This window comes from Dasypus novemcinctus, chromosome 19, assembly GCF_030445035.2.
Source record: "Dasypus novemcinctus isolate mDasNov1 chromosome 19, mDasNov1.1.hap2, whole genome shotgun sequence".
NCBI classification, from domain to species: Eukaryota; Metazoa; Chordata; class Mammalia; order Cingulata; family Dasypodidae; genus Dasypus; species Dasypus novemcinctus.
Window position 1 is genome coordinate 12276657 of NC_080691.1, and position 72089 is coordinate 12348745.

General features: G+C 46.7%; 1 long non-coding RNA gene across 1 annotated transcript; it reads right to left on the reverse strand.

The window, feature by feature from the left end:
- Positions 1-23499: 23499 nt before the first annotated feature.
- On the reverse strand, positions 23500-31389 carry LOC131274550 (uncharacterized). The gene is made up of 2 exons (XR_009181778.2): positions 31256-31389; positions 23500-27232 (listed from the first exon to the last, which is right to left on the reverse strand). It is a non-coding gene; the product is annotated as an uncharacterized lncRNA (long non-coding RNA).
- Between the last annotated feature and the right edge of the window lie 40700 nt (positions 31390-72089).

A 72089-nucleotide genomic window follows, 5' to 3' on the forward strand; every position in this document is an offset into this window, starting at 1 on the left:
CTGGGGGAAGCTCCCGGAGAAAGGCCCACAGCTCCTCCATCACCCGATCCCTTCTTCCCTTGCCCAGCCAACAGCACTTTCATCCAGGCTGGTGGAAAAGTAGCTGCTTCACCAGCTAACTTACGCATCTGAATTTTTTTGCCTTAAAAAACTATGAGGCCAATCCCTCCTGGAATCCCAGCAATGCTACTGGCAATGAAAATCCAGCAGAGTCCAACAGCGAATTCCACAACAAATATTATTTGACAGTTAACTCATGCATAGAAAACTTAACAAAGGTTTTTAGTGTTTCAAAAAAGGATCGATATGAATATACGATGTTCTTGGGAAAACCAATGAAGTTCTCACATATATTCCCTTTGGGCTCTGACTGCCCAAAGTCAGATGTAATGAATAATAAATAATACAGTACTGTGCTATTAGACAAAATTGTTGGGAAATTATAATTACTAAAAAACAGCCAACTTTTGACTCCTTTATCCCATTATGTGGCACAATTTGCAATTACGGAACACAATTTTTAAATTCAAGATAAACTTAGTTTTATAATTTTTATTTAATCTTTAAAGAAAAAAAAAATCCTCATCAAGAAACATTTCTTTTTCTCTATTTACCGTGACATTCCATGCCTCATTTTCAGTGCCTTGGCCTTAAGGGACCAACTATTATGGGTTTAAGGAGAACCTCCCATAACACACTTGTACCTAAGTGGAAAAGTCGCTTAAACGCACGTGCTAGGTGTCTGAAAACAGGCGCACATTCGAACTCTCCACGGGAGGGGAAGGGAGCGCGGTTCCTCTCTGCTACTGCCTCGGACCCTTGCCCTTGCTGCTGCTTCTGCCCATTCTGCATTTCCCAGGCACCCATGGGACTTCCCGCAGTCCTGCAGGGGGTGGGCAAAGGGCGCTTTCTCTATGAGGCTTCCCTCCCACCCCACCCTCAGTGCACCCAATCCCTGTCCAGGTGCATTTTTCTCTCACCTTGTAACACTGCCTGCACCCACACATCACTCCCCTTGTTGGCCCTCTGGCCCCCACTGGAAATGCTCCCCAAAGGCGGGAGCTGGCATAGGCTTTACTCCGTGCCATGCGCCCACTGCAGGGCATTGTCGTGGCTGTGGGAGTGGGATCCATAGGGGCTGAAGGGCCTAGCCCGTGAGTCTGGGACCTCAGAGACCAGCGACTGAGGGAGTTACCAAGACGTGGGAGTTTCCTTCTGGACGAAAACCTGGAAGGTCTCAGGCACCTGGGGCTTTAGGATGCCCAAGGACCCACAAGCTAGCACCAGAGCTAGCACAGATGGGGTGGAGGAAGGCAGCGGAACACCATGTACAAGTCAGAACCAAAACTTTCAAACACACCAGGATCATGTCGTGAACCTGTAAAGCATATCGATTTCTGGACTCAACACCTAAAGGTTCTGATCCGGAATTCCCATTATGGTGCCCCAGAATCTGTCTTTATAAATATCTTCCTCCTAGGCCCTCAGGATCCTCTTTGGAACCAAATTCTTCACAAGACACACTTCATAGGTTTGCAAAGGAACATCTGGCCTTTGGCAGACATTCTGAAATATGCCCAGCCCTTGGATCTGAAGTGCTTTTAGGAAGTGATTAATGACAACTGTGAAGATGCTTCCAATTTGGATTCCCCAGTAACCACTTTCTCTGTGATAAAGTAACCACAGAGACGAGAGTAAGAAAGAGAAGCATGCAATTCCCACAGGCAGCCAAGAGGCTGGGAAAAGCACACTCCCCTGAGAACCAAGATCAACAAGCATGAGAAAGAGGCCAGGAAGGGCAACTGCTGGGCGCCCCACAGCCCTGAACTTGCCTGGACACTGTCCACAGAGCAGACGGGAAGCCTGCCACTCAGACACAGCCGGAGGGTCCCTCACTCCCACGGAAGCACCTGCCACTGGAGAGGCCTAACCCTGGTTCCTGAAGCATGAAGCAAACTGAACCATCCTGATGGAAAATAAGCGGAGTTGGAAAAGGACATCCTCCATAAAGAAGCATATCTTCCATAGGAAAGTGATCCTTCTAGCACTCTATGCAACTGTGAAAAATTTCTATGCAAGTGTGAACTTACCCAAATGAACCACAGTGATTCGTGTGAAATGTTTCCCCTTTCCTTATCTCGTTCTCTATCTTTTGTATCTCAGGGGAGGTTTTATATGTGTGTGTGTGTATGAATGCGTGCACGTGTGTGTATGTGTAGGTATGTTTGTATTTGGTCAAAATGGAAACATAACATTATGCATAAAAATTAATTATTTAATCATTAAGTTTTATATTTTATTTTTCACGTCCTGAGAGAAGGCGGTTTCTCAACAGCTGAACAAGCGGATTCAGAAACCTCTAAGTTCCCCAGGAGGGACCAGGAATATGACCACCGATGACGAAACCTTTCCTGTAAGGGTATTTCAATGAAGGATTTAATCAGCGCTTTCCGCCCTTCACCAATTGCCCCACGAAGCAGGAGGACGGCTGTGCCAAGGAGAAGCAGAGCCTGTCGCGAAAGTGAGACTGATTGAAAGTGAAAGGGCTGCCGCACCTTTGACCTCGGGATGTGATTTACTGCAAAAGTTTCTGCCTCCAATAATGACTTTTCAGACTGAAAGAAGCCAGAATTCTCCCCACAAATGCATCTTATAACACTTCATGAAAAGGCTCTCAAACTCGGGAGAGCACGGGTTTTTCCCCACATCTTCAAATTCCTTTTCTTAAAGAGAGTTCTGGAGATCAGCAAGTCGTAAGGTGTTGGTCATGTTCCGTCCACTCAGGAAGATTAATGAACTAAAGCCACCTGCATCAACAGGCGTCAATCTCATGAGTCTTATGCTGAGTAACAAAAGCAAGCTGATCTTTTCACACACGTGATTTCATTTTTACAGAATTTTAAACCCTGGAAAAGTATATGATTTAGATGGACATACATACACATGTAGCTGAACTATTTAAAAATGCACGGGTATGATAAACACAAAATTCAGGATAAAGGTTAATTCTGGAGAAGGTGGGAAGATGTGGGGAGAGGATGCTTCCCAAGGAGGTTCAATGCACGGTAATGTTTTATTTCTTACGTTTGGGGCACAAGGGGTTCATCATTACTAGTCTTTACACCTCTGTATATCTTAGATTGTGCATGACAAATGGGTGGAGAGTGAGCTCACGGCCATGCGGCTACGCTCCTGCTTGTCCTCCAGGCTCTCCCTGCCACTGCTGCCACACTCACCCCATTTTTTTGCTACATCCCTCCATCTGGCAGAAAAGGAATCAGGAATTCTGGACAAGGGCATTCTTTTTGGTTTACTTTTACGCTGCCCATAAGTAAGTTCTGAAGGTGTCTCACTGGTCCTGAAACTCACCAAAAAAGTGAGGGAGACAAAAATAAATGCTAATTCAACCTTGAATGTAAACCTGTTTGTTGCACCAAAATCCACTCCTTCATAAACAGTCATAAGACCTCAGGGTCTGGGATGGGTCCGGTATTTCCTACCCTAGAACTATGGATTTCAGCCCAGCAGATGACTCCCCGGAAGCGCATGCCCTCTTCCGTGGCTGCCCACTGCTTTGGAGAATGGCTGAGCTGCCGAGCCCTCTTGCATCACAACCTGCAAACCCCTCAACCCTGCAGCTTCATGTCTCACAGTTATCTCCCTGTTGTCCTCACGTTATCATCCCACTGAAGCTGGTATCTCTGCAGAAATACAAAGGACTGTTTTCTCTGGTGTCTGAAATGCAAAGGCTGCAGGAACAGGGCCTTGAGCCCTACTTTAATGAAGAGTACAGAGAAGTCCCTGAAGGATGACATCTGTGCCACTGACATGCACCTTTCTGATCTCCAGCAAAGACTTCTCTGGTTTTCAAACCCATGTCTCAAAGTGCCAACTTGACATCTCACCTAGATGTCAACTCAGCATGGCCAAAATCGAAATCGACATCCCTGACTCCTCTCTGAAAAACAACAAAAACAAAAACAAAACAAAAAACCTGCTTCTCCTCCACTGTCCCTCCATAGTGGCTCAACAGCCATCCATCCAGTTGCTCCCATCAGAAATCTGTAATTTTTCCTAGTCACCTTCGCCTTTCATCCTCCTATCAACCAGTACCAAGGCCCTCTCACTTTCACCTCCTACATATTTCTGGAATCTACCCCTTTTCTCTCCATCTCTGAGTCACAACCCTGTTCCAAGCTCTCTCTGGTTCTACTGCAGCAGCCTTTCAACTGGTCTCTGTATCCCATTCCCCATCTACTCTCCACACTGCAGTTGAAATCATCTTTTAAAAACAACAATTGAATCATATGATTCCTCTATTTAAATTCCTGTAGGAGGCCAAATGCCCTGCATGCACTGTCCCCTGCCTCCTTGCAAAACCTGTCCTCCCTGTTGCTTCCTCCCTCTCAGTTCTACCCAGATTTCCTTTCAGTTCTAACTACTGATACTTTGTGGCAGTCACAGATGACTGTCTAATTTAACCCTGACTCCCAAACTCCTTTTATTATACTTTCCATATCTACTATCGAGGTTGGAAAAGTTAAACAAACCTTTCTCCTGCCTCTCTTGCAGCTGTGGAGACAGAATCAGATGTCTGCTGGGGTCGCCATTAGGAAAGGTTTTATTCTCAGGATAAATGGGAAAAACATCACTGGTGCTTCCCCCTTACTTCTGCCTACCTTGGATGTCAATGAGAACTCTTGAACAATGACAACCATCTTGCAAGCATGAGAGAATGGAGCAAGCCAATTACATAGAAGCCAGGTACAATATACTTGATCTGCAGCAGCAGAGCCAGGCCTCCTTGTTATGGTCAGCCGCTCTCAGTGAGGTTCCTTATAATATGTAGTCAAGAGTATTTATAATAGCTACATGCCAAGAAAACTTGACTGAAAAATATTTCAACACTTGGGTCTATATTTCCTCATCTATAAAAAAAAAGTGTGGTAAGATTAGCTCTTAGAACCCCTCAGAATGAACTTTTTTAAAAAATTCTAAGGCAATGGCACTAAAAAGTCATGTTACTTCTAGTGAAGTGTAGAATAAGGAGATTAAAAATTTCTAGAAATGTAAAAAGTTCCTTAATTTATATGTTGATTTCATGTAAAGTAAATTGATCCCATTCTCTGGATCCTGATCTTGTTACTATGGATATGTACAGCAGTGGTGAGTAAAACCTTCTAACTATGTATTCTTGAATGCTGTACTTCATCACAGCAGGAAGATAAGCAGGTAGGTAATGACAGTAGGCAGTCACCAACTATTCACTAGGCTACTATCAAACACCCTGACATTAATTAGGGAATGTAATTGAAATCTACAGATTTGAGTCCTATCTATTAATTTCTTCATGGCATGTTGGTTATTATCAGGACAAAAGGTGAAAAGGCTGTTCCTCTATTCCTTAACTAGCTAGTCAAAAATTCTAAAATTTCGTATCTACAGTAAGTGCTTGCATTCCTTTATAGTCACTTGGGAAGTTGCTAGGAAAGTACAATTGGTATGGCATTCTGGAAGCTAATAATATAGCAAGACATAGGTAGGCATTTCTAATTCTTTGAAATTTCAGTGCCTTTCTCCTATCTTTTAAGTGACCATTGCATTTTTAAATTAGGAGCCTTTACTTTTTAGAACAGCTTTAGATTTATAGAGAAAAAAATGAGCAGATAGTACAGCGAGTTCCAACTAACTTCTTACATTAGTAAGGTACATTTGTTATCATTAATGAACCAATAGTAATACATGATTATGTCATAAATCCACTAGTATAGCATCATATAGCAAAATCACTGCCCTAAAAATTCCCTGTGCTTTGCCAATTCACCCCTCCTATCCTCCCACAAACCCTGGGTAACCACTGATCATTTTACTTTTCTTTATAGCCACGTGTTTTTGAGAATGCCACATAATTGGAATCAGGCCCTATGTTGCTTTGTCAGACTGGCTTCTTTAGAAATGCATTTACTGTACATCCATGTCTTCTCATGGCTTGACAGCTCATTTCTTTTTGTCACTGAATAATACCCCATTTTATGGATGTACCACAGTAATTTTATCCATTTACCTCATGAAAGACATCTTGGTTGCTTTCAGTTTTGAGCACTGTGAATAAAGCTGCTATAAGCATTAACTGGCAGGTTTCTACACAGACATGAGTTTTCAACTCCATTGGGTAAATATCTAGAAGTGGTATTTGTGGATCACATGGTAAGAATATGTTTAGCTTTGCAAGAAACTGCCAAACGGTCTTGCAAATTGACTATGCCATTTTCATTTCCACCAGCAATGAATGAGTCTCTGTTCCTCTGCATCCTCACCAATATTCTATATGGTGAAAACACCTTAATTATCCTTCACCTTTGAAGGTGTTGTTTTTCTTTCAGCAATAGGAGTTCATTTCACTTTCTTCTTGCTTGTATGATTTCTGAGAATAATTCTGGATGTAATTCTTACCATTATTCATGTATAATTTGGGTCTTTGAGTTCTCTGGTTTCTTCCAGTATGCCTAGCTGTGTGTGTGTGTTTGGTATATATTCTACTTGGTGATCTCTGAGTTTCCTAGATCTGTGATTTGGTATTGTCATTAATTTCAGAAAATTCTTAACCATTACTACTTCAAATATTTATTCTGCTCTTTGTCTTTCTTCTTCTGATAGTCCATTTAGACATATTATCACTTTTTATAATGTCCAACTGTTCTTGGGTATTCTCTTTTTGGTTTTTTTCATTTTTTTCTTTCATTACATTTCAATTTAGGAAGCTCATATTGACCTATCTTCAAGCTCACTGATTCTTTCCTCAGCCCTGTCCAATCTACTGATGAGTTCATCAAAAGCATTCTTCATTTCCATTACAATAATTTTTTAAAATTTATAGCATTTCTTTTTCACTCTTAATTTCCATCTCTGTTTCATTACCTATCTGTCCTTTCATCTTGTATGTTTTTCCACTATTTACAAAGGCTGCCAATGCAAAATACCAGAAATAACTTGGTTTTTTAATAGGGATTTATTAGGCTAAAAGCATCTATTTTTGAGGCTGTTAAAATATCCAAATCAAGGCATCATCAGAGATGCTGTCTTACCAAAGGTCAGCTGCTGGTGATCCTGGATGCATGCCATGTGGCAAGGCAAAATGGCAGCTGGTCTCTTCCTTCTCCTCCTGGCCACTTTCTCTCTGAGCTCAGCTGTGAGCAGTTGGGCACATTCCCTCCATGGTTAGGTGCTTCAGCTTTGGCCTGTACCAGTGATTCCAGCCTCTGGCCTGCCTCTCAGCCTCTCAGTTTCTCTGTCTTTCTGTGGCTGTAGGTGATCCTGGAGTCCATTCTCACATGGCAGGGTAATATGACAGCTCTTTCTCTGTGTGTCTTCATGTTTCTCCCATGAATATAAGACTTTGGCAAGAGGGTCAAGACTCACCCTGGGTCACGCCTCACTGAAGTACTCTTATCAAGGGCCCCAAAGAGCGTTCAATCCAATCAAAGGGTCCTATATCCACAGGAATGGATTAACTCCAGAACAGGAAGATTTCTGGGATTCACGAAAAGCATCAAACTGTCACACATATTAATTAGAGTTATTTTTAATGCTCTTGCTGATAATTACAAAATCCATGTATTAAATGAGCCTAATACTAATGTTTGCTTTATATCCTCAGGCTATGTTTTTTCTTGCTGTTCAGCATTTGTTGTAATTTTGTTTTTCAGAAGGTACTAGGAATTGAACCCAGAGCCTCATACATGGGAAGAAGATACTCAAACCATTGAGCTACACCCACTCTCGCTTGTAATTTTTTTTGTTGACAGTCCAACATATGGCTATGTTCCTGGAGGAAAACTCCACAAAATTGTAGGTCCCCTAGCACTGGGCCCCTTGGAATTTCTTTCTCTCATGCTGATTCACCCTTAGCCTCCAGCAATTCATTAAATGACCATTTCAGGTTTATGGATCCAGGCAAGCTGATCTTGACTATGTTTCTATGTGTTCCCCTGTCTTTTAGATATTAAGGTGGAAGTTTGTCCTGTGACCACAATTCTTCTATAGATCTAAAGAAGTCTTGATTTTCAGTTCGTTCATGCTTTCTCTAGAAAGAATGAGTGTGATGATTTCAAAGCTCTTTGAATTTTAGGTCTAAAAGAAGTCCCAAATATTGTTTCCTTAACTAAGCATACCTCTGCAATAGAGAAAAGATTCAGAGCCTGAGATTTAGTGTTTGTTTTATATAATAGAAAGCCATGATGAGCTAGATTTTTCATATACATGCACATAGACAAGCCCATATTCAGCTATTTTTATATTTTACTGCAGATATTATAGTATTTTATATGCTATGTATTTGCAATAAAACTTCTGAAACAATTTTAACAGTAAGTAAAATTTATACAACAGATGTGGATAAATGAAATTTTCTCATGGTTGTTTTTAGAGTCAGCAAATCCTATTAAGTGCTATATTAACCTGCTCCACAAGAAAAATGTTATATCTGTTCTTCTGAATTTCAGCCACGCTACATAATGAAATTTAATGTAGCTTTTTTTCTGAAACATGAAACCCCCATAAAATGAGTTTCTTCTGTATGAAATTATTAGAAACAGCTGCTTATTTTCATTTCCAATTCTAGATACAAATCATCCCTCTTTCTTTTTCCCCTGATGCTATCTTTAATAACACAAAATTGCAATTAATTATTGAGCACTGAAAGGTCACAAGTTGGCCAGCAAGCAGGAATAAATCTAGACTGAAATGAAAGAGTGAGGCACAAATCTTCTAAGCAGTGTTACCAACAAATAAACCCTTTCAAAATGAAACAAAACAAAAGCCGTCTTCCTGAAATCTTCAAACTCCTGATCAAACAAAATGAAAAATACATTGATGCCAAAAAAAGAAGGAAAAGAATGAGGGATTTTAACTTTTGAATTAATAAATAATGCCTGGATGAGCATACAATTATATTGTATTAGTTACCTGTCACTGCATTAAAATGAAATACAACATGCGTTTACTAACTCAGAGTTTCAGTGGGTCTGGATTCCCAGGAACGGGTTTGCTGGGTCTTTTTCTCAGAGTGTCTCCAGGCTCCAACCAAGGTGTTGGCTGGGGCTCAAGGTCCTCTCCAGTCAAAAACGGGGTTGTTGGAAGAATTTAGTTCTGTGGTTATAGGATTGAGGTTCTCACAGCCTAGAAGCCATCCCTTTCCTCTCAGGTGTCTCTCTCAGGTGGAGGTACACAACTCAGCTGCTCATTTCTTCAAGACCAGTAGGCAAGTGAGTTTGCTCTGATTATATCTATCAATAGAGGCAGACACAGACATAGAGAGTTAGACAGAGCTAAAGAGAAATAAAGAGACAGAGATGAGATAGAGTTGGGATTGAGAGATGGAAATAGAGAGATGAGAAAGAGAGAGAGGGAGAGACAGAGAGGGAGAGATACAGTTAGAGATGAGCTAGAGAGGTAGAGAGAGAGGGAGAGACAAAGAGAGATACACAGACACAGAATCTTGTGAAAACAGGAACAATGCCCTATCCCCTTTGCCATACACTTGTTTAAAGGAATTTGAAGGTCACAGGTCTCATCCCCACTCAAGGGAAGGAAACTGCAAAAAAGGGAGGAGAGCCGGTGGCAGGCAGGGGTGACTGGCAGTGGCCCTCGGGTCTGTCCAGTGCGTACATAAAACACCAGTTTGTTACTTTCCATGGTAGGCTATCAGTCTAGACCATGGTCCATGAGTCCCCTGCTGGGTGAAGGCTCTGAAGGTGGGGGTCACCCTACAGCACACCAGCACTGGTCTGGGTGCTGGATCCAGGGTGAGCTCTTGGCACGTTCTTGCTCTTGCAATACCTGGAATCTGGTGGCAACACAGGTAATAGATAGGGAAGTAATAAAATCTAAGAGTGTTTGGGATAGAGATGAGAGCTCTGATGTCAGTAAAACTGGAAATCAGGATAGGAGGGTACTGGGGTGGGGGCCCTCTCTGGGATGGCCAGGGAAAGCCATTCTGAAAAGGGCCAGTTTAAGCCAAGACCTGAGGACTCAGGGGAAGCCAGTCGGGCAAACATGAAGGCAGAGTAAAGGAGCTGAGATGGGCGTGAGATTCATGTTTTCAAGGAAGCAGCAGCAGTTAAAAATTGTGAGCAAGAGAGAAATGGGCACGGAGTGAGTGAGAGGAGGCAAGGGTTTTGAAGAACTTTTTTTTTTTTTTTTTTAAAAGATTTATTTATTTATTTAATTCCCCCCCCCCCCCGGTTGTCTGTTCTCTGTGTCTATTTGCTGCGTCTTGTTTCTTTGTCCGCTTCTGTTGTCGTCAGCGGCACGGGAAGTGTGGGCGGCGCCATTCCTGGGCAGGCTGCTCTTTCTTTTCACGCTGGGCGGCTTTCCTCACGGGCGCACTCCTTGCGCGTGGGGCTCCCCCACGTGGGGGACACCCTTGCATGGCACGGCACTCCTTGCGCGCATCAGCGCTGCGCATGGCCAGCTCCACACGCGTCAAGGAGGCCCGGGGTTTGAACCGCGGACCTCCCATATGGTAGACGGACGCCCTAACCACTGGGCCAAAGTCCGTTCCCATTGAAGAACTTCTTGAGTCATTGGGCATTCAGCTTGGCATTTTACTCATATGAAGTGGGGGTCATCTGATTGACAAGCAAGACTTCAGCAAACTTTCAGAGGAAAAGCGCCTTTCTACATTTTTACCAACTAAAACTATAACTACAGTATCTCAGTCGTCTTCAATTCCAAACCCAAACCATCAGAATGAGCACTTTCACTAGCTGAACTTTCCACATTTTTTCCTCTGGAGAAATAAGGCCTAATATCGATCCAGACATCCCCACCCAGGGGTAGGCAGGAAGCTTCTCCAGTAAAACCCAACAAAGCACCATTGCTGTGAACCATTTTGATTTTCTATTTAGAGAGAACACACGAGTATAATTATTAATGAGCAAGTGCAACCATATTGCCACAGGGCGAACAGAAATCACTGCTGGAGACTAGAAGTAGGGAGCAAGTTTTCTTATACTGCATTTCAAATTTAATTTTTGTCAACAGACACTAAATGTGTGCTTCCAAGCTGACAGCCACGTGCTACATGCTGGGACATAGGCAGCCCCCTGTCTGCAAAGAGAGCCTTACCAGAGGCACAGCTGCAGTTACTGGACTAGACTGGCATAGCGCTAGACCAGAATCCAAAATAAAATATTCGGAGAACAAAGAGGAGGGAGTGATTAATTCCTTAAACAAGGACTTATGGATTTAGAACCCTAGGATTGAAAGGGTCACAATTTTTGTCAATTAAGAAGAAATTATACCTATCTTTAAAATTATAGAGTATATAAATTGCACAATTACATAACTCTATTTCCCTGCCTCTTTAGACATTTTTTAAATCTTTCAGCTAAATGACAGTGACAGACATTTTAAAACACAGCAGTTAGGGACTTTTGTTTTTAATGGCACTAACACAGTGCTAAATTATAAGTTCCATATTCAGAAGAAATGTGATGAAATAATCTTAGAACAATACCCCTTCAAACAGGAAAAAATATTGCAAAGTCTACTCTGCATCTCTGATTAGCACTGACTATATTAATTTATTGAAAATTTCTTATGGCACAACTCATCAGAAATAAATTACAAAATATTGAAAAGGCAAAGTAACCCAGTTCTTCAAAAACCAATAACATGCAGCAGGTATATTTTACATACCATTTAAAAATATACACACACACGCACACAAACTCTCAAAAATGAGCAGAAAAAGGAGGCAATTTCCCAGGTTTCTTGTAAATATACAGGTCTGCAGGAAACAGGTTTACCTTTATTGCCAGGAATCTGAAATTTGCCTCACCCTTTTTCTCAGCTTCCAAAACAAACAAAAATATCAGCTTCAGGTTCCATGTCCCTTCTCGTTACAGACCTGCTCCTCGACTTCCAGGTTCCTCCCTCCCTCCTTACAGATGCCGGGTTTTGTTCCCGGCAATGTGCCCAGCTAAACACCTGCATTTTCTATGCCCCCACGGAAAAGGAGACACACCACCATTTGTTTCAAAACATTGGGTGATATTATATTACTAGGTTTTCTCCTGCTTCTCTGGCTATTTCTTCGGTACAATCTAATTTCTCATCTTTGTCTTTTACCAGACTATTCAGTGTTGGAGTCCTGTGGCCCCATACTGGGCTCTCATTTTTCTCATACTTTCTCTTAAGGAAATCTCCTCCTCCCCATGTGTTCAGGGTTCTCCGGCCCTCCCACTCACCCATGCCCCTGTGTTCTTGCCACCCAGCCACTCGGCTTTCCAGTGCCTCCCCCGAAGTCCTTCTTTCCCACCTCCACCCACTGTCTCACTCCCCTGGCTCATTCTCTCTAGACCTTCTGCTCTCAGCTCAACTGTCACCTCCTTGGGAAAGGCTCCCCTGACCCCCGACTAGGATAGGAAGATCTTCTTAAACAGCCCGTCTTCGAAGCACTCGGCCTTACTACTACCAAGGACAGGGCCCCTCACTTAGGAAGTACCATATCAAGTTCATGGAAGGAGCAGTGGGTGGGAGCGAGGCCAGAAGACAGAGAAGAGTCATACATGACCGAAAAACAGCAGTAAGATAAGAAGATCACAAAATCTACGAACATACTGATTTCAAATTGCATGTCCTATGTATGTAAGAGCTAAAGCTAACAAGGAATTAATTACTCAACAGATCATATAAATAATGCCCTCTAATATCAAGGGGTGAGAAACCTCTAAAGAAAAAGACATGAAGGATAGAAATAGAGAGGTGCAGGATAGAAAACACCAAAGGCTAGAACACATGACAAGATCCCCAAACTCAGTAATAATTACAAAATGAAAATTAATCCAAAAATAAAACACTGCTTGACAAGTATTAACTAGGACAAATCAGTAATTGCAAGAACTACTGGGACTGTGTGGATACAAGCATCTGCACGTACCGCTTACTGGTTGGAATGTGGCCTGGCTCAGCCCCCCTGGAGAAGAGTCTGGCAGTTTCTACTCTAATTAAGTACAATTTAATTACATAGCAATCTCCCCCCTCCAGGTGTATATATCACAGAACCCCTCATGCAAATGGGCACAGGGCACAGGCAAGATGCCAATCCCAGCATTCTTCATGTGAATGGATATTTGGAAGCAAAATACACGGCCAGTTCCAGGAGAGTGAGTAGGTAGGATATGGTAGATGTGCCTCATGAGGAAACTAAAGCCAAGGATGCCCCGCAGCAAGATGGATGGGTGTGAAAAGCATCATTCTGGGCACAAAACAAGCGAGAAACAGAATGGGCAGCATGAAAGCAGACCAGTCATGGAAATTAAAATACATGCAAAAAAACAAGAGTTTGCATTTTACAAAGAACAAGTACAAACAAAAGACAAACCGTAAACTCATAAAAGGAGAAAAAGGGAATAAAAGGAAGTCAGGAAGGAAGGGAAGGAGGGATGGAGAGAGCGAGGGGTGGAGGGAAAAAGCTCACAACATGATGATTAGTTTATTAAAGAATATGATGCTTTCCCAAGTGACAGGGCCAGGCCACTGTTCAGAGGACTCGGCTTAAAAGAAACTGAACTTGTGAGAACAGCAAGGTCACAGCAGATGCCCTCATCCCTCAGATGCAAAATTGATTGTTGGCCAGGAACAAAAACAATAGACCGCGCACAGGCTCCATCATTTTACCTGTGCCTGAGGGGCTTCCAGGGATGTGAGAATTTCAGTTTTAAAGCTGGAAAAATCCTGGGAAAACTGGACAAGTTGGTCACCCACCTGGAATGCATGGTAGGAGATTTCTACACTGCTCCAGAAATGTCTGGGGCAATGCCTATGTTTGATCAACCATCATATTAAAAACCTTCAGGACACTCCCAGGAATGGGGCTCTCAGGTGCCGTTGAGAATGACCATTTTTTGCAGGAAAGACACAGAATTCTGATTCAATGATGATCAGTGAATAACTCAAGTAGTTCCACCAGAGACCCTTAGGAGGGCATCGGAACAAGCCAACCGCCCAACAGACACACAGCCCTGAGCAAAAGCTTTGTGTCCACTGCCTTCCTGTGCTCTACCACTCACATTTGAACCTGATCACCTATCGTCTCACAATAGTCTCTGTATTTACACGTCTTCCCATCACACTGGATGTACAGGAAAAGTTCAGCACCCATTCCTTTAATTGATCACTCATCTATTATCAATTTCCTTTCTCTAAAGGGTACAGCTGGGCAAGGCCTGTCATCTTCCAGTAAAGCAGTCTACCATTTGGCCACTACTCGCAAACAACGCACCGGTTCAGAGGTATGGAGATGACCGAGTTCTTGACCAGACTCACCCCAGTGACCTCTTCTGTCGTCCTGGGTTGGGTGGACCACGAAGCTCCTATTCCTCTCAGGGGCAGGAACACAGCTGAGGCCACCTGGCCCCAGAGGATGTGGCTCTTCCATTTCCTTCCTCTTCCTCGCTGTGGAGAGCATGAAGAACAGCCCCCAGCACCTCCTCAGACTCCAGGTCCAGCGCGGGGCTGGCCCACTCAGTGCCTGGATAATTATACACCAAAAAATCACATAATACCCTTGCACTGTGGGAGGGAACCACTGTAACGTGTTATCTTTAGCTCAGATGTGGCCCACTTTAATGAGGGAGGGTCTTAACTGGGTTACTAGAGTCCTTTAAAAACAAGAAATTCAGGCACTGTGAGGGAAACGATGGGGAGGGGCAGGAAACCGGAAGTCAGTGAACCGGAAGAGGGAGGAGAGGACCTGTCCCTGAGGGTGGTCTTGTTCCCTCTGCCCTGCACTGTGCCAGAAATGAAAACAAAGGCTGAGGGAAGACTGCTTTCTCATGGTTAGTGAAAGAGTGGCAGCGCGTCCTCGGCTGCCTTGCCTGCCCAGGCTTGGCAAAACAGCAAGCCCTGAAATTGCATGGAGGGTGCCCTCCTTGGAGCCTCAAAATAGCCTCCAAAGCAACCAGTGCCCAGGGAAGGGGCCGCATCTACTACGGCATGTGGTCCTATGGCTGAAGTTACCTCCACTGAGGGAAATGGCTCCCTATTCCCATTCCTAAAGAGCTGTCATTATCTTTGTGGTCCATCATTCAGAGAAACAGTAGGTTGCCTGTCCTAGCTGACAATTCCATCAGCATGGTTTCCTTGTACAGCCTGTCCACTCTTTTTTACTCTGATATTAAGTCTGGTGTCTCGATATAGCGGTGGAGTGGACATCACCATCCCAGGGTCCACAGGATGGAGGAATACAATATGGATTAGAGTGGACTTACTGATATTCTGCTTTGGAACTATTGTGACTAGTAATGGAAGAAATTGTAGCATTGAGGTGGAGAAAGTGGCCACAGTAGTTGCTGAGGGCAGGGAGAGGGAAGACAAGATGTGATGTGGGGGCATTTTCAGGACTTGGAGTTGTCCTCAATGATGCTGCAGGGACAGATGCTGGACATTATATATCCTGCCATATCCCACTGAATGGACTGGGGGAGAGTGTAAACTACAATGTAAACTATGATCCATGTAGTGCAGCCTTGCTCCAAGATGTATTCACCAAATGCAATGAACGTGCCACACTGATGAAAGAGGTTGTGGATGTAGGAGGAGTGGGTTGAGAGGGGGTTGGGGGGTATTTTGGAACCTCTTATATTTTTTGAATGTAACATTTTTTGTTATGTATGTACCTTCAAAAAAATACAATTAAAAAAATGATGGGAGTGGGGGGGGTGGGAAGTGAGGTATATGGGAACACCCTATGCTTTTTAATGTAATATTTTGTGTGATCTATTAACTTTAAAAACAGATAATTAAAAAATAAAAAATAAATGATAGAGGAAAAAAAAAAGGCTGGTTTCTAACACTCCTAACTGTGGTGTCCACTGGTGCAGCTGGTCGACAGGGCCCATTTAGGGCTTTCCCATAATCCTCATAGAAATGAAGGCAACGCTGTGAAATGTTATCCTCACTTCTAACAGCCGCTCCCTCAGATATGCTAAGGAGAGTACATGCAATTTACACACACGGATGATACTGCACCCTAATTTTTAAGGGCAAAATGTTAAAAATAAATGAAGAGCATGGGCACTGGAACCAAACCAGGTGAAGTTAAACCCTGGTTCTGCCACTTAGGAGCTATGTGACCTCGAGCAATTTTTCTGCAAACAGTGGATAATAATAGACTGCCCCATAGGGTTCCTGTGAAGAATGAGTTAGTACATGTGGCGCTTGTAGAATTGCGCTTGCGATATATGGCAAATACTCTGGAGAAGTGAGCTATTATTATTTTATCATATTTATTGTTACATATTTATCAATAGAATCTATAAATAAATTATGGAATATTCTAATAGCAGAGGTAGCTCTTTAAAAGATGGAGTATTTCTACATGTACAGACTCAGAAAGATGTCCCTAATATCCTACTGAATGAGGAACATTGGATGTGTATGTAGCACATGATCCCATTTCAAGCTGAAAATAAATATCTGCCTATTGACTCTCACTTCTGATGATATTTATCCTACTGTCTTTTCAAAAGGCTACAAGATACTGCTTGCTGTTGCTTTAAATCCATTTTGCTATTTCCAGGCTGTCCTTGTGAGCATTCCTTTCCAGGGGCTCATGACACGTTAGTGCAGACTGTCAGAGAGGCCCACCCACATCCGGGGCCTACACATCCTTTCTTCCAAAAAGGTGTGTAGAAAACAAGTTCCCATTAAGTCTCACCAGTACAACTGATGCCCTAATGGGCTATTAGGCAGGAGATAATATATTCATGCTTCCATGCATGAAATTATCTATGCTTAGTATCCAGTTATAATGACCTCCAACAATATACAACAAGGACACAACAGGGACAGTACAGGCAGGGTCTCTGCACAAGGAGCTGGGAAGTTTTGGAGGAGGTCATGGCTAACACACAAGGAGTAATTAGAAAATGGAGGCTCATCAAGGGATTTAGACCTGTACCTGGTAATCTCCATTTTCAAGTATTTTCTAAAGAAGCATCAAGAAGTCAGGAAGGGGAAACGGACTTTGGCCCAGTGGTTAGGGCGTCCGTCTACCATATGGGAGGTCCGCGGTTCAAACCCTGGGCCTCCTTGACCCGTGTGGAGCTGGCCATGCGCAGTGCTGATGCGCGCAAGGAGTGCCGTGCCACGCAAGGGTGTCCCCCGCATAGGGGAGCCCCATGCACAAGGAGTACGCCCGTGAGGAGAGCCGCCCAGGGTGAAAAGAAAGAGCAGCCTGCCCAGGAATGGCGCCGCCCACACTTCCTGTGCCGCTGACAACAACAGAAGTGCACAAAGAAACAAGACGCAGCAAATAGACACCAAGAACAGACAACCAGGGGAGGGGGGGAAATTAAATAAATAAATAAATCTTAAAAAAAAAAAAAAAGAAGTCAGGAAGGAAAATTACATGTATAGATGCATATGTCAAGCAACAAGTTAGGGCCAACCTAAATATCTATCTAAAATTAATTATGGTTCATACATGCCACATGTGGGATATTTAATCACCATCAACCATGACTCTAAAAACAGGCAGTTTCATGACTAAATGCTTACCATGTGTAAAGTGGAACTGTAAGTATAACAACTGTATAGAAAATCCCAAATCTTTAACATTATGTGTTATACATATTTATAAATATGTCTGTACATACTTGATTATTATATATGAGTTTTTTTCTGGAATTTTTCAGAAATGTCTCTAGTCAGTAATGGAAAGACTTAGATTGGGCAGGATTTTTATAGCAGTCCAAAGAAAAGGGAGAAATGTATTCTAAAATTTTCCTCATCTGTGGGAAAATCTTAGTTACTGCCACTGCTGTGAGGTTTACATGTGGACCTATGTAAAGCAATGCAGAAGCACCATTTGTGGAGATCCTGGACAAAATCATTTTGGTTTTGGTTGGTTGGTATTCTATCTATAGCCATCAAGTTACATAGCAGGTGAATTTACTCACAAATTACTAGGAGATGAGAACTTCAACTGGAGAGAGCATTTCACTGAATGTCTGGTATAGAATGACAATATTCTCTAACTGAATTAAGTGGACAGACAGATGGCTAGATTTGGTGATCAGATCTTCAAATTATATCTTCTCCTAAAGCCCAGGGAAACCTAGGGAAAGATCTCAATTCTGAATTCCATTTACAAAAATAGAATTAAAGTCAATATGCATATTAAATGTACTCTCTTTGTATTCTGCATGGGTCTTGGTCTTACATGTAGATGGTTTGCCCCTCTCAACTACTGATATAAAACACATTTAAGGCTGTAATTCCTTCTTCTTCCATTACCTTTTTAACTCCTCTGCTTTCTCTGAAATCGCAGCATAATGTTTACACTTCTTTCCCTCCATTAGTCAAGCAAAACGTGATATAAAATTATCTGAAGTCTATGTGAAGTCATAAATTTCCATTAACAGAGCCACTTTTGTCCTAAAACCAGACTATAACAAAATATAAGATGTGAATTAAGAGCACTTTAAGAAGCAACAGAAGAGTGTACTGAGAACTGCACTTGTGCTTACCAGCCCCACTTCTCTCTTTAACCGTAATCTTCACTATGTCAATCTTTTTCTTTTTCCCCTTAACAGTGGCGCCACCGCTTAGATCCCAGCACTGAATGTAAAACAAGATCCAGTGAGCGCTAAGAATGAAAAATCCTTCTTGTATCTCAACTGAAAAAGAGTTCTCATCACTGCCCTTGTTATGAGCCTTGGAGAGAATCAAATTCAGAGGGTTAGAGATAAGCAAAGTGAGCGTTTAAAGTTCTCCAGTTTTGTTTCTGGGAATTCCTCAGCAAGAACGCTGAAGGAAATTAATGGCTCCTGGAATGAAGCACCTCTTGGGAATCTTGGCCAGGAGTCTCTGACTCCTTATAATAATGATCTTGCCCTTAGCTATCCTTTAAACCAACCTGGACATGTGCCTTAGTCAGAACTGGCTGGGCCGTGGCTCTTAGCAGAAAGGATAAAACGTAAATGCACTACAGCCGGGACCTAGAAGCCCATCCCTTTCACTGACATTGCCACCCCTACAGGCAGAACTCCTCTCCAGCGATGTGGTTGCTGCCCCCCACCTGAAGGAAGGTCCTGAGCTGTCTCTGCCTCTCCAGCCCGTTCTCTGGCGAAGGCACAGATGGCCAAATAGGGACAGCTCCCTCCAAGGCTGTCACACAACAGCAGGATGAAGTCCTCCATTCGTAGTGCTGAGTGTGACCTTGACTGGTTGAATAGTCACAGCTTCCTGGGTACAACAGAATAAGTCCCCCCCTTCACTAGCTTTTAGCTCTTGACTGCTCTTTGGAAGCAGAAGACTTACATCCTTCGAGGCTGGTTTCGCTGGTGCCATTTCTAAGGGTGGAGGAACGGACTATATAAACCATCAAGACCCCTTTACCCAGAGTTTTCTGAAATAGCGATCCAGATCTCTTTCTCCAGCTTCACTATATAGAGGACAAATTCTTGGAATGGCAACAGATTGCCTTAAAGCTAATAATCTGCTAGAAATTTAAAGGATACATCAACTCTCCCCAAATTGTCTGAACAAAGGAGAATATTTTCTAAGTCAGGGGTGGATCACAGCTATGCAACTCTTCCATTATTTACAAAAACAGATGGCAGGTTGAGTGTGACCCATGAGTTTGCTGACTTTTACCCTAAGACATTGCTTTGCTTGTGTCCATTGAAATTCTCCCTGACCTGGGTCCTGAGTGCCCAGCTTTGCCTTGGCTGTGTTCTGCTGCCCACCTGGACTGCCTCCCCTCCCCTCTCCCTTGACACAGTCCTCCTGGCATTAGGGCAAGTTCCAATGCCCCGACTCCCAAGAAGCACTTCCAGACCATGTAGGCATCAGAGAGCCCCCGTGTCAAAAGCACACTGTGCATTTTGATCTCTGTGATGCACCAGCTCTTAAACCTGGGCCACCTATCACTGTTTAGTGTTTCACTGTTCCATTTCAGTCTCCAGAGATTTGGGTCGTACCTAGTATGAGCTAGTTGTGGTTCCAGGCACTGGGATACAGTACCTGACAAAACAGCCTCCATCTCTGACCTCCCAGAGCTTTCAGCATGGAAATGTGTCATTAAAAACGGTGATGGATGTCAAGAAGAAAAGGTGTAGGGCAGTGGGAGCATGGGTAACAGAGCTCTAGTGCAGGTAGAGGGAAGGGGAAAAGGGTTTTCTCAGGAAGTGACCCCCAAGCTGAGGGATGAGTATGAGCAGCCCAACTTGGGAGACTGGGCAGAAGTACCTAGGCAGAAGTGGTGGGAGTGAGTGTTGGGCTCAGAGTGGGCTGGTGTGGCCAGAAGGCAAGGAGAGAGGAGCAGGAGATATGTGCCCAGGCTGGAGGTGGGCAGGAACCAGCTCCTTGGGGCACTGGAGGCTGCAGCAAGTCCTAAGACCAGTGGGAGGCCATGGAAGGCTTTCAAGCAGAAGAACAATGAGCTCAGGTTGGTGCTCTGAAGAGCTCACTCTGGCTGATGTGGGAGAAAAGAGGAGAGGAGAAGACAGGGGACCGGGCCACCGGCTTTGCAGGACACAGCCATCATCCAAGCAGCAGAGGACATTTGGTCTGGATAGGGACAAAGCCATCATCCAAGCAGCAGAGGACATTTGGTCTGGATAGGGACAAAGGAGAGAGTGTACCCTTCTGAGTGAGGGTTGGGTGATAAAACTGTCAGCTGCTGGTGACAGATGAACTAAAGGGGTGTGGGAGAAGGAAAGGAGGTTGCAGGAGGGATTGCAGGGTTCCTGGTTTGGGAAGTGTCAGTAGGTGAGGGGTACAGGAGCCATGTGAAGTCTGAGATCGGAAGAGGAAGGCTTCTACTTTGGACAAGTGAGCCGAAATTGAAGGGGAGATGGCAAGAGGTGGTTGGAAGTATTGAGTGTGGACCTGGGGAGATGGGCTCCATCCTGCTTCTCGACTGAAGTCCATTCATTGTGGGCATGGTGTTGCTTCACCCATTCTCTCTGTATTCTCTTCAGTAGGAATTCTAGACCCCAGCTGCACACTGAACCTCAGAGTGGGAAGATATGGGGAAAAAATGGAAGTGAGAGGACTTTTTTGCTTGGTGGTGTAGGGTGTGTGTAAATAAACATTAAAAATACGCTGTGGCCCCACCCACAGGGATTAATTCAAATGGTATGCAGCAATGATTTTCTTACTTTTAAAGTTCTCACCTGATTCTAATGAAGCTCTGGGATGAAAAACACACTATGAACGTTCTAGAACAGTATTAGCCACCCAGTAGTTACTAGGTCTGGAGTACTAATAATGAAAGTCAAGGCTGATGGAGCAAGAATTGGAGATAAGGTTTTGACCATGTGCCAGCATTCTATTAAGAAGTACAAATGATTTTTGAAAGTAAAGCCATTTAAAGGGGGAAAATACAGAGAAATAAGAACAACAAAGAAGTATGGAATGATCACCATTACAGTCATCATTTATAAAACATTCTGTGCCAATCACTCCCTGTGAAGTAAAGGGTTAACTCGCCAGGCCTGGGCTGTCCAAACCATGCAAGATCCAAAAGTCTTTAGCACTGGCCCTTGGCTGCCTCCAGGCAAATGACCTCTAAACTCTGGGAATGTCCTGCCTGATAACAGCCTCTTTGTGTACCTGGGGCCTTGGGCCATACCTGATCATTGAAGATGACATTGTGATTTAAGGTGAATACCTGGTTTGGTTCATCTGACATCCTGAACCAGCTGTGTTGGTTTACCCTCAAGGACGTTGAATAGCTAAACTCAGGGAGAAGCCCCGCACTTCTGGGATGGAATCCTCATAAAAACCCGGATGCTAAAGTACAATCGGCTTCCCTGGTTGGTGGCAACTTGCACTTGTTCTTTATTGTGGTAAAATTAAGCCTGGGAGGGGACACTAGGAATTTCACACTAGGTCTTTCCTGGACTCTACCCTATGCAACTTTTTCCTTTGCTAAATTTAATGTGTCCTTTTACTGTCTTAAACCATAACCATGAGTATTTTGGGGGTCCTGTGAGTCCTTCCAATGAATCATCAAGTCTTGGGGACCCCTGACACACTCTCTTAAGTGCTTTACCTACAATACCTCTTGATCTTCCCAACTTTTGGAGACAGATCCTGTCATTATTCTCAGTTTACAAATGAGAAAACTGAGGGACAGCGTGGTTTGAAGCCACCGAAGTGGTTTAGTTAGGGGAGAATACGTCTTTGGAACTGATCTTGCAAAACCTCTCTATTAACTGCAACAGTAAGAATGTTCTGGAAGTTAGCAAGCTCAGGGCTGCAAAACCTTTTGGACAGTGCAGTGATTCATGCCTGCTATAAGATGGTGACCTACATTGCAAAAATTCCCACACGGTTGGATAGAAATGAACAGATAAAAGGGATACATGAATAACAGGAAAATAAAGGGATACATGGAAGGTAGAAGTGGTCAAACTTGGCTATTGATTGACTGTGGCAAGAGATTGTTATGAGGTTGAAGGAGAAATTACAGATTATAGGAAGGTTTGAACCTGAGGGAAAGACTGTTGTTAATCACTGAGGCAGGAAGTTGACAGAAGGAAGGATGGTGAATTCTGTGTAGGGCACCCATGTAAAAATGTCCACTAAATCATGGACTATAGGTGGCTAAGGCTCAGGAGAGAGCTCAAAAGCCAAGAGATCTGAGTCATCAGAAGACAGATAGCAATGTAGATGACTGAAAGGACTGTGTAGAGTGAGAAATAAGAAAGGCCTGGAACAAGGACGGTCAGCAAGTAAGGATTTTTCAGAGGAGAAAGAGCTGGTGAAAACATTGAGAAGGGATGATCAGAAAGCCAGATGAAAAGCAGAAGCACAAGGCAACACAAATGTATTTCCTAATGGAGGGAGTCATCACTAACATCCATGATGTGAAGACATCAAGGAAACCAAGACCCAAAAAGGCAGCCCTTGCACTTAGCACCAACCTTGCTTACTCAGGAGATTTGCAGTGGAGTGGTGCTGGCAGAACCCCAAGTGTTTGCTGGAGGAGTGTGATGGTTTGAAGCAGGATGGATCCCAGAAAACTATGTTCTTAAAGTTAGTCCATTCCTGTGGGTGTGAACCTATTGTACGTGGGACCTTTTGATTAGGTCACGTCAATTAAGGGCCTTTTAATTAGGTTACATCAGTAAGGTGTGGCCCAGGGTGGGTCTTAATCCTCTCACTGGAGTCCTTTATAAGAGAATGGAATTCAGAGGAAGAGAGAGAGAAAGCCAGGGAACCAAGACACTGACAGCAATAAAACGCAGGAGAGAAGGGAGAGACCAGCAGATGCCATCCTATGGCAGAGGACTCCAGGATCACTGGCAGCCAGTCTTCAGGGAGCATGCATTGCCTGACGATGCCTTCATTGGGACATTTTTCTCACCCTCAAAACTGTAAGCTTACAAATAATTTCCTATTGCCGAAAGCCAATCCATGTCTGGTATACTGTATTTCAGCAGCCTAGCACACCAAACCAAGGAGCGAGTGACACATGAGGAAGTGAAACTGCAAGGATAGCAAATGGTCTTGTGAAGTCTGGTTTTGACAGAGAAAATAGAGGCAGAGCCAAACCCACCCAGGGTCCACAAGCCCATTTCTCCTTGTGCTTCATGGGTGGAGATAGAATGTGGCATCATTGTTGGACATCTAGATGGACATTCCCTGTACAGTCAAGAGCTGGGAATGGGAATGGGAATCATGTCATTAGCTTTAGCTGATTATCCCCTGTCCCAATTCCTACTATTTGTTTTTTCTCAATCACAACCATTAAGGGGATGCTCCTCTCATAGGTTGCTATGACAGCAGCATGTCAGAGCCAGCCCCATCTTTAGCTCATACTTTCTGAATTGTCAACCATTCAGTGAGGAGGATGGAAGACTTTGAAATGGAGATTATTGAGCAAAGTCCTATCACTAAAGAAAGCTTCTTTCTTCTTCTTAGAAACTACATATTATAAACCAGTTTTATTGATGTTCAAAGATTCGGGATTATGCGAATGCTAGACTCTTAAATGTCCTTTTTCTTATTAGTAGGCATGTGCTGGTTGTCTTTTCAACATCCATTTCTTTTCTCTCCTTCCAAGAGTTGTGTGACTTTATTTTGGAGAAATCCATCCCTGCTGCAAATGTCATTTGTGTGGTGTTAAACCCAATTTCAGTTTTAGAGGTGTGTCCTCATTGGCTTAAATCTCTTAGTCTAGACATTGGCTTGGAGATGGCCATGCAATTCGATTCAGGTCACTGGAAGAGAAAGGGACTCCCAGGACCAGTGCATGAGCTACCAGAAGAGACCTCCGTCTTCCTCAAACAGAATGGTGAAAGCGATGAGGGCAGAACTGCGGAAGCCATGCAACAGGAGGGCCCAGACCTGCCAGGGGTCAGGGGCTTGGACCTGAAGATGGAGCCAGCACCATGGGCACCTAGGCTAAGGACATTCTTGTGTAGATACAGCAGCCGGGAGAACAGGCCAGGGAAAGGAGTGGATGGGGTCCCCCGAGTTCTCACCAGAAGAGAGGGAAACTTAATCAGGAAGTCACAGATTCCTAAAAACAAGGAGGAAAGAGAAGGAGAAGCACAAGTATAAGCACATAATTTTTCCCAAAAAAAATGTCAAACTTCCATAAGATAATGGAGACATGACTTTTCTGTCATTCCTTTATTAAAAAGTTAAATCTCTTACCAATAACGTTGAAAAGTCACACTTTTGCCAACATTGGTCACTCATCACTATCACTGTAATAACTCTTGATATGTCTGACAAATATCTGATGGAGATGAACTTCTAATCATGTCTCTCATTTTGCCAAAGACCTAGGATTTACTCCGCATCCCTCTCTCAAGTCTTTCCTACATTTGTAGACAAGAATAAAAGAACATGCCAGATCTCTTTATAGAGCAAACAGTCCTGTCCTTTTTCTTACCAAAGTCATGCAATCCTAATCTTCCTCGACCTCCCCAATAAGCCAGTTCAGTACACTAATAAAAGCCGGATGTTTCAAAAGCAGCAGCAAATCTTATTAAAGTAGCCCCTCCCATCCCCAGACCTGGTTATCACAGACACCTTATGGTGGAGAACCATTAGCACGATATGAATGCATTACAGAGAACCAAATAAAGATGAGAATTAGTTCTGACAAAGTAAATCTCAATTCAATTTAGACCAGTGATTTATTTGATTCCACCTTTTCTCCAGCTCTTGCATGAATAAAAATGCAGATTAAAAATTTCCCATGGGCTGGTTCATTTTTGTTGTATCAACGAGTAGCTCAAAAAGTAAGACAAGTCTCCATGGATCCAAATGGAAGGAAAGAATCTGTGCTCTAAACCACTGTGCTCTAGAAGAAGTGGTTCCAGAGAAATATTAGTTCTAGAGAAAACAGAAGCAAATAAATAATCAACAGGCTATTCTGGGTTTTTGCTTTATTTTCATACCTCGTGGAATACTTATACCAAATAATTTTCTCATGGAAAAATCTCCATTATTATGCCACCACTGTCCTGCTCTCATCAACTGAAGTTTACACATTCCTTACCTTTCTAACACCCTTACCAAGCAATCAGAAGGAATGGGAATTATCTTCAGCTTTTAACATACAGAAAAGGAGATGTCAAAATGCCTTCATCTTTTCCTTAACCCTTCTGAATGCATTAATCTATTCTTCAAGTGATCTCCTATTTATAAAAGAGCCCCAAAATAAGAAAGATGGCATTCCTCCTCACATGTCAGTGACATGAGGGCTTTGTAGCCATGAGTGGTAGGCTGACTAATGACCCTGGAGCCTCTGAACGTTACCTTCTATGGCCAGCGGGACTCAGCAGATGTGATTCACTGAAGGCTCTTAAAAGGGGCATTATCCTGGATTCTCAGGATGGTCCTGACGCAATCACAGGGGTCTTATAAGAGGCAGAAGATTAGATGGACAATGGAGAGATAAGACCAAAACAGAGAGTTGTGAAGATGTTACTGTGCTGGCTTTGAAGATGTGGGAAAGGGTCATCAATCAGGGAATATAAGGAATGTACTTCCAGAAACTGGAGAAGGCAAGGAAATAGAGTCTCCCTTACAGCCTCCAGAAGGTACCAGACCTACCCACTCCTTGGTTTCAGCCATGGAAATCTCATTTTGGACTTTGAGCCTCCAGAACTTTAAGAAAATAAAGTTGAGTGGTTTTAAGCCATTAAGTTTGTGGCAATTTGTTACAGCATCAACAGGAAACTAATATACCACATTTACTTCTTTCCTTTTATCAGTATGATGGTTGGCTCATACCCTTTCTTCTATATACAATATAGAAGGCAGAAAGAACTGATTGTATATGTGTGCAACCATGTAATTTTGTCTTCATTATTAAGCCAAAGGCCCCCTGGACGTAGGAACTTCTTGAATATACATCTCCCAAGTACTGGGCAGATGTCCACCTCCTTGTGTCCCCAGGCTGCTAGTTTACTACTTCAACTAGGTAGTTGAGCAAGGACCTCAGGAAGAACAAATCAACGATGGAACTGCAGTGAGGATCACGTATGCATGGGCCACACCTGGTCTGACTGGCTTGGAAGGCTCCAGGTGATAATGCCACCTTCAACCACAGCTTCCTGAGCTGAGAAGGTTTCTGGGCCCAGTAAAAGTCAGTGATGCCCTCCACTCATCCTTGCCCCTCCTTTCGTTTCTCACTCCTTTATTGGATAGCGTAGAGGAACCCTTCCGGAATCCATTCTGGCTGGTCTATGGCAGGTGGGCAAATGCAGCACCTGAACAGGAATTCCAGTTCCACAGCACACAGACCAAGATCCCCTGAAGCCAGCAGCTGTCACTCACCTCTCAGGAGCTTCCTAAGAGCATGGAAGTTTTCCCATTGTGCTGTGGGGGTAAATACTTTCCATAATGTAAAATAGAAACTGCACTTTGGGTCAGCTCAGGTAGATTTTCTTACTTATGATGGAGGCTTTTCCCATTGCAAGTAAACTTATTGGTTGGTCTTAAATTATTTGAGGTCAACATTATGTCCAGAGGTACATACTTTTTGTTGTTGTTCTGTTTTGTTTTGTTTTCTTAGAGGCCAATAGCAAGCATTTAACAATGCTAGACTTTGTATGCAAAGAATGACTCAATTCAGGATAGTTTCCTTATAGAAAAAGCTGTTCTTAACTTTCATGACATGATAGCTCCCAAGTAGTTAAGGTGGCTGTGAGAAAAGTCTGTATGTTGATAGAGATACTGCGGTCCTTTATCACTGAAAGGGAAGGGAAGAGAAAGACAAAGAATTATTAATGGGATCCCTGGAAAGTGAATTGGTTCGACAAGCAGCTTACAAATGAGAACTATAAACTCTGAACTCCATTTGGTTAGAAATGTCATATTCCTTCAGGGAACTACCAATAAGTGACTCTGCAGGACCCGTAGACAATTATCCCTGTAGAGAGATGACAAGTTACAAATGAGCTTAAGGTGTCAGCTGCTTGAATGATAATGTTCACTGCATTCCAGTGGCCCTTTGCTGCCTTCTTTCTCAGCCCTTGCACTCTCGGTGAGCAGTCATGGCCAAAGGCCCCTCCGCCATCTTTGAGTAAATCTGCCAAGGAATCCCAGTCTTGCCCACTGAAGTCTCTCTGTCCTGGGGGTGCAGATCCAGATGACACCAAAGCCCAAGAAGGGAAAGGCTTTGGGGATGGTTGACCAGCCTCCCTGTAGGTATAAATTCCTGGATGCTCAAAGCGGGCTGCTGGGAATGAAAAATTGCAGTGAGCAGGAACCATTATTAGTGCAAGAAGCTGAGGGGGCCAGAAACCCAGGGGCCCCCTGAGCCACCCACAGGTCTGCAAACCACCAGGACCAAGAGAGCCGAGGCCCGCACCTGTGCTGTGGAGCTGAGGGTTGGCCTCTCCCCGGGAAATATTTCCCCTGTTTAAGGACTTAGGTCCACTTTAAGGACCTCCCCAGCAGCTCCGCACAGGCACTTCCGCTGATACCTCATGGGGGCACACTGGGTCATGTGACCACAATGTCTGCTGGGAGAAGGAGTGTGTTGGGCTGGGCACATCCATGCAGGGGACAAAATTAAGGTTTTGTAAACAAAGGATAGCATTTGAAAGACTGACAATACAGATAGTTGGTAACAATGAGGAGCAACTAGGACTCTCCTAGATTGCTAGTGGAAATATCACATGGCACAGCCATTTGGAAGACAGTGAGATCGTTTATTATTAGTTTGAACACACGTTTACTATATGACCCAGCAATTCCACTCTTAGTGTTTACCAGTGACAGGTGAAAACATACATCCCCACACAAACCCACACAACAGCTTTGTCCATAACAGCCAAAACCTGGAGGCAAAGTCAGTGCCCGTCACCAGGTGAGAGGCTAGCAAATGGTGCTATGCCCAGACCATGGAGTACTTCCCGGCTGGGAGTAGGAGGAAGTCACCAAACACATACCAACATGGATGAATCTCATAAGCATTTGCTGAGGGAAGGACGCCAGACACAACATACTCTGAGCCTCTAGTTTATAGGCTATTCTAGAAAGGACAAATCTTTACAGGGACAGAAAAAGGATCAGTGTTTTCCGGGTCTGGAGTTCATAGGGGTATTGACTGGGAAGAGAAAATTTGGGGAGGGGGTGATGGAAAGGTTCTATATCTTGATTGAGGTGGTGGTCGCAGATGTATGCATTTGTCATGAAGGCATCAAACCGTACATTGAAAATGGGTGTATTTTACTGTATTTAAATTATATTTTAATAGTTTTCTTTTAAAACTATTCATTCAATAAACTAAAAATACACAGGGTACCCCAAACATGACCACTTTCATCACACATAGCAGTCCCATCCCAGTCTGACCCAGCCATCACCTTCTACCTAGACAATTGCCAGAGGCCCCAGACAATCTTCCTGCTTCCACTCTTTGTTCGTGTTCAGTCTTCCCTAGCAGCCAGAGTGAGTCTTTCAAAAGGCAAAATACATTTTGTCACTCCTTGGTTTAAAATGCTCCAAACACGTCCTCTAGGTTCAAATAAAATCTGAGGGTTCTTACCATGTGTATCAAATAGGATTAGGTTCAGCTGAGAGTCAAAGATGGTTCCCCAAAAGCATGCCTCAAACAAAAGAGAAGTCAGTCCATTGTGCACTCTCACTTCCGTGGAGGTGAGAAACTGTTAACCCAGCGCTGGTGTCAGAGACCCAGATTCTCCTACTTGTGCCACTGTGCAAACTTGCATTCCTAATGTCACTTCATGATCCAAGATAGAGGCTAGCCCTCCAGCCATTACTTCCAATTCTACAAAAGGCATGCTTTCCTCTTTTTTGCATACACACCAAGGAAATTTCAGGCACCATTTCCTCTGTCATATCATAAGGTCATCACAGGACCTTATGGGAAAGAAACCCTACAGGACCCTACAGGGAAAAGAAAGCTGGAAAACATAGTCATCGTTCTGGGTGGAAACAAGCCCAGCTAAAAACCAGGGTTTCTATATCTGAGGAAAGGAAGTGAGAATGGATTCTGGGGTTCACCTCCAGCACCAGGCTCACCTGGCCAGTCAGGGAAGGAATGGGCTGGCCCCTGCCCACCTCCGTGACCTCACCACCCCCTCCTCCCTCTATCCTTCACTCAGCTACACCCACATTCCTTCTTGCTGTTCCTCCAGCAAGCAAAGTTTATCCCAGTTTCATTTCCCCTCTCCTGTGTAGACAACTCTTTCCAAATATTCAAAGCCCTTAGAGCTCATTTCATTCCAGTCTCCAAAGTCGACCTTCCCAAAGGAGCCTTTGAGGCCCACCCATCTAAAACCGCCCCCAGGTCCTGCACGATTCATTCACCCAGCTCCATCTTGCATCCTGATACTGGAGATCTGGAGATGGGTTTAAAGCCTTTCAAATTAGGAGAAAACAACCCCACCTCACCTGACACAGGCACACACCAGCACAAACCACCCCTGAGTACCTGGGTGGCTTCCCGGGGGGTCCAGTCTGTGGGTAATGACTGGAAAAAGGATGTGCAACTCTAACATCACCGAGCAGTGTTCCTGGGGAAGTGATCTGGAATATCTGCGCCTTCCCAGCCTTAGGGAGAGGCTCGGCAAGAGAGGAGGTGATTCTTGGGGGTTGCTGCAGGCTTCCAGGGCCCTGGTTCTGAGCGCTGAAGCGATTCCGAACGACTCATCAACCCCGGGGCTCTTCAGGCCTCCGGATCCCTCGCTCTGGCGCGAGCGGCCAAAAGGTGACATGGTCGCTTTTTCTCGCCTTGACCGGCTCACTGAAGGGCGCACAGGGCCGGCCGCTTCCGGGGCTGCAGGCCCCTCCTCCCCGCCCCTGCCGGGACCCGCCCGGTGTCGCTCCATCCTGGAGCAACTCAGTGCGCTTGATCCCAGTGGCGCTAGATCCCTGGCGCTTGATCCCAACGGCAACAGGCACGATTCCAGCGCTCCAGTGAACGCCCCGGCGTGTACCGGGCGTCGAGGGTGCCCACCGCGGCCCCGCCCTGGACCAGCATTTGCTCTGCACATCCCGCTGTCCTAAGACCAGAGGACTAGGGGGATGGCCTGGCGGGGTCAGGACCCCTGGGAGGCCCGCCTCTGATAGGGAGCCTGGCACCCACCTTGCCAGACGGCAGCGCCGCTGAGCCCCACGAGCCCGGGAGCAGCCGCCCCCAGCAACCCCCAGGCCACATCCGACCGAATCTGCCGCGTGTGTCCAGGGGAGTGGCAGATTTCGGCCGAGGTGGGGACCCGGGTGAGCGGCGCCAGGAAAGCGTGTTCCCCTGTGGGTCAAGACCCGCTTTGGGGACCCCACACTCAGAGGGAAGGAGACGCAAAAACTGTAATCCTGGCGCCTCCCACACTTCGCGCTGCGGTGGCGCGGGTGGGGGCCCCACGATTTCAGAGCCAGGGGGCGCAAAGATTTGCTCCATCTCTTCCATCCTCACCAACTGACCGAGCTGGAGAAGGGGCGGGGCCTCCCGGTGGGGGAAAGAGGGCGCAAGAAGCCGGGCCACCCTGTTCCCAAGCTCACAGGGTGACAGTGTCGGGTAGGAAGTGGAGCCCTGTGGACCCGGTGCCTGGAGACGCTCAGCTGACCCTTTCCCTCAGCGCCACCCCCTCCAGCACCAGCCAGACGCGCTCCCAGGGGGCTCGCTCCCCACAGGCGCCCCAGGTGGGCCCTGCGCCCCCGCCCGACCTCCCCTCCCCCCGGGCCACCCCAGGTTCGGGCTCCCCGCGCCCGGGCGCCCGCAGGAAAGGGCCCGCCCCCGCCTCACCTCCGGCTCGCACGCGCCCAGCCGGGGTCCGCGCCCTCGGAGAGTCGCCTGGTCCCCGCTGCTCCCGCCGCCCGCGCGGGCCCCGCCGGCTGCCCCGTGCCCCTAGCCCGCGACAGGTGCGGCGGCCGCGCCCCGGGCCGGCCCGGGGGATGCTCGCGCGGGCGCCGCGACAACTTTCCGGGCGCCACCGCCGCGGCCTCTGCGGGCTCCTCCCCGCCCGCAGCCCCACCCCCGGGTAGGCGGGGAGCCGGGAGCCCCGCTCCCCAGCCCGCGGCGGTGCCGCGGCCAGAGGATATGCGGGGACAGGGGCGCCTCTGGCGCGGGGGAGCGGAGTGGTGGCAGCCCCAGGGAACTCTCCCCAGACAGCCAGGGGTGGGGGCCCTGCACCTCCCTCCCCCAGGGCCGGTGGTGGCACTCCCTGGCGGCAGCCCACTCGGTCACGTCTATCCCCAAAGGCCCATGGGGCCAATATGGAAAGATCTCGAACTACACTTTTTTAAATAAAATTGTATTGAAATATATCAATCATACATGAATATACGTAAACAATAAGTGTATAGTAAAAGTTGTGAACTTATAAAATATGCCTATCCTCATCCATCTCCGCGACGGTTACCCTTTTAAATGGAAAAAAGCAAAGCACAAAACCAGTGCGGGGTGACCGGAAACCCCCAGCAGTAGAGTTCTCAGGAAGGCAACTGAGACTTGGGGAGAGAAAACAGAATTAACTTTTCAATCCGTGTTCTTTCCATTCTGTTTGATTTATTTTCTCCACGTGCTTGTATTGTCTGTTCAGGGAAACAAACAAAAACAAACGCTTCAGTTCCCCGCAGATTTGCTGCCCTGAGCAGTTGGCAGAAGCTGGCTTCCCCCTCCCCAGGATCTTCCCTCTCTCAGCTCTGCTGTCGCCTTTCTCCCAGCTGCCGCGGGGGTGGCTGCAGATCCTCCTGAGATCTGGATTCTGAGTCCCCTTCTGGGACATCCAGGGCAGAAGGCGGGCAGCTGGGAGGCCAGACTCTGGCAGGGAGAGGCTCAGACCTGCGCCACCCGCCGTTCCCTGAGGATTCCGGCAGGAGCGCCTGGCAGTGCCCTGTGTGTCCTGAGCGCCTCAAGGACAGGGCTCAGGCGACAGCAGAAGGGAGGGCTTCTAGGTCATGTGAGACCTGCATTCCCCGCCTCAGGAGCACCTTCCTGAGGCCTTCTGAGCCCAGTAATTCTTTTTCATAATTACTTCCTTATTTTTAAATAAGCTTTAGATTACATAAATGTTACATTAAAAATGTAAAGGAGCCCCGTGTGCCCCAGCCCTTTCCCCCTCCTCCCCTTCCCCCCACTAACAACCTCCTTCGTTAGTGCCGCGCTGCTGTTACAGTTGATGAGCTCATTGAAGCATTGCTGCTAACCACGTCTAGAGTTGACATTATGGCGGACACTTTGTTCCTCCCACCAGGGAACATGAGCCCCACCGAAGGAGAAACGGGGCTGGGCGGGGAGGGCGCCCCCAGCTAGGGAGGCCTTCTCCCAGCTCGATGGGGCTGGGCGGGGACCCCTCACAGTTTCCCCAGGGGCTCCCCTTCTCCACAGCGGAAACGGCAGCTGGGGAACTAGCGAGGTCAGAGAGGTGACTACAGTGTCGGTTCTACTAGCAGCAATTATGAAACCCCGACCTGGACGATGAGTGCATTTCCTTGAAAAGTTTTAAACTTCTGAGTTGAGTGAGACCTGGAATGGGTTCCGGCTTCCCTGGCTTAGGAAAAGAACCTGCTTCTCCCTTCCTTTCTCCCACCAGAGATTATGGAAATCAACCCCAAACAGTGTGTCCTCCTTCGAACTCTTGCTCTCCCTCCTCTCTGCAGGTCCACGGTTTCCAGCTTCCATCCCGCTACCCCTACCGTGTCTTTCCTTCTGGCACCAAATATCGCTCTCCTAGCTGTGGACCAAAGGGAGGCTCTGGAGCTCTCAGAGCATGGCCGTCATCAGAGAAGGGAGTGGCTGGGAGCAGCCCAATGCCCTCCCGCCCCTGGCCCCAGAGCTTCCCGTCCTCTTCATCTCAGGAAGAACATACCTGCCTTGCGCTGGACACTTGTTGTGTTCCATTCCCTTTTTGAATATCTTGCTTGTTTATTTGTTTACTTGTTTATTGCCTGTTTCTAACACGACCCCTTGCCCTCTTCCTCATTGGCAGATCTCTGGAGGATGGTGTCTGACCTGCTCAGCCTGCTTCAAAGAGTGCCTGGGACAGTGTGTGCAGGAGGATAAGCATCTGCCAAGTGAATGAACCCTGGGAAGTTGTATTTATATTTTTATAAACTTTATCTTTAGAAAAGTTTTAGATTTACAGAAAAATACACCAAAGGTATAGGGCATTCCCTTATAACCCCTTACACACACACCCACACACACAATTTCCCCGATTAGTAACATCTTACATTAGTGTGGTACATTTGTTACAATTGATGAACCAATATTGGGTATTATTATTGATCAAAGGAAATAGGTTACATTATGGTTTATACTTTGTGCTGGAGATGGTTTTATAGGCTTTGATAAATATATAATATCATGTGTCTATCACTGCAGTATCAAATGGAACAATTTCACTGCCCTAAAAATGCCGTGTTCCACCTATTCAACCGACCCCTCCCCTCTGAACCCTTGGCAACCACTATCCTTATATCAATGCTACATGTTCTTCCAGTAACACAAGATAATAACTACAGTAACAGCAAATCTACTTTTGACCATGGTCACACTCCCTCCTTATGTTTGCCCATTCCTCAGTCTTGAGGATTTAGAATCATGTCCACTCTGACAGCTTCAGGCTGAGAGGGGATGTGGATGTTATGGGGCCAATGGAAGGAATTGTTTCACTTGCACTTGTAGGTACTCCTTTTTTGGGGGGGATGGAAACTGTCCATCATCATCACTTTGTTGGCTTTCTAGGGCAAGCCTGGAAACTGGAGAGTATGGGTTGGTGGCAACTCTGCTGGAATTCAGGGCTCAACCACATAGGAACAATCTGAAGATTTAAGTCTCCCAGAGATCTATTTAAGGGGTATATTGAAAATTATAGGTTTAAATAAAAGGAGTAGAAGAATCATGAGTAGAAGAATTATACATGAGGATAACTGTTTTATATTGAGGAAATAAAATATCATAAATTCCCAAATAAGGAATTTGTCTACTTGATTTCATGACACCGTGTGCCTTGCCTCTGGTGTCTACATGTCCTGGGAGCACTTTTGTTTGAGGCTTTGTTTACTGTGTCATTTTGGGTGTTTGGCCGAGACCTGCAGAAGTGTAGCCTCCACAGTGACCTCCCGACTCACCTTGAAATCTTATAGCCATAACAATTCTCTTTTATTTAATGGTCCCCCCTTTTGATAAAGGTCTTTTTCCAATGCATCGCTGGTTAGCACTTGGTAATTATCCTCAGTGCCAGGAAAGCTCATCCCCAGGAGTCATGGCCCACATCGGGGAGAAGGTAGTGAGTTTATTTGCTGAGTGTGGTTTAGAGAGAGGCCAATTTAAGTAACAAGGAGGTTTTCAAGAAATAACTATTATACATTAATTATAATTAGGCTGTTTCATTTCTACAGGAATAAGGTTTATAAGTATAAGCATCAAGATGGAGGACTTGGCATATTGGCCTCTTTCCTTTTATTAGGCAGGGCTTATATATCCCAGAAATTTTTGTCTTTTTATTTGAGAAAATAGCAGGATTTCCCCAGGATAGAGATTTAATAATTTGTTAGCTACTGTGTAGGCCTCTCTCTCGAGAACACATACCTAAGACAAACACGGATACATTCATATCCCGTCGAAGTATGCTCTAGGTGCATTTTTCCTTGAAGTTGAGTATATCAGCCCCATTTTACCAAGGATGAAATAAAGATTCTGAATCTCCTAGCTGGTAGTAATAATAACAACCATCATACTAATATTTGTGGAGAACTTGCTTTAAGTTATACAATTTTCTAAGCATACCATTTCAGCTAGTTCATTTAAGCCTCGTAAACCCTGTGAGTACATTCTGAGAAGGAGGAAAACAACCCCTGCAAGCAGCAGCTAGCCTCGCGCTCTCAAGCTAGGCCACGGTGTACTCCTGATGAGTCGTTTCATAGACCGCCCACATCAGACAAGGCTCGCTGGGACCGTGATGAAGCAAGGAAAATCACACACACACAGAAGCACTCTACAAGAGTGTAAACAAAGGCAAAACATGCATGTCAGCCAAACCACACAAGAGATCCAGCATCCCTCCACCCCAGATAATAGGCATAACTGCTGATTCATTACCAGTCACAGCTCAGGCCTTCCTCCATTCTCCTCCCCTTCTAGACAAGAATTACTATGATGCCTAAGAAAAGAATTGCCAACTTCCTAGGAGAATCCAATCTAGAGTCACGTACGGTTTGCGTGAACCACCCCAGTATCACCTACAACGTCTCCAGTCCCCTAAGTTCTTTCTGTCACCCCTCACTGGGGTCCTCCTGGTGGGAGATCCCTGGGGCAGTGGGTGAGCAACCTGACCGCATTCGGCAGCACCCGTGGTCCTCGGCTGAGGGGCACTGACAGTGCTCTTAGTAGACCCTCACCACGTAGAAGGAAACTCATGTTCATGGAGCTTCAGTCCCTTGACCACGGCCGGCACTAGGGCACTTACCCCGGGCCCAGCAGTCTGGCGATAGCACTCCCACTGGAAACCATATGCTAGAGTGAGTGTCTCCAGCATGGGCCCTTCTCTGACACTGACCAACAGCAAAGCAAGTACCAGCTGAGAGACAAACATCACAGCCACGGGTGAGGAATGTGCTCCCATCTAAGGACCTTGCTCCCACGCCCAGGAAAATCCCATCTGAGCACTGAAAATGGTCCCCAAAACCTTCACTTCTAGAGTCCCCTCAGTCTACCTTGTGAGACAGCGGGCACTGGAAGAACTTGAATATCAGGGGAAATTTAAAAATAATATTTCGTCATGTTGCCAGTTTCCATGGGTTGAGGCTCTAACAAGAAATGAAGAGAGGAAACGCATCAGCTTTTCTACAGATGGGCTTGTTTAGGTTTTAATCAGCACCAGGTAGGTCTGGATTATAAAAGATCATCAAGAGGCGTAACGTGGGCTCAGCTGGACGAACTCCTTGGCCAGAGTCCATGGAAAATCATCCCGGAGAGGGAAACTGGAATTAGAGTCTTTGGATAAAAAGAGCTGGGGGGGATTGAAATACAAAAATAATAATAAGGAGATATCCAAACAAAATACTCAAAGACGTGTCTAAATGTTCAAAAGGCAGTAGTTTAAAAAATAAATTAATTAATTTTTTTTAAAAGGCAGTATTTTGGTATGGAATAAAATATAAGGCTTTTATAATAATCTTTTGAACAACATCAAGCAGGATTTTCTTCTACCTCTATATTTTTGTTAGCTGTGCAACTTTGGGCAAGATACCTAAATTCTCTGTGCATCGCTGACTTCAGCTCTGTCATGGGGGTCATATGAGTAGGGCCCCCTAAGGTAACGCGAGCATTGGATGAGGTGATTAAGGAAAGTGCTTAGCAGGCTGGCACAGAACAAGGGCTTGCAAATACTACGATTTGCCTGAGCACCATTCAGACAAATCCATTTGCCTCTTCCCAGATCTCACAGAGTGAGTCTCAACTCAGTATCATCATCATCATCTTCCTCAGCTCTCCGCGTGAACCTGGTAAAATTTAAGCCAGCCTCTTAGCTCAGGTCCTCCTAGAAGCAGACGCCGAGACGGGATGAGACAAGCATGGGGTTTACTGGGAGAAACGCCTGTGAGCGGCAGTGAAGGCAAGGAGCATCTTCCAGACGTGACGCAGCCTGACAACCGTGAGAGGAGACAAGGAAGGACAGCGGCCGGGCAGGAGTTGCCTCATGAGACAGCCGGCTTGTGAGAGTCTTGCCGGGCCACTGGGAAGTCCCTTTCTGGCGGAGTCCTGCTTCCCGCAGCGATGGACCTGCAGGCCAGTGAAGCAGCCTCTGCAGGATCCTGGGAGTGGGCCACGAGAGCAGCAGTGGGGCTGCCCGGCAGCGGGGGCACTTGGGAGCAGAGACCCAGGCACTGGGAGAAGAAAGCCGTGGGAAGAAGCCACCCAGGCCCCGGTACCTTGTAATGGTAGACTTAGGAAACCAAGGCAGGTGCAGGGCCTTGTTCTCGAATCCCAGTGGCCAGCCCTGAGGTTCTCCTGCTGGGACTTCAGTAAGAGTCACACCGTGTCTCTGCCCCAGTAAACACCCCCAACATCAGAGGGTCTGCGCTGACAGCTGGCACCCTTTCCTATTCTGGGCCCCACTCAAAGCTGCACCTTTCGGTGCCCTAGGGCCCCTGGGCTGGAGCAGAGCTCCCAGGTGGGGAATGTGTTTCCTCCAGACCCAAAGAGGCCCAGCAAGCCCAGGGCTTCCCTGCTGTGGCTGAGGCTGGAGCAATCTGCTATTCATTTGGGAGATACTCTCTCCGCATGCCCGGGACCATGAGATGCACCTTTCAGTCTCATTGGAGCACGTCTTTCCAAGGTCTGGAGGGCGCCGGTCACCTTCTGCTCATCTGGCCCTTTGGCATGAGGCCATTGATGTAACGGGTCAGTGGGGCCTTCAGCAGGATGGCCGGGCCACCCACATCCCTGTGGACTCTCTTGACAGCGGGCAGGAGCATTCACCCAGCTGTGAATGGATATTGTTCACCCCATGAGACTACAAACTGCTGTGTGTGCACACACCCTCTGAATTGCCATGGAAAAGCTATTCACTAAATGGGGTTGCAGTCAAAGCGATGATGCCAAAGCTTTAGGATCTGTCCCTGGCAGTAAAGTCCCTGCACCCTGGGGTATGTGCATCCTTAACTTTCTATATGTTGCTAAATTGCTCCCCAAAATGGTTGCACCAATTGGCAAGCTGTGTTTGAGGTCACAAGGTTTTGTAATTTCTGAAAGGAGAGGATTTTCCAGAAGCCTGCCCTTGTGTATCTTCTTTTGTGTGCCATTCTTCTGGCTTGACTTTATGACTCTGCCGTGGGTGTTTTTGTTTTTCAGGGAAACACTCATCTTAATGTTGCCCCATTTAATTTCACTGCTGTCAAGGGGCAGAATTAAGTTATTCCTCTTTCTGAAAGGATGATCTAAGTAGGGAATAATGAATGCAAAATGCTGTAGTTAAACATCAGCCGATAAGCTGATGGATGGGCTGCCACTTAGATTATGCTATGAAAGGAAAGAAAGTGATATTTAATCATTTGCAAAAAAATAAAAACGGCGATGATGGATCTGGTGTATGTTGACTTTGAGTGACTCGCTACAGGAAATCGTTATTTCCCAGCTAGTAGGAGGGACAAAGAGTGCAACGCAACGATGCACCACGGCTTTCAAGAGCACAGCGGGTCTCCTGAACTGTTTAAACGTAAGAGCTATTGCAAGTCAGCTCTGATTTGATTAGAGCCTTCTTTATCCAAGTGGCAGATTGGTAGCCCATTGTCTTCGTTTGCCAAAAGCTGCTGATGCAAAGTACCAGAAATGAACTGGCTTTTATAATGGGATTTTTATTTAGGGTAAAAGCTGACAGTTCCGAGGCTGTGAAATGTCCAAATCTGGACATCAGCAGAGATGCCTTCTCACCAAAGTCAGCGGCCATGTGGTGAAGCAAGATGGCGGCTGTCACTGCTTATGTCTTCCCCTTCCCCTCAAGGCTCACCTTCTCTCGGAGCCCAATCCCAGCCTCCTCCCTCCATCTTGGCTGCTCCACTGTCTTCCCGAATTCAGCTGTGAGCTCTCAGGCATATGGCTCTTCTCTCCCTGGGCCTCTGCTCTTTTGGTCCTCTTGGCATCTTCTCTCCTTGACCTCAGCTGTGGGTGAAACTGAGGTCCTTTCTCTCACATGCAGGATCAAACATGCAGACTCCCTTTTCCTGTGTCTCCATTTATTTCAGACCCTGCAAGAGGGTGGAGACTCAACCTGAGTCACGCCTCGCTGCTGTAGCCCAACAAATGGGCCTCACACCCACAGGAATGGATTCGTTCAAAAACAATCTTTCTCTTTTTTGGGATTCATAGAACTTCAAACTGCCACCCCACGAACCTACTTTTGTTAGATCTACTCAGTGGTTTTGTTTGTTTGCTTTTGTGTTTTTTGCCAACTTTACAAAATGAGGAGATTTGACATAATTGTGTAGATTTTGGGTACCCCTGGAGAAACTGGAAGATCTAGCCGTGTAGGGTCAACATTTGTGCGTGGCCACACTAGCGGAGTTTGACTTGGGGCCACTTAGTTGAGAAGGCACCCTGCTCTTCTTCACCCCAGGCCCCTCCACTCCCTATCAGCCCCCAAATCAGAGGCTGGGTGTGAGTTCATTCATCTTTATTAATGCAGTGGTATTTTTCTTGGAAAAAAGAAGGATTTCTTGAGATTACCATTTATTATCCATGTGACCCTGACTGAGTTATTTAAACTCCTTCTGTACAAATCTGCATTAATGGCCTGCGGCAGCTGTCCAGATCACCAGAGATCTGGACAACAGAGATCAACGCTCTCAAGTTCTGGAGGCCATATTTCAACAGAACTTGGCCAAAGTCGAGGCGTGGGCATGGCCGCGGCCCCTCACAGGCTCCGGGGGTCCTTCCAGCCTCGCCGGCTCTGTCCCTGGGCTCGCGGCCGCCTCGCTCCCGCGGTGAGCCCAGGCCGCCGCTTCTGCTTGTCAGCTCTCCCTGTCTCCTTCTCGAAGGATGCTTGTGCAGCATTTCGAGCCTGAATTTGTTTCCCGAGGCTGTCCTGACACACTCCGGCCAACCTGCTAACTTAGCACAGAGGAAGGCCATTGTCCCTCCGCCCGGGGCCTGAAATCCAGGGGGCGCAGGCTGGGCCGCGGCCCTGCAGAGTCCACCTCGTCTGCACATGGTTTCCGTTTTGCTGTCTCCTCTTGCTGTAAGGACAGGTGCCGCTGGAGTGAAGGCTCACTCAGGTAATCCAGGACGACCTCATCCTGGGATCCTTAACCTAACTACGTCTGCAAAGCCCCCTTTCCCAATAAGGTCCATCCGCAGGTTCCTGGGATTAGGACACAGACTGGCTCTGGGAGCAGCCACCAGCCTCTGGCCCCACCCCGAGGGCTGCCGTGGGATTAACCTGTCGGGTCTGAGTCAAGGGCTGCCCCGGGCGCACGGGGTATCCTAGGAGTGGGAGCTGAGTTAATATTACTATTATCCAAGACAGAATTCGAGGGGGAGGAGAGACAGAGGGCGATAAGCTTCAAAGTAAATGAGAGAGCACGCTTTTTGTAACAAAGAATAATATCCTACATGACTAATACACAAACCAAAGTTTTCCATGTTGAAAGAAACAATTTTTTTTTTTTAAAGATTTATTTATTTATTTAATTCCCCCCCCCGCCCCCCCGGTTGTTTGTTTTCCGTGTCTATTTGCTGCGTCTTGTTTCTTTGTCCGCTTCTGTTGTCGTCAGCGGCACGGGAAGTGTGGGCGGCGCCATTCCTGGGCAGGCTGCTCTTTCTTTTCACGCTGAGCGGCTTTCCTCACGGGCGCGCTCCTTGCGCGTGCGGCTCCCCCACGCAGGGGACACCCTTACGTGGCACGGCACTCCTTGCGCGCATCAGCACTGCGCATGGCCAGCTCCACACGGGTCAAGGAGGCCCAGGGTTTGAACCGCGGACCTCCCATGTGGTAGATGGACGCCCTAACCACTGGGCCAAAGTCCGTTTCCCTGAAAGAAACAATTTACATCACCTGTTAGAAATAAACCTTAGTACTGCTGTGATAAATACACAGAAAAGATAAATGATGGGGGAAAAAAAAGGTAAGTGATGAAAAACTTAATGAGCCCAGAAAATCACTGAGATTTCCACAGGGTTTCTTCCCAAATGTGAGCAAGAGGCGTGTGGCTTCTGGGACGTGCACTGCGTCCTTCGGGCATTTGGGGACCCCTCTCCATCCCTGTGTGCTGCGGTGGCAGCGGCCCATGGTGACCCGGAAGAACTTACTGGGACCCAGAGCAGAGGGGCTTTTGCAGAGGCGGGGCGGCTCGGGGTTTGAAGGCAGGAGCTGGATTCCGGGCGGCTCCTCATCTCTCTTCAGGTGTGCGGCCTCAGTCCGCCGATGTCCTCTCTCTGAAGCTTTTAGCTTAAGACGGGAATCCTTACACCTTCCTTCCAGGCTCACCATGGCGATTAAGTGAAGCGGAAAAATAAATAAAAGTAGACCAGCCTTTTATTACATCATTCTTTTTAATTGTTTGTATCTGCAGCAGATATCCACCCTAAAGACTTGAATCCAAAAACAGTGCTTTTGAAAATTTCTTTCTCTGCCTTGAAAGCAAAACTGATTTTTTAAAACTAAAAACACACAGTTAGGTAACTGAAAATAGACACTTAAAATTTCGTGCTGCATTTATTTTTTTCTTCCCAGAAATCCCTTTGAGTCCCACTTTTACCTGCTTTAAGGCAACAAAAAATATAAAGTGATTGCTTCATCAGAGGCCCAGGCCAGAACAGGTTTAGAAAGAGAGAATTTCGGTGAAATCCAGTGTCCGTGTGTGCTGTTACTCTCTTTGAGTAAATAGAGGTAGGGAATGGCTAAAAGAGAGAACTGGAGGATGTTTATGATTAATGTCAGCCAATGGTGATTTGCCTGGATCCTCTAGAGCTAGGTAAAATGCTACCGTCATTTAAAATTTGTGGTCTTTGGAATCTGAGCTGTGATGAAAAACTGAGTCACAGAGAATAACACCTGCTCCAAGGTTTGCTGTGGGGAAGAAATGAGATGATTCTAAAGTGTTGGGTGTGGCACCCAGGAACAGAGTAAGCCTTGGGTAAATGATCTCGTCAAAAGATAAAAGATGTTCTGTTTAGCGGCAAGCTCCTGAAGTGCCTGAGCTGAGCCCAGGAGGGTAAGCTTCTCTGTGGCACCTTTTGGTCATCGTGTTTAAAATCATCGTCTGTCCTGTAAGTGGCGTGGAGTGCCTGACAAGTAGAGATGCCTCTCTTTGTATGATGTATCTGGATACCAATGTAAGTTTTGACAAATGCTGAGTGAGCCAAAGGAAACCAATCTGAGGGTCAGAGTTGACCCCTCGTCCCCAGTAAGCAGCTCTTCGACACTGGCCAAGCCCTCCATGCTGTGAACAAGTGCTTATATGGTAAAGAATTTGGCTTTGGCCAAAGAGATGCCTGACCGTCACATTCAGCTTCTGGGAGGTAATCCACACTGCACCTGACCCGTGTGCCTTCCTTTATTGCGGTGGCTGGCTGCACCAGACCAGAATGGGAGGAGCCACAGCTGATAGGCCCAGGGTGGGGGCTGCCCAGTAAGAAAGACCAGCCACGTGATTTAGGGTGGGTGCCTTGGGTCACCTGTTCTCGGTCACCCTGGGAGTTGAGTTCAACCATGTGGGCAATCAGTCAAGGTTATTCCCGTTAAATAGTGGTCTCGAAATGACAGAATTATGGAGATGGAGAATAGATTGGGGGTTGCCGGGGATAGGCGGGGTGGGGAAAACGCTGGAAAGGAGGGGGTTGGCTGTGAAAGCGCAGCGTCCTTGTAGGACAGTTCCTGACTGTTGTGGTTACACAAATCTCCCCGGGTGAAAAGTAAGTGGAACCAGATGTACAGAGACACGCAGGTGAGTGTCTGCAGAACTGAGGAAATCTCAACAGCACTGACTGTATTGGTGCTGATTTCCCAACTTTTGCTGGTCGCCGTCATCTGGAAACTTTGGGAAGGGGACATGGGATCTCTCTGCATTTGAATCTGTAATTATCCTAAAACTAAATACATATATATATATATATATATATATTTTAAGGAATACAAAGCCATTATCAAAAATTGGAAAATATGAAGTGTCAAGAACCGCTGTTAACATTTTGTCCTAGTCCCACTCAGTACCTTTATTCCATGAAAGTTTTATATGCTTAAGTCCTGGGTGTGCTAGCTCTAGAGTTCTTGTTATGAAAGATATTAATAATGACTTTCTTCTTGTTTTGAATACTACACTGGCCAAAAGAATTGAATTGAGAGTTCAGAAATAGACCTACCCACACCTCTATGGTCAATAGATTTTTCATAAGCCTACCAAGTCTACTTTACTGGGACAGAACAGTTTCTTCAACAAATGTTGCTGGCAGAACAGGATATCCATAACCAAAAGAAGGAAAGAAGACTGCTAGCTCACTCCCTATATAAGAATTGACAAAAATGGATCAAAGACCTAAACATAAAAGCCAGGACCAAAAAACTGCTAGAAGATAAAATAGGGAAACATCTTCAAGATCTTCTGGAAGGTGGTAATGTCTTAAACCTTACACCCAAAGCATGAGCAACAAAAGAAAAAGTAGATAAATGGGACTTCTTCAAAATTAAATGCTTCTGCACCTCAAAGGACTTTGTGAAGAGGACAAAATGGCAGCCAACTCAATGGGAGAAAATATTTGGAAATTTCTCATCCAACATGAGTCTTATATCCATGATCTATAAAGAGATCCTACAACTCAACAATAAAAAGACATGACCAGATTAAAATATGAGCAAAAGGTAAATAGCCATTTTTCTAAGGAAGAAATACAAATGGCCAAAAAAAGAGAAAAATTGTTCAAATATCACTGGCTATTAGGGAAATGCAAATCAAAGCTACAATGAGATATAAATTCACACCCACTAGAATGGCCACTATTTAAAAAACAGAAAATTACAAGTGTTGGAGAAGACATGGAGAGACAGGAATGCTTATTCACTGTTGGTGGGAAGGTAGGGTGGTACAGCCACTGGGGAGGACTGTTGGGTGGTTCCTGAGGAAGTTAGATATAGATTTTCCATGTGACCCAGCAATACCACTACTAAACATATACCCAGAAGATCTTTGAGCAGTGACACAAATGGGCATCTGCACACCGATGTTCATAGTGGCATTATTCACAATTGCAAAAAGATGGAAATAGCCCAGGTGTCCATCAACTGAGGAATGGACAAACTGTGTCTACACACATGATGGGATATTATTCAGCTGAGAGAAGAAATGAAGTCATGAAGTGCTCATCCATGACAGCGGGGATGAACCTGAGGACATTATGTTGTGTGAAGCAAATCAGACGCAAAAGGGTAAATATTGTATGATTTCACTATTATGAACTGAATACAGTGGGCAAATTCATGGAGCTAATAGCTGGAATCTAAGTCACCAGAGAATAGAATTTGGTTAGAGGATGGAAAACTGAGGTTTAATCTGCAGAATTGGTAAAAAGGTTGATTGTAAATGTTTGGAAATGAATAGAAATGGTGGAAACATATCATAGACTTTTTTTTTTTAAGATTTCATTCATTCATTTAATTAATTAACTATTCTCCCCTCCCCCCACCCCCCATTGTCTGCTCTGTGTGTCCATTTGCTGTGCGTTCCTCTGTGTCTGCCTGCATTCTTGTCAGTGGCACTGGGAATCTGTGTCTCCTTTTGCTGCGTCAGCTCTCCATGTGTGCAGCACCACTCCTGGGTAGGCTATGCTTTTTTCACACTGGGATGCTCTCCTTGCAGGGTACACTCCTTAAGCACGGGGCTCCCCTACTCAGGGGACACCCCTGCAAGGCATGGCACTCCTTGCGTGGATCAGTACTGCATGAGGGGCCAGTTCACCACACTGGTCAGGAAGCCCTGGGTTTGAACCCTGGACCTCCCATATGGTAGGCAGATGCTCTATCAGTTGAGCCACATCCATTTGCCAGGTTTGTAAATAGTAGTCCTAATGTATGGGTATGATAGTGGCTAAAAGGGAAAGTCTAAGGATGTGTATATCACTAGAAGGAAAAATGAAAAATGAAACATGGGACTGTATAGCATAGTGAACCCTCATGTGAAAAATGAGTGTGGTTGATAGTGCATATATAAGAATGTTTTTCTCCAAAACAGAACAAATGTACATCAATATTACAAGCTGTATTAATGTAGTTTTATTTCTGGAGTAAAGAAAAGGCTCTAATATTGATTGAAGTGATGAATGCACAACTCTGATTATATCAAATGCCAGTGATGGTATACTTTAGATGAATTGTATGGATTATGAATATGTTTCAGTAAAATTGATTTAAAAAACTAATGAGGATGACGTCTATAAACTATGGTTTCCAGGAGTTAAGTGAAAATGTTACCTTTTGGGTAAGAAAAGGACAAATAGGAACACATACATTTTTGCAAAAACCTGCACAAGAAGAGAAACTGTCTAACGGTGAAGTTGTCCCCCTGCAAGGTGGGGTGGGGGTGGGGGAATGGCATGAAATGACACCATCTTCTTGTACAATTTTTGACTTTTGAATCAGGAGAAAAATCAGTCACTAAGGATGGGAAGGGAACAAAAATAAAAAAACTGAATGTAAACTGAGCAAATGAACCTACTATATTTCAAATGAATAGAAATAGAAGTGAATAGACCCCTGAAGGCAATGAACGGGAGAACCAGCCCAGGCACTTTCCAGCCTGGTGTATCACTATACACTCCTGGCCTGGGCAGGGCGGTTGGCAGGGGAGAATCACACACAAATCCGCTGCCTTTACCAGGTTTGTTTTGTTTTATTTTTCCTTTTTAAATTGAGAAACTATTTTAAGTATTGCAGGACGGAGCAGGTGAGTAGAAGTGCAGGTTGCACACGTGTGGAGTGCTGGAAGGCTGGAAAGCCCCCAGCGGAGTGAACTGTAGTTGGGGGTACTGCATAACAGTCATGATTTCTGAAGCCTGTGTGCGTGTGTGCCCCAGCACACGTGCAGGTATGTAGGTGAATTATGTGTGGCTGTGCATTTGTGTATGTTTTATATATACATATACATTAATTTCCTGGCTGAGCTCCCAGAAAAGGCCAAGAAGCAAAGCTATCCCGGTACCACTGAAGGTACTCAGTCCGTGAATTTGGTGTCTGTGGTGGTTTGAAGCGGTGTGGACCCCAGAAAAACATGTTGCTCAATCCCATCCAGTCCAGTGGAGGGGGCCCCTGGTAAGAGGGACCATCTCATGAGGCTTCTTCGGTTAAGGAGTGGCCCACCTCAACCAGGGTGGGGCTTACTCCCAGTGCTGGAATCCTTTATAAGAGAAGGGAACGCAGACCGAGAAAGCCCCAGAGGCAAGAAGCTGAAACAAGGAAACCTGAAGAGAAGGGGCAGACAGGCAGACGCAGCCCTGGGCGGTGCGTGTGGCAGGGGAGCGATCGCCACGGGCAGCCCTGGAACAAAGGTCTTTAGGAAGAAGCAGCACCCTGATGACACCTTGATCCATGCATTCCCCCAGCCGCAAAACCTCACCGACTAAATTCCAGTCGTTAAGCCCGACCCATTTCATGGTCTTTGCTTTAGCAGCCGAGGAAATTAAAACAGTCTCTAATATCATCCCCCTCTAAAAGAAACTGTGCCTCCTTGGAGAAACTGTTAATTCCAGGGCGGGGGGATGGTAAGAATGAGACGCACCTGGAACAACTTGTTACCCCAGAAAATAAGGAAGTGCTTTAAAGTAATGATGGGTGCATGTCACAAGGCCAGAAGATAAAGCTTGCAGGGTCTCTCGCTGGCCAAATATGGGACAACTGGAGCAACAGAATAAGCACAATAATGAATTATAAACCACTGGGGAAAAGGAAGCCATCTATCTAAATAATATTCATAAATAGATGGGGGAGAAAGCAGGACCTTTGCTTACAGCTGTGTTTGGAGGACCAGCTGGTAAATGTATAGACAGTGCTAGAGTTTGAAAAAGAAGCATTTTGTAACCATCATAGCTAGACTGGATCTGGCAAGAATTACCAATGGATGCCACATCTACGGAGAAACTTTTAAATAGTGTTTGCATGATCTTAAGGTGTTTCCTCATGGATTTCTTACTAGTTGCTAAAGGAAAACTCAAAAGGTTTCAGAAGTGAAATTAGACACTTGGAGCAGGTTATCAAAACTGACGTCACCAGAGAGGGGCAGATGATGGACTGGGGGTGAAGGACCCCACAGCACCTTTGCAGCATTCCAGCCAGGACTGCGTGACCCACATCAGCCTTGAGGGAACAGCAGGCAAATCCAAAGGGGGGGGAGGGCGGCGCTCAAGCAGGCACTGGGCCCCTCAGCCACTTAAAGCCCTCGCATACAGGCACCTGAGAAGGTAGAGCCGCGACAGCAGGCACGCTGCTGAGGGCTGGCTGGTAAGACACTGCTGCCATCCAGAAGCTTATATATATTTTTGCTTGTTTGTTTTGTGTTTTTGTTTTTTAAACATTATTTTCTTTATTTTTAAAGGAGCTTTACATTACACACATGTAACATCCAAAATAAAGTGGGTTCCCATATAACCCACTCCATCCCACTCCCGCACTTTCCCCTGTTAACATTTCTCACTAGTGTGGCACAGTTGTTACAGTTGATGAAACAGATACTGAAGCCTTCCCAGGAATCATGGTACATAAGCTCACATTTTATCGTAGGAAAGCGTGTTGTCAAGAGCAAGCCAGGGAGGCAGAAACCAACCCATTCTGGGTGTCTCAGGAAGCTGCTTGGTCTGCTTACTCTGTACTTGGCAGTTTTCCTATTTCCATTCCTGTATTTCTTTTATGATACTTATTTCCATCATGAAAGAGGCTGTAAAATAGCTCTAGGTTAACAGGTGAATTTTTAAATATTGTGTATTATTAGTCTGAAAACTATTAAAGGATGCAGACATTTTTTAAAAAATGGAATTGAGTTTATTAAAACTTAAAATACATCTTACCCACCAAGACCCTTAAACAAACTGAATAGATAGGCTAGATGAAAAGCAGAAAGAAGCAGCTTGAGATTTAAAGAATGGCACCAAAGGGCATTGATTCAAAGAAACTCTGGACTGATTACCAATTGGGCATATGGAAGGGAGAAGGAAATTTAGAGAGACTTACATATTTTAGGATCTAGAACAATTGACAAGGTAGAAGGAGGGAGAATAAAGGCAGGTATTGAAGACAAAGAGAGAGGAAGAGAAGAAAGTAGAAAGTCACACATCATAAAATTAAAGTGGTAAATGCTATCTGAGAATTGAGGGCTGTAGATCAAAGTCCAAAACAACACGCTGACAAGCGCAGAGGCCACTGCTTAAGGGTATTTGTACGTTTGAGGGTTTGTACTTGAATTTATGCCCAGTCAGAAGGTGCAGAGGTTTTTACTAAAGGGACCAAGAGAAAATGGCAAGAATATTTTGGTGCCCAGAGGACCAATAAGAAAAGTTCTAATCCAAGAAAGAAAATGTATATGTGTGCATGTGTGTGTTTGTTGGCCAAATTCTCTTTATTTTTAGAACTGAACACATGCAATTTGGTTCTTTTGGGATAGACTCTTTTCAAGGGTTTGCTGAATTCTTTAAACATAAAAGAATCCCAAGGTGAGGGTAGTCACAGTGTAATTCATCCATAATCCCACTGCACTTACTGCCCTGGGTGGCACTCTGCGGCACTTGCAGGCTGGGTGGCACTCTGCAGCATGCAGGCAAATCTGCCTTCACAAGGAGGCCCGGGACGTGAACCCAGGGCCTCCCCTATGGTAGACGGAAGCCCAGCTGACTGAGCCACAGCCGCTTCCTGCCAATGAATTTTTAGAAGGAAGCCTTGTCAGTTTTTGCCAGAGCCTTTCCTGACCACTGTGAACCCCTCCAGAGTGACTATTCTTGGACTCAAGAGACAAGAAGGAGAGTCCCTAGCCACCCCGCACTGAACATGTAGCAGGAATGAGAAACAAACCTGTTTTATTTAAAGCCACTGAGAGTTTGGGGTAATTTGTTACTAAGTGTAAACTCACCTATTTGACTGCTACATGGTAAGCTGTGGGCAAAGCGCTTCTGGTCTTCAAGATGAGGACACTTTCCCCAGGCCACCGCACTTCAACCTGAGTTTACTGACTGCCAGCTGTGTGCTCATAGCTGTGCTCTTTTTGTGTCCCTAAAGCTGTTTCCAGGGAACAGTCTCAGTACATCTCCTTGCAAGAAGAGCCCAGGAGTCAGGAATCTGGTAGGGGGTGGAGCTGAGAACATTCTTTATCATCAGGGCCCTTGTTCCTGGAAGCCAATGACTGGATTGGGGCAGGGGAGGCGGGAGGGTGGTTCGAATCCCGCCTGCACCCTCTCCCGAGGTGTTGCCCCCGTGGAGACTTCAGCTCTGCTGCAATGATGGGCATAGTGGTCTGGGTGGTTTAAACCACCTGCTGACCCTCGCTCCTCTAATTGCCTCTCCATCTGTGCCCAGCTCTCCCTTGGATTAGCGTTCACTCGCTCCTGGGTGGCGCTTCTAAAATAACTCTGTGCTCCTGGAGCCGAAGACCAGGTCTCCCTCATCTTTCTATCCTCAGAAGCTGACACATGGAGGGGCTTCAAAAACCCTATTTCTGCACCTTCTGAATTTTATGATAATTTCTGTAGCTATTTATTTTTTCTGATTTCTGCTGAAAATCTCTGTTCTCTTCCGATGGAGAGCACTCACCACCAGCCCATTTCCTTAACGGTTGTCCACAGGCAGGTCTAGACTGGGGATGGCAAGTGTCCGAGTCAGCGCCTCTCCCGGCCTGCAGCCTGCCCCTGAAGCACTCCCTGACGACACAGCTGCGGGGCAGTGAGTGGCCGCGAGTGGCAGTCAGGAAGCGGCAGAGCCGCGGTCGTCAGCTTTTACCTTCTCCCTCCACGCTCGTCTCAGGAGTTCATTAGTTTCCCCACAAAGACTGTCATTTTCCTTCTGGTTTTGCTTGACTTGAACATTTTTTTCCAGCTCATTTTTGCCAATTTAGTCTATCAGGCATCGGAGAACAAATGGGACAGGGTCCTAGAGTTCCTGAAAGTTCTGTCCATGACAGCAGGTTTTCTTTAAAGAGGAAGCCTTTCTTTAGTTTTCTTCCATTTAAAGTGAAAAATGTTTCATAAGCCTCTGTGCATAGAGGGCTTGAGTCCTTTGTGAAGATATTTTTAGCATGAGTAGGTAGTGGGGATGCAGACGGCCAGGAAAGGCTCTACCAGTACCCACCCAGTCGACTACTTACACCCAGCCAATCAACTAACACCCACCCAGTCAACTACTAATACCCACCCAGTCGACTACTAACACCCACCCAATCAACTAACACCACCTAGTCGACTACTAACACCCACCCAATCAACTAATACCCACCCAATCTACTAACACCACCTAGTCGACTACTAATACCCACCCAATCAACTAACACCCACCCAGTCAACTACTAATACCCACCCAGTCAACTACTAACACCCACCCAATCAACTAACACCACCTAGTCGACTACTAATACCCACCCAATCAACTAACACCCAGCCAGTCGACTACTAATACCCACCCAACCAACTAATACCCACCCAGATGACTACTAACACCCACCCAATCAACTAACACCCACCCAGTCGACTACTAATACCCATCCAATCAACTAATACTCACCCAGATGACTACTAATACCCATCCAATCAACTAACACCCACCCAGTCAACTACTAATACCCACCCAATCAACTAATACCCACCTAGTCGACTACTAACACCCACCCAACCAACTAATACCCACCCAGTTGACTAATCCCACCCAACCAACTAATACCCACCCAGTCGACTACTAATACCCACCCAACCAACTAATACCCACCCAGTCGACTACTAATACCCACCCAACCAACTAATACCCACCCAGTCGACTACTAATACCCATCCAATCAACTACTAATACCCACTCAGCCAGCTACTAATACCCACCCATTCAGCTACCAATACCCACTCAGTTGACTACTAGCACCCACCCAATCACCTAATGCTTACCCAGTCGACTACTAATACCCAGTCATTCAGCTACTAACACCCACCCAGTCAGCTACTAACACCCACCCAATCAATTATTAATACCCACCCATTCAACTACTAATACGTACCATTGAACTACTAACAGCCCCCGTCAGCTACTAACACCTACCAGTCAGCTAATAACACCCCCCAGTCAGCTTCTACATCCCCCAGTCAATTCTGATACCGCCCATTCGACAGGATGACCTGACCTCTGAGCCCAGGGCCACCTTTGCGGGGCAGCAAGGGGACAGTGAGCCTCGGGCGGCTGCGAGACGAGAGGGGCCCTTTGGGCCCCGTGGGCTTTTCTCTGACCGGCTCCAGATGCCTCATGTCTGCTTGGGGCCAGCCCGCCTGCCCTTTGGCTCTTGGATGGGGGGACGGGCAGGAGCTAGCTGTGGCTTCGCGGTGTGTCCGTCCCGTTTGACGGGTGCAGCTCTGCCCTGGGCCCTCGCCAACGTGGACCGTGGCCTCATCACTGCTCCGGGTGGAGTTTGTGCTTCTTGGCGAAGGTCCTCGCCTGGCTGCCAGCCCCTCGGGCTGGCTCTGTCCCGTGTCCCCAGCACCTCATGGGCCCTGGCGCCTGGCTATGTGTGAGGCGACGCTGCCCCTTCTCCTCCTGAGCACAGCCTTTGCCCCGTGGGCTGTTGTTTCGTGGTGGCCTTGGTGCCTGCCACCTCTGCCGCTGCCTGGCCACCCTCCGCCCTCCTTGCTCAGGTGTCCAGCGGTGAGTCCTGGGATTGGTTTCCAGAGCAGACGGCAAGAGCGCCCGCGCGGCGCCCCACGTCGGCCACGAGCGCAGGGCCCGGGTGACGGTGCAGTTTGCTGAGTGCACAGGCACGCTCTGGTGAGTCACGGAGGTTCTGCGGTGACACAGGCTGGTGCTGCCCCGTCGTGTAGCTTGTTCTTGAGACTCGCTCCCTTCTCCAGCAGCCCTCTGCAGCGCCCCGCGGTTGGAACGATGCTCGGATTTGCTGATGTCACCTGTGAAAGAGGAACATTTCCAGGTTGTCCCCTGAGGGGAGCAGTTAGGGTTCCGGAAGCCTCCGTGGTAACCTCTTCCAGGGGTTCTAGACCTGACCGCGTGGAAACACCACGCCGCCTCCGCGTCTCAGCTCCTCAGCGTCGCCCCCTCTCAGCTCCAAGCAGCCCCGGGTCAGGGCTGACTCCAGGGGGGCACGGCTGCAGCCCCAGCCATCAAGGGGCCTGTGCTTGCGCCCCAGCTCCGCCCCCAGGGAGCTGGGTGGCCTTGGGCAGGTTATCAACCTCCTGGGCCCGGTTTCCTCACGTAGAAAGTAAGAGGGTGCGTTCCTCGTCAGGTATTACCTGAGTGCCCACTGGGTGCCGGGGACTGTCCAGCCCGAGGAACACAGCGAGAGCAGGACCTGCCCAGCCCTCAGCTCCGGGGCTTTACGAGCTGCCTGAAGCCCGTGTGAGGGTCAGAGGTTTGCGGAGCGTCTGCTCCTTCTCGAGCTCCCCGTGAGCAGGGGTCGGCACGGGAGTGCGTGGGGCCGCAGTGTCGCGGGAAGGAACTGCGCTGCCTGGTGCCTCGGTCCCGTCATCTGTCAGAGGGCGATGAGTAGACAGTCTACCTCGTGGGACTGCTGCGAGGACTAAATCAAATAAGATAATGTCTGGACGGCACTTGGCACAGGGCCTGGGGCGCTGCCAGCGTGTGGGAAGAGGTCACGGCGCCAGCCGCCATCACTGCGGAAGTGCCATCGTGGCCCAGAATTTCTGAAATAGGGATTTTTCCATTTATGAATCAATCCAGCCCTTTTAAACCCATTTCAGTGGGAAGCAGCTCTCCCGACGGTGCATTGTCCAGGTTGCATCTCTGGCTGTTAACCGGGAAGTGGCCCGACTCTACCGCACATCCCCAGGTGTGGGTCAAGCTGGCGCGGGCTTGGACCCCTCCAGGTCTCGCACCCCGTCCTGTTGTGGCTGTGACGGTGGTTTTCTCACTCATCTGCTCAATCAGCCGCCCCTTGGGTAAACAGTAATGACCGCGCACCTCCTCGGGGCCAGGCTGTGGTGGGTGCTGAGGGGGCAGCGCAGGGCAAGGCGGCAAGGCCCTTCTTCCCGCGGGCTTGTTCCAAACAGGCCCAGGGACAGGAAGTAGTTAGCAGAGCTGTGCGTGAACGAGCGCGGAGAGGCGTGCGCGGGAAGACAGAGCCTGGCGTGGCGGGGAGGGAACACTGCTGCGTGGCTGCAGGGTCATTTTGGTGGCGGTCAGGAAAGGTGCCCTCGAACGGCCGTCCAGGTGTGTGGATCCGCAGGGAATGAGCGTCCCGGATGGAGGCAGGCCTGGCAGGAGGAGCCCAGAGGTGGGGTGCCCTGGGTGCGCTGGAGGAGCAGCTGGCAGGCAGCAGGGCTGCCGGAGCCTCAGGTGGCACCCCGGACTCAAGGGACCAGGCCAGGGAGAGCAGGAAGGAGAAGCGCCCAGGACTCGGGAGATGCCGGAGGCAGAAGTGGCCGGCTTTGCTGATGATTTCTGGCCGGGATGTGAGGGAAATAAAAACGTCAAAAATGAGAGCAGTCATTTTTCCTGAGCAAAAGGTAGAAGGGATTTGCCATTTTCCAATGTGGGGAAAACTGGGGGAGGCACAGGTCTGGGGGCATGGGGTGACCACGGGCTCGGCTGTGGCCTGTTAGATGTCCTCGGGACGTTGGCGGGAGTTCAGGGGGGAAGAGAGGGGCACTGGAGCCAGCGGTGTGAAGGTGTGTAAGGCCAGGGTTCCCAGATTTCTTAGACTTTTCCACCCCACCCCGTCTGCCCCTTCCCAGGGGAGCTGGGCCACGGTTGCCTGTCCCCCTTGCTCCCAAGGCCGGGCGCAGGCCCCGCCAGGGAGTGAAAATCCACGCTCTCGGGAAGGCCTGGGAGCCCGACACTCTTCCCCGTCCCTGCCCTTCCTGGGCTCCTGGGCGGCCGTCACGCCCGCTCCGTGTCCCTGCTCTGCTCTCTGGGCAGCTTAGGGGATTCTCAGAGGGGAACTCCATGCCTGGCCAGCGGGTCTGAGTTCCGAATGTCTCACAACCTGGGGAGGAAGGAAGAAAGTGCTGGAGGATGAAGCTCTGAGCAGCATCGGGCCCTCCTGGGGCCTCGGGCCGTCCAGCTCCCAGGCCGCTGGGCCGGGGCACCCACAGGGCCCCCGAGATGGCCCCACCCCGCGCCCTCCTTTATGTATTAATGTTTCTGCCACCATGAGCCCTGGGGCTGGGGCTGGGGCTGGGCTAGCGAGGGGGTGAGGAGATGTGTCCTGAGGGTCGGGGTGTGACACATAAGCAAATAAATGAAATACAGAGCTAGAATAAGGATTGTCGGGCAGGCTGAGGAGGGATGGCCAAAGCTGTCCTGCTGGGCCAAGGAGACATTCCAGAGGAAAAACTCACTTTTAATTTAATATTCAGTAAATATTGAGGACTTTTTGTCACCTATTACCACAAAAATGCTGCAGGCTTCTCTGTAAACCTACCTCTCTAGTTAAAAAATCGTTTTTTATGCTGCGCAACAGAAGCCACCCACATTTCAGAGGCTCCCACCGCAGACGTGCATCTCCAGCTCGGGGGTCTGCAGGCAGCCAAGAGGGGGGGACTGAGGCTGGGGGAGGCCGGGCAGTCCTGCGTGGGCCCGCGGGCCCCCTGGCTCCGCTTCCGGCTGCTTCCGAGCTGGGGTCCTGAGTTGAGTTCCTGCTTGTTGGCCCCCAGGGACGCCGTCACGTTCTCTTGCTCATGGAGGAAGCACAACAGGCAAGCCCGGCTGCGCGAGACCATTCCAAGCCCTGGCTCGCGTCGGGCCTGCTGACCTCCCACTGGCCAGCCCCTGCCCACCCTCCATCAGGGGAATGGGGGCGTTACTCCTCCCTGACAGGAGGGCGCACCTCAGAGATACGTGGGCACAGCGCCAGGCCACCGCCACAAAGCGCGTCACAGGCAGTTTTTGGTTTCCCAGTGCCTGCAGAAGTTATACTGGAGCCTACTAAGTGTGCAATGGCATCATGTCTAAAATCACGTGCAGACTTAATTAAGTGTGACACAGACACAAAGTGAGCATGTGCTGCTGGAAAAGTGGCAGCAACAGACTCGCTCAATGCAGAGTGGCCGCAAATCTTCAAGTTGTAAAACCCGCAACAAAGGCAGCTCAGGAAAGCGAGGTGTGCGGGGAAACGAGGAGGGCCTGTGAGAACGGCGTCCCCTCGGCCTGGACGGAGTCTTCCTGCTGTGAGGTGGTCACGGCAGGCCCGGCCTGTTCTCCAGAGCTGGCGTGCAGGCAGGGAGGACAGACAGCAGCTTCACAGCCGCTGCCTTCCTGCGCAGAGAAGAAATAACGTGGTGGGATCCGGAGTGACCGCAGCTAGGGCCAAGGACCTCCAGAGGCCTCTTCGTCAGTGGTGGTCTCTTCTCCTTGAGACAGGGACACGGGGAAGCAGCCAGTCCAGGGAGGAGTTGGGGAGGCCAGTGAGCGCAGGGGTCCCCAAAGGAAAGCACCTGGCGGGAGAGTGGGGGTCGGGGCTGGAGGCAGAAAAGGGGTGCCCATGGCCGGGCCTCGGGGAATACCATGTGGACTTGGGACGCCATTCTGAAGTGCGGTGGGAGATTTGGGGAGTGTTTTCCACCGGGAAGGGCCGTGACGTTGGAGAATGGAGTGTCCAGGCTGAAGAGAGGTAGGTTCACCAGTAGGAAGCTTGGGGAGGCACTGGGGAGACATGGCAGCAGCCTGGACGAGGATGGTGCCTGGAGGGCGCAGACTGGAGACATGCTTGGAGGAAGAACCAGGAAATCATGTTGATGGGTAAAGGTGGGGTGGGTGCAAAAGGGAGGAAACAACAATGACAGTCTTAAGTCAGGAGCAGTAGAGCAGCTTAGGAAGCGCAGAGCTTGGTTTTGGCTCTTGCAGCATTTTCCGGGAGGTGAGGTTGCTAGACTCCACACATTCTATACCAAAATTGATAAGACTGGAGCCAGTGGAGCCGGAACTCCAGGGACCCCCATCTGCCCAGGCCCCTCCAAGCCCAAGGAGGGGCTGACGATGACTTCACGTGCTTGGCAGAACCTGAGAAGGTGAGAAGCAGAACCTACGGGGGTGGTTCAGGGTACAGGGATTTTCACATTATGGAATTTACTATAGGAATTGGCTCACGTGACCATGGGGTTGACAAGTCTGAATTCCATAAGGCAGCCCACAAGTTGGAAACTGATGGAGGTGAAGTTACTCTTCTCAGGTGAAGCTGCTTGGCTGGAGTAGAGGCAGAAATATTCCTCCTGGCTTCTGAGAGCCTCAGTTCTGCCCTTAAGACTTCCAAGCGATTGGGTGAGGAGATGCCCCTCATTGCTGAAGGCAGTCTCCTTTGTAGAATGTAGATGCAATCAGCTGTAGATGCAATCAACTGACTGACTTAAATCCACCTACAAAATATATTCACAGTAAAAATCAAGCCAATGTTCACTTGACCAAACAACTAGAACGTCATAACCTGGCCAGGATGACACGTGAACTTTACCATCACAGTGCAAATGGTCATTTTTTTTTTTTAAGGTACCAGGGCTGGGGATTAAACCTGGGACCTCATATCTGGGAAGCCACTGCTCCACCAGTGAGCTACATTGGCTTGCCTGAGTTGGGTTTTTTGTTTTTTGTTTTTTTTTTTTTTGTCATTTGTTTTGTTTTTAGGAGGTACCGGGGATCAAACCTCCCAAAAGTTCGAAGTAGGTGCACCGCCGCTTAAGCTATATCCACTCCCTCACATTTTTGAAATTTTTAGCAAGCATGAGATTTTCTCCACCATTGGTTAAGATCATTGTATCTTTCCACACCTGGCTATGCTTTGCCTCGTGTTGAGTGGCTTAGAGAGAAATCTAGTAGGATACATATTATGGGGTCCATACACCTTTGTGAGGAGAGTCCAGCTAGGCTATTGTCAGCTGCCTGGGGTGGGGAGACTTCTAGGGGAACTCTTGCTGGCCACTGTGCTCGCTCACTGACCATGAAGTTGCGCGGTTCATGTCATTCTGAGATGAGTCCAACCCAACATGCCTGGCTTTGAAGGAAGGTAAGTGGTGTGTGTATGTGTATGGTGTGTGTAGAGTCTAGGTGGTGTATTCATATGGGGTGTGTGGGTATGATGTGTGTTTGTGTGGTATGTATGTAGCAGTGTAGTTTGTATTTGGTGTGAGTGTCTGTGGTCTGGGGGCAGCGGTGGTGGTGGTGGTGGTGGTGGTGGTGGTGTGTGTGTGTGTGTATAAGCAGGGATGACATATTAAATGCACAGAATCAGAAGCTAGTCTGTGGAAAATTATTTCAAACCTTGCAGCTCATAAATGAAATAAACTTAGTATGGATTTTCTCAAATTTGACAATAGCCCTAAAACATTTACATGATATTACCAAGGAGGAGTTTTGAAGGAAAAAGAAAGCAAATTTCAGTCAACCATGCTAGAGAAAAGACTGAATTACCCATCTCTTCTCTATAGAAAATATTTAAATATTTTGCCATGTGAAGAGATGACCCAAGACTGCAGGCCCACAGTCCAGAATGAGGGAGGAAAGGTATTATGGGACATAGCAGGTAGCTGAATAATTCAAAAATTGATGACAGGTAAAACAATTTTTTTATGAGGTTTACAATATATGGTAGCTTTCTAAAATTTGTAATTTGTTATGGCTTCTTATTTTTAATCACTATTGTTGTGCCTATACTTGTGTTGGCAATTTTGTACTCCTTTTCTTAGAGGTTCACCCACCAACTCTATGAGCGTCAGTCCCTACAAAATCTGAACCTTCCCCTGCCTGCCACCATGGGTTCTCTGTGTAGCCTGGACTCAGCGGAGAAATAGGGTGCAAGAGAGAATGGGGCACCTCCAGGGAGGGAGGGGGATTCTCAAAGCCACCGGAGCCTAGAAAACACCTCAGATGGGGGCCTCCTTCTCCAGGGCTCTCAGGGAGGGGCTGAGGCATGGGCTCAGAGCAGATGGATGGACGGGTGGATGGATGGATGGATGGGTGAATGAGTGAATAAGTGAATGAGTATCTCAGCCTCACCCCTCCTCAGAGGCCAGGGGACAGAGCTGCATGAGGGATGAAGCAATCTGCTGCCTGCTTTTGTATTTTCCACAACTTTCCCCAGCTGCATATTTTGGTGTTGGAAAAAAGTCCTGTGTGGTGACATGACACAGGCACCAAAAAGCTTCCTTCATTCCAGGCAGGGCACTGTCTGCTGAAGCTGAATACAGCTGAATTTCTGAAGAAAAGGCTTATTCAAACATCCATAAAAATAAATGAATTTAATTACTTTAACTTAAAAAGAGGGACTATTTACTGAGGGGGCAAGTGAAGGGCATCTAGTCTCATACATTTGTACTTGTTTCTGCGATGAAAATTAAGAAGCATTAAGTGACTAGCATGAGGAACCAGACGTTGTCATAAAAACTCTTAGTTAGAAAACTGTATTAACTTTTTTCTCCTCCAGTATTATGGAATGAACAAGCCATAATAGCCTTATCCCTCAAAGTAATTAAAATTCTGAATTATATTTTTGGTTCCAGAAGTTTCTGGTTCCAACACTTTTGAATTTACATAAATAACTGTTACTCTTTCAAGGCTTGGGTTTAAATGGGACTGTAAAATTGAGCCGTGATTTTTAGGTTGGCGTTGATTGAACATGGACCTTTCTCAGCTACTCTTGCAATTAAAACATGGTGTGTTTGAGTTAATGGTTGGGAAGAGGGCATGATCAAACGGTGTAAAAATAAGAAAGATGTGAGCCTATTTAGCATACCAAATTGAAAGAACTGGTTTTTGAAAACAATCAGAGAATCTGGTATCTTAATGTGCAGGTCAGCTGCCGATGGGGACACAACTCTCCCAGGAACCAACTCTGTGGAGAGCTGGACTTCCTCGCAGATGCATCTCTGCGGGAGACAAATGGAATCCAAGGTGCTTTCTCTTTACATGTAACTTCTTGCAGCACAGGTGGTGAGAAACGATCGGTGAGTGTGGACCACCCTAAACCCTAATTTCTTCTCCACCCAGAGCTGCTGGTGGGCGGGGCCCGTTAGCTGTGGAGACTTCAGTAGAAGCTGCCCGGCCACTGGGATCAGGCGCAGGAAGCACTGCAGCAACTGGCTTTAACCCCAGCTAGTAGGACCAGGCGCTCGCCAACCCCACGCATGTGATAATTTACATCTTTGCCCCTTTTTTATTCTCTGTTCCTGGCCGGGGATTGAACTCGGGACCCATACGTGGGAAGGCGGTGCTCAACTACTGAGCCACACGGGCTCCCCTGAGTATTTTTTCCCTTTCTTTTGCTTGTTGTTTGTTTTTAGGAGGAACCAGGTACCCAACCTGGACCTCCATGTGGGAAGCAGGTGCTCAACTGCTTGAGCCACATCCGCTCTCCGCATCTTTGTTCCTTGGGCACTTTACTTCTCTCACGGCTTTGAGTGAAATCTGAAGGAATCGTGCTCTTTTTAAAAGTACTGTGCATTTCCTTCTTACCTGGAGGTGACCAAATGGCTTAAGAAAAGATTCAAATTCAGACTTGGTCTTTCAATAATTTTACAATTTGGGAGTGGGGAGGAGAAAAGACAACCCCATACAGCGTGGACATGGCAGGCCCCGGGCCACCCTGAGGCCACGGCGCCACCCTGGCTTCAAGGGCCGGAAGCCCCGCCCCTGCTTCCGCTTCTGCATCCCCGACCCTTGGCCCAGCCTCACTGTAGAGCTAAAAGCTGATTGGCTCTTCACCAGCCAATGGACGAGCTCTTTCTAGGTCAGGTGTTACCCTGGGTCCAATCAGCTAAGGCTGGGGTGAGGTGAGGCGGCACAGGTGGACAGCCTGGAGTCGGAGCCTGGAGGGTCCTTTTGCGGAGAAACGAGTTGTGAGATGAGCAGGTGCCCAGAAACTCGTCTCCCCACAGCGGGAGCCTCTTCCTAGCTTGTATCCCCCTTTAGTAGCAGCTCCCAGATCTCCTGCTGGGGCCCCTTCTGTCCTCCTGGGAGTGTGGGTGTCTCGGCGACGCGGCCGCTGGCCCTGGGCATCCTGTCAGGTTTCCCTCCCTGCCCTGAACCCAGAGGGGTCGGTCCCGGACGGAAGGTGCCGGGAGAAGCCCCAACGCGCTGGGCCTTGGTGAATGCTGCCCGGAGCCTTAGCGCGGCCCAGAGCCCTCGTTTCCCTGGGGCCCTCTCTTCCTGCGCTCCCTCCAAACCAGGGCTGCCTGATGTCTGCCGGGAGATCCTCCTCTGCTCAGGTTTTCCAGAAGCATTTTGCATGAGAAAGCCATAACCGACTCTGTACTGAAAGTCTGGATGATGGTCTGTAGGAGCCTCTGTGAGAAAGGAAGCACCGAGGAAGGTCCCTGGCTGCCCAGAGCAGGCCTCAGAAAGTATCATGAAAGAACCAAAAGGGCTTTCTGTGTGAGTCCCACTTACCAGAAAACCACCCCCGTCCTCCCCTAGGCTAAGCACTCTGGTTAATTGTGTTTCTGTTAAATTACCTTCTATTTTAACCGGTCCTGATTTTTTACTGTCTAGCACTGCGGTGGTTGGAATGAGAAGCATTTCTGTGTTACTTCTTCTTTCCCTTTTTCTTTTAAGACTTCTGCTTGTTTTTTTACACCCTCATGTGGCTTCTTCAACCCATCTGCAGCACTAATTGGTCAGTTTTCTGTGCTACCCTACATTCTGTTTCCTGTACTGGAAACATTGGCACACTGTAACCTATTTGTCTGGGATAAATGGGTCCCCTCAATTATTTATCAGCCTCCTGAGGGCTGAAACTAGGTCTGATTCATCTTCATGCCCATGATGCCAAGCCCAGTACCTGTCAAAAAAGATAGCGCTTCATAAATCTTTATCAAATTAAACTGTGTCATTCCAATTCTTTTACCAAAAATGTACCCTGAGGTCCCACTTTAGAGTCCTTTAAAGGGAACACAGTGCAATTTATTGGTCATTTAACATGGATGAGTTACTAGCCTGGGCCTCTTCTCTTGAAGCGCTATGGAATCTGAATTTTAAGCATTAAATATGGCAATGGAGGCAGATTGGGCGAGGTCAAGTCCTCACATTGCCACTTGATGTGCCTTGTTCATGCACTCATGCAGGTGGAATGCCACTAAGCTTCTCTTTCTCAATGGTTGCAATGCCTCCTTAGCCCTGCTGATTCTTCCCTCCCCACCCACCCACCCCCACTAGTTTGCAAATAAACAGTTGACTTCACATTCAAGAAACTTAAATTGGAGGGGGGCTGAGATAAATAAAAGTGTGTGAGTTGTGTATGTGGGGGGAGGTTAGGGTATCAGGGGAGGCATTAGTAAGGCAAGAGATGTAGTGAGGAAAGGGCCTGGTTTATCTAAGTCATGAGGCTTGTCTGTTTTAGGAATAGATATTTGAACCCAAGGAGGCAGTGAAGATAGAGCTAGGCTGGCTTCTCAGTAAAGAGGGTGTGGGTGTCAAGTCAGCTGTGATGGCTGCTGTCTCCCAGGAGGGTGGACTGAGGTGTTAGACGGCCTGAGGCCAAATTTCCACCCCTCCTTTGCTGAGTATTTGGGATGATTTCACTAAGAAACATAGCTTTGAATTTTTATTAGGATAGATGGTTTGTCTTTGGTCAGTTTTTGCTGCACTGCAATGCCCTGTGCCTGCAGGAGCAGGGACTCCATATGTGCCTGGCTGTTGAGCTGCAGTACTTTGAGAATTGACCTCAGGGCCTCTGAAATTTACTCTTGGAACCCCATAAGAAAGTTATTTTCCATTGAGGAATAGTGTCTTTGAAATGCAAAACTTTTAGAGTTGTGAAAATCCTTTGAATCGCTCTATTAAATTTCTGTTCCCCAGTGTTAGGAGAACAGTAGGGCCTCGTTATTGGCAGATTGAGTTAATTTTGCTTGATTTAATTTCTTCGTTGCTTATAAGTATTATCTTTTTGTTTTTGTTTTCCATTCTTGATGGTCTCAAAGTTGTGTTACTCTCCTGGTTTTAGTTCTGGGGATTAAGAAGGAAATGAACAATCTGAAGACACCCAAGAAGGTCGTGAATCCTGAGTAGCGTTTTTCTCTTTTTCCCTTAGTGGGACCATGACTACTATTTTTAGCATTTTTGTTTGTTGCCTTTCTTTCTTTTTTCTTTTTTTTAAATTTAGGCTGAAGTCTTAGGGGCCCTGAATTCTGTTATCTCTTGTTTCTGCAGGCTCTAGTTTTGGGGCCAGAAAGCCTCATTTGATTCTCCGCCCTTTACTTTGAAACACCATTTACCATTATTCAATAATGTCGTTTATTCCAACAGATACATCAGCCTTCAAAGGAAATGCAATAGGCTCTTTGTTCTTAGCTTCTAGAATGAAGGCTGCCTTTGAAAAGGGAGAGTAAGGGGCCAGCATTCTGGGCCAGAATTCTAGGCCAGTGGTTTAGCAGAGATTATCTGATCATGGAGGAATTCGATGAGATGCCTCAACTATTGAGCTCTTTAAACTCTACCTACTAATCCCGGTGCTTAGTGAGCACCACTGTAACCACCCTCAAGCCTCAGGGGTTTAACACAGTCCAGTGAGGATTGCATGGAGTTACTGAGCAGGTTTCCTCCAAACTGGGAAGCAGGGAACCCAGCAGCTTCTGTCCTTTGGCCCTGCCATCTGTTAACGACACTGTTCCCATGATTTTCTGAAGTTGCTACAAAAATGCTGGAAGAGCTCACAGAAAAATGGCTGAAATGATATAAACAGGCATTGTAATTGGTATGCCATGACTTAACTCCCTGTGCTTTACCAACCAGCCAGCTGAGCTGTGGGCGAGGTCCCAGAGGCCTGCTTCAGGGTATTCCGGGTCTTTTGAGAGCTGGAGTTAAGTTCCCTTTAGGGAAATGGGGTACACCTAGGGATGGGGGAGCTTTTAGAAGATGCTCCTTTACCAAGAGACTCTCAAGCACCATAGAGAACTTGTCTAATTCTGATGTTTTGAGTCCATCCTTACCTAAGAAGCCTTGGCGCTGGCACCTGCCTAAAGTTTCTTAGGAATAAAGTAGGGTGAATTTGTTACCAAAAGTCTCTAGAAGGTTAATGCTGCTCTTGTCTTCATAATCTCACAAGTATTTCATCAATATATGGAGATGTGCTCCCCCATTCCCAACTATTTGATACTAAATTTATTTGTATTCTGCATTTAAAAAGGCAAACATAATAAGTTTGGAAGTAAGTCCTTTAGCTTCTGTGTGTTTTATTTTCTATTTTTCCATCTTTGAAGGAACACAGAGTGATAACTTGTGGATAAGAATATAAATCTGATATCAAAATTATCTTTTCGACTTGGAAACTGTTTTCAAGAATCACTCTGTGTATCAGAAACAAATTTTAATGAATTAGACATGCTATTTATTGAGACCAGTCTCCAAAGGTCAGTGATGGGGTGCTTCAGAGCTTTTTGATATTTTCTTCCCACTTGGAAATCAGAGATTAGCCTGGACTATAGAACTGTAGAGACGTGAAATATCCATCTGCCCATCGGAGGAAAATAGGGATGATTATGAGACTTTAGAGCAAGGATGTGGATGGGTTTCCTGTGCTGTTGGCGGGTAGCAGCTGCCAGGAACATTCTGCAGCAGCCAGAGCATTGCCGAGCGTGAGTCCCTGCTCAGAGGGTTTGGCCATGAGAGCAACTCCAATGGAGCATTATTCTCATCATGATTATCATTATTATTATCTTATAGATGATTGAAGGGACTTGCTTGATTTGCAAAAAGTGTTGAATTTTTGAATGGGTGATTTTTAACCCAAACGTGGGGACCTAGCCAAGGAGTATAAGTTTGTGAAATTTGGTAGAATTAGAGACCTATCTATAGATAATTGCATATCTGTAGTTTCTCTTTGCACCCTCATAGGTATGCTAAACCAGATTTTATGGGAAAATTCTATGTTGAACATTCTATTCCCATAAGAAACATACTTTTCAGACCACATGTTAGATTCTGGGTTCATAAATTTTTGTCCTCAGACTGCTAGCATCTATTGTTAGGCCAAATCAGTCAACCTAGATTAGAGAAAGGGGACAGATTATTCTTAGGACTAAATGGAGTTTTCAAATTAACTGGTTTTGCAGGTGCTGATCTCATGGGTTCAGAGCTGAAGTCGAAATTAGGTCTTGGTTTAGATGCTGAGAGCCCCACTGGGCTGAGTTTTGTCCTCCGGCATGCTTCTGACACTCCTCAGCGGCTGGGGTAGGGGCACGCTGCTGGTGTCAAAGGCCAGTCTCGGAGTGGCCATCAGACCGCACAGAGCCCTCATTAGTGCAGCCGGCTCGGCCACCAGAACAGATGGTGCCTTTCGCTGTGCTGCTGTCGGCCAGTCAGTGGCCTTTGTCTTCTGACTCCTTCCAGACCTCATCATTATCTGGACTTCATTTTCATTTCTTGGGCATGCACTAATGGATCCATTTCTCAAAATGAGGTTTTCTGGGTGTGTTGAGGTGAGTTGAGCAGTGGACAGCTTCACAAGTGCTGGTGCTTGAACCCTGGGTGAACTCAGCTTCCCTTTCCTGGAACCCAGAGAAACAGCTGCTCTAGTAATGGACACACAGGCCACTCTGTAGCCTGTGCCATCTTATTTTTGTATTCTGTCATTGGGCACATGAGTAGCCCTTGCAAGCTAAAAGAGAAACATGGATTTTTTTTTTTTCGGTCTGTTTTTCACCATTTACCATTTCCTCATTCATTAGTCTGGGTCATACTAGCTCAGCCAGAACAAATAATTTCATAATTACTACACAGTATATAAGAGCATATACCCATGTAAAGAATGTCAGGAAAAGCTAAATAGGTGTAATCAGCCCAGGAGAAGTTGGTTGACATAGCACCTAATTACTCTAGGGTAATTGGCCTACAAGGAAGGTTTTGAAGCTGTTGTGATTAAAATGGGCTAAGGAGGGGATGTGATGGAATCGTCAGGGTTTAAATTAATTGGATTCAAGGGAATGCATGTTTTCAGAAAGAGAGCTCCTCATTTAGGCAGATTTACACACTTTGGGATTTCAGGAGCCCATAAAAGTCCTTTCATTGACTTTCTGCCAAGCTGAGAAATATTGAAAAACCACCAGATAAATGGAAAGTTACCAGAATCACATCTGAGTTTTGACTGGAATAGCTTTCAGCAGGTCACCGGACTCCCGGGCTCCCCTTAACTATTCCACTCAATTTCAAGACTGACAGGTTAGAGGTGCTGCCTGGCACCAGCCTTGTGCCTCCCATCATCCTCGCATGCTGTGGCCATTCCAGGACTCTGTATTGCACGCCTTGTCATCAACAGGTGCTTTGTGGCCTGGTGCCCCGGCTCGTGCTTTCTCCCTTTCTGTCTCCTTCGACCTGGTTTTGATTATATTCCTTGTTCTCATAGTGTTGAAACAATCAGTGGTGCTTCTGCTGTGCCTTGGGCATTGGTGAAAGCCAACTCCCAGGTGGCTGCTGCCCCTTCTAGAGAAAGCTGGTGATTACTGCCACTTGTGCCCTCCACAGGCTAGCAGACTTCCTGCCCCTTACCTATTCTTGAGTCTCTTATAACAATAGCTGCCTTCGAGATATTAGCATAGGTAAACCTGCTCCTGGTGATGTAGGAGCTTCTGTCCTAAGAGCAACTATACAACCCAGGCACATACACACACACATGGCAACAGCAGCGGCAATGGCCAAAAGGCTGTGGAAAGTGACCAAAAGCCTGGAATTGACACTTGGAACTACAAAACTCCTAGTAGAGCCAAAGTAATCTTGGAAAATAAAATATTAATATTAGAGTATTTACACAACCTGATAACCTGATTTCAAGGCTTAATATGAAACTAAAGTAACCAAGAGAGTGTGGTTTGGGCTTAGGGTTCTACGGATAGATCAACAGAACAGAAGAGTCAGTCTGGAAAGAGGCCCACACATATATGACTAGCTGACTCTCACACCAGGTGTCAAATCATGGATTGGGAGAAATTATTTGTAAAACATCTATCTGATAAAGGACTTGTATCCACAATATATGAAGAATGCATATAGCCCAATGATGAGAAAATTTTAAAAATGAAAGGTAAAAGTGACCAAAATATTGGAATAGGCACTCCAATGAGTCAAGTAATCCTCAAGCACATGAAAAGGTGATCAATATGTCAGTAGGGAAATGTAAATTAAAACCCCAATGAGTTAATACTATTAATACATACCCATTAGGATGGCAGAAATTAAGACTGACAGTACCAAGTGTTAGCAAAAATGTGGAACAACTGACACTTCATGTTTCGCTGGAGAGAGTGCAAAATGGTCCAGCCACTTTGGAAACGTTTAGCAGTTTCTTACAGTTATACTTGCACCTACCATAGGACCTAGTGATGTGGGCTATCTGTGGGAGGCTCTTTGTCTCTTCAGAGATATCCTAAACCATCTGTGACTTGTGGGTGTGGGATGATAAAAGGTTGCAGTCCTGCCCTTGGTGAGCAGGAAACAGTTTAACAATGCAAGGTCTATAAACTTTAAGTATTCAGGGGAAATGCAAACCAAATATGCTAAAAGCTTATTGAATGCCTGAGGTCCATGCTAAAAGCTTACTTAAGATGTGGAAATATATGCTAATTCAAGCCTATTGAGAACTGAAACAAAACCATTTGGCCTTTCCTCTCTGTATAAAAGGGACTAAAAAATCTTGTTCCGGCTCAGGATTGAAACAGAAAGTTCCCGAGTCCGGCCGGCCGTCAATAAACCATTTTTCCTTCTCAAAATCATTCCTGAGTCCTGGCCTCTATACTCAAGTAATTGAACCTCTCAAATTCTACAACACTAGCAACATTGCTCTTAGTTGTTTACCTATGAGACCTGATAACACTATGTTTGGACAGAGGCTTGAACACAAATGTTATTGCAGCACTTTAAATTATTGCCAACAACTAGACACAGCCCAAAAGACCATGAACAGGTAAATGGATAAGCAAATTGTGATTTATCTGTATAATGGAAGACCCTTTATCAGTATAAAGGAATATATGAGAGGTACAATGTCACAGTTAATCTAAAAAATTATGCTAATTGCAAGAAGCCAAACCAGTGACCACATGCTGTATGATTCTATTCTTGAAGTGGCAAAACTGTTATAGACAGAAACTGTCAGTGAGTGCCAGGAATCGGAGAGATGGGGATGAGGTTGACTCCAAGAAGGCAAGAGAACTTGGTGGGGTGATGAGAAAGTTCTGTATCTTGATCACAGTGGCCCTTACATGATTCTGTTCCTTTGCCAACAGTCCTCGAATTGTCACTTTTCTTGTACATGGATTATATCTCACTGCTGATTAAAAAATGAATCTCCATGTGGCTTAAATCATTATCTTTGCATTGAATATGCCTCTCCCTCGTGGTCCAGTTGTGCACTCTGGTCACCTTGCCCCTGCCAGGCCCGCAGTGGCATCATCTTTGGGGGTTCCCGTGGTCACTGGGGACCGTGGAACTGGGTCTGCCATCAGGTCCAGGCCAGAGTCCCCATGGCCAGTGAGGAGCACGCCCACAGCGCTCGTTCATCTTTGGGTCAGAGCGCAGATGTTCTAGATGCAGGACAAAGTGCATGGTGTGTGCACCGTTTGTGTCTGCCGAGGCCACAGTCACACATCTGTGCTGCAGATGCAGGGGGCACCTGGGAGGGCTAAGCAGGAAACTGATCATGGCTTTGTTGGCTGACGGAGTCGGGGGCAGTTGTGGGTCTGGGGGCAGAAGTAGGAGGAAGCTTTTCATTATTTTCTTTTATACTTCTTGAATTTTGAATTGTGGGAATATATTATTTATTCAAAAATTAGCCTTATGTTATACAAATCAATATATGAATCCCCAACTCAGAAAAACCCTCACACCCTGCAGAAGATTAATGGACAAAGAATTTTTACAGTTAAAGTTAAATAAAATTTAATGGGTCTATCTATAAAATTTTACAAGCTTTGGTGTCGGGTAGTATGCTGATGCAAAGTTGAAAATTTTTGTTCTTTCTCAAGGCCTCTCACCATTAATCTGTTTTAGTAAAAGTTCTTATCCTCAGTCAGTATACAAAGAGAGTCTGTCTTATGTTTCTTGTGCTTATCGTTTCCTCGGTGTTCCAAGAAAGAAAGCTTTATCTCTTAAAGGAACATAACGTTCAAAACTGCTTTCTCAAGACCTAATCCTGAACAGTGGCCCTTTGTTCCAAACTAATTATAAGAGATTTGTTCTTTTACCTTGAAAGAAAAATTAAAGTAATAATTAAGTTCATTTAATATGTTATAAGCTAAATAAAGGTGTTTTACAGTGTTATAAAATTAACAACTTTTTCTTCCCTTAAACCCTCTATTAATTAAAGTCGTATGGATAAAAAGTTTCTATGAATGCTTAAAAGTGTATAAAGTTACCAGTATTTCAGCATAATATTAAAGAAAAGTACAATATGGTTAATTATAGTTTTAATTATTATAAAAGAGTATATGTCACAAAAACAACCCCTTACCATAGATTAAAGTAACAACACTAGTATGCAGCAATCCCAAATACTGCTAGTTTGTTACAAAAAGTTAAAGTCCAGCTGTATTGCTATCACTTTGTTTTAAAACTTGCTGAGACTCTCTTTAGTGTCTTACACAAATCAAGCCAACTGCATTCCTTTATCTGTAAAGAACCCAACAATAAACTTTTGCAGTGCTTTTCAAGGCTATGTGCATAGCCCAACCATCTTGTACAGCATTTACTAATAGTAATAGTAATGAAAAAGCAGCATAAAAAAAAAACAAACAGCATGTGTTACTTTCCAAAAAGAACAGGTTTAGCCAACTCCTTATTCATCTGCTCAATGCACAGAGCTTTGAGCCATCATTAAAGTTTTACAAATGTTTTAAGAGTCCTTGAATATTGTCTCTGATTCTGAATATGTATGCCTTACTGATAAGCACACCAATGCCCTTTTCTCCGAAAACCCCCGTGCTCAAATTCTTCTAGAAATCTTCCACGGGACCTTTAACTGCCATTACCCCCACACACACAAGTTGCTCCAGGGCCTCACAAGGCTCCCCCTCTCCCCACTATACCACCCTTTCCCTGGCTCCAAGCCTCTCTCCAACTCCACTACTGTCTTCACGGACGCCTCTAAGACCAAGTTTGCTTATATTGCCTACTCTCCCAGCCGTGACTTGCCAACCGTTTACTGCCAAACCCATCCCGGATCGGTTCAGGTGGGCGAGCTACTAGCCATCCTCACTGCCTTCCAACACCACGGCAATGAGCCTGTCAACATCTTCACTGATAGTACGCCCTGCAAGTTTGTTCAGTTATTGCCCACGCTGTTTTCTTTCCACGTGACACGCCCATTGATCAAGCACTCCATGCCTTGCAGCGAGAGCTCAAGCTCTGCACACAGCCATAGTACATTTCTCATATTCGCAGCCATTCAGGGCTGCCCGGGCCTCTAGCCACGGGTAATTCTGCTGCCGACCAAACCGTCTCCACCCATACAATAGCCACTGTCGGAGACTTGGTCAATCAAGCCAAACTTCTCCATTCTAAGTTCCACTTTTCAGCAGCCTCACTTCAACGTCTTTTGCCAGGCCTCCCCAAGGAAACGTGCAAGCATTTGGTGCGCGCCTGTAAAACATGCGCCCCCTTCTTGCCGCTTGGACCGTTGCAGCCACAAGGGGTCAACCCCCCGCGGCCTCAAGCCAAACTCCCGATGGCAAATAGACGTCACCCATGTGCCATCATTTGGGCGCCTCAAGTATGTCCATGTCACAGTCGACACCTTTTCTCACCTTTGCTACGCTGTCCCCTTACTGGGAGAAACAGCCAAGCATTGCATTAAAGCATTGCAGCAAGCCATCTTATTCATGGGGGTTCCTTGGGATGTTAAAACCAATAATAGGCCTAGGTATCGCAGCTCCTCATTCGCTGCATTTCTCCAGCTCTACAACATTACTCACCACTTCGGCATTCCATACAACCCCCAGGGGCAGGCTATAGTAGAATGCATCCACCGCCAGCTCAAAGTGCAAATTCAATAAGAGAAGGATCTACGCCCACATAGTCAACCAGGCGACATTATCACTGCCTGCCTCATTCACATAAACCTCCTCTCCTTTGATAAAAACGGTCTTTCCCCCCTCCATAAGCATTGGGGCCCCTCCTACGCACCAACAGTTGCCCCGATGGTGTTTTGGAAGGACCCAGAAACAAACAATTGGCAGGGACCCAGTCCCCTTCTCACCCAAGGCAGAGGGTTTGCTTGTGTCTTTCCAGAAAATGCCTCCCAGCCGCTCTGGATCCCCGAAAAAAACGTCAAACCCGCCACTGGCCAGCATCAGGTTCCAACGACGGATGATGAGAGCACTCGCCCATTGGATGGAGAGGCTAAATATGGCCGCAGATCTAGCTCATGACACCCTCCTCCTTGGACAGCTAGTACAGCTTGCTGTCCGCACCTTAGCTTCAAACAAAAAACCTAAAAATCTACACTCTCTCCTGCTTTTCATGTTAGCTCTGCTCCCCTCCACTACGGACCAGGCTAGTATAAGCCATCGGCCCTTTAACTGGACACTCTCTCTTTGGCAGCAGGAAAAGCTCCTTGCTAATAACATTACTGCGGGTGCTCCCTCCTTCACAGTGCACATATGTAATCTTGCCAACCTTCCTGTCATCAGTTCCCTCGTAGACGTTACACACAAGACTCACCGGTGTTGATACAGCTCACTTACAGGCCTTGATGGCCCCTATAATCATGAAGTCTCAGGCTTCTATATTTGTCCTTCCACGGCCAGAGGCTGCTATGACCCAGCGCACTATTACTGCCCCTCCTGGGGGTGCAAAACCATGGCCCACGGATGGTCGGGAGCTCCCAATAGGGACCCCTACCTCTCCCTTTCTTTTAAGGATAAAAGTCACAGGAGCAGCATTAAGCCCTACTGGAGCAGCATTACGCTCACTGTCAAAAACCCTAAAAATGCAGGCTGGCTACAGGGCCGCACCTGGGGAGCCCGACTTTACATGAGCAACTATGATTACGGTGCCTTTTTCATTATAAAGAAAAATTCAATCCGCACACAATCTGCCGCCATGGGCCCAAATCAAGTTCTCAATCCTCCCCACACATGGCCTCCCCCTCCTCCCTCTGTTTCTCCTTCTCCTCCCGCTACCACCTTAAATCCTTCCATCACTAGGTATCCTCCCCACCGCCAAACCCTGCCACCCCCCAACCCTCTTGTAGCCCTCCTCAATGCATCATTTATCTCCTTAAACTTATCCCAGCCCAACCTTACACAACATTGCTGGCTCTGCTTCTCCGCCGCGGCTCCCTTCTATGAAGCCATAGCTACCAACAGCGCCTATCGCGCCTCCCCAGACTCCACTGGTACCTCTTGCAATTGGAACCAAACAAAAAGAGGACTCACCCTCCGATCAGTTTCCCAGACTGGACTCTGTATAATAAAAATCGGCGGCAAAGTTCTCCCCTCCATGCAGTCCCTCTGCAGCCTAACTCACACCCCTAATGCAGCCGCTAAGTTCCTAATTCCCCTTAATAATACCAAATGGCTATGTTCTTCCTCCGGCCTCACTCCATGTCTCAATGTTCAAACCCTTAACTCCACCAGCGACACCTGTGTGCACATACTCATTGCCCCCCCGTGTTCTCTTTTATACTGATAACCAATTCTTTGACTCCTGGCAGCACTTCAGCTCCCCGCAGCATGAGCAGAAACAGGAAGTCTTCACCGCCATCACAATTGCCACCCTTCTAGGTCTTGCCGGCGCAGCCACTGGAGCTGCAGCTCTCAGCCTCCAAGATAATTCCTTTTCAACCCTTAGGCAAGCCGTCAATGCAGACATCGCCCGCCTTGAGACTTCCATGGCCCACCTTGAAACATCTCTCAACTCCCTGTCCGAGGTCATTCTCCAAAACCACAGGGGCCTAGACCTCCTCCTCCTAAAAGAGGGGGGCTCTGCGCAGCATTAGGAGAAAAATGCTGCTTCTATGCTAACCACTCTGGCCTCATTCGA